Below are 62,337 nucleotides of genomic sequence, written 5' to 3'. Positions count from 1 at the left end.
GATGCATTAAATTGATCAAAAGTAATAGTACCTCAAATAAATGCTGTTTTTTTTTTTTGGTAACTTTCTATTTATCAAAGAATCCTGAAAAAAAAAAAATCACAGGATCATGTGACATTGAAGGCTTGACTAATGGCTGCTGAAAATTCAGCTTTGCCATGCCATCACAGGAATAAATAAACTGCTTTTAAAATATGTAAAAAAAATTATATTCTAATAATATTTCACTATACTGTATAAATGAAGGACAAATAAAATGTATTTGTAAATCAAATAAATGCAGCCTTGGTAAACATAAAAATAAAAAGAAATGTAAATTTTTTTTTTTTTTTGCTGACCCAAAACTTTTGAACAGTAGTGTACATTTTTCTAGATATGCTCAGCTATAGATATTGCTCTTTTTGAGTGCAGTGGTTTAAAAAAAAAAAAGTACAAACCTTAGGCACCCTTAAAGTAATCATGGTAGACTTGGAAAGTCATGGAGATTTGTTGGTTAATAGGTGGGAAAACCTTGATTCTTAGTGAGTTTTGGCCCAACACGTTAACTTTCTTCCATCTGTTCTCTCTCTCTTCTCTCTGTTGTGCTCTCTATTCTGTACACTCACTACAGAACAGCGTGTCCCTTCTGCAGAGCAGCATTGAGATCCTCAATAGCAACTGACCCACACGATGAGCTCGGTCACTGGATCATCTTGAGGTCCGTGCATTGTTACCAACCCATTAGAGGGGAACCTGAATGCACCTACTTCAAAAGTCTTAAATGGGGTTCAGTAACCTCTCCAAACATGAAAAAGAGCCACTACCAGCAATGTCTCTACCATGTTTACATTATCTCGTTGTTTTTTTTCTCTCATGCCCCCTTTTACTGCCAGTATCTTGCCACCAAACTGAGGGCAGAACATGACATCACCCAAAAGCTCTCCCATTTATTTGAATTATCAATAACACAGTGTGTGTGTTCGCATCCTTTATCTTTTTTTTATTTTTTATTATTATTATTTTTTTTTTTAAGTATTCCAAGTTTTGCAAGATGAGATGTTTTAGCTAGGATTATGCAGACTGATATAAATCACCACAGTGACAGAGGAAGAAAGTGCATAATTTCAGTGATTTTCTGTTTTGATTATGACTGCAATTTCGTACCTTTTAAATTGGATTTATCTACTTTTTGCTGTCACACTGGAAAGCTGATGCAAACTAATCATGAACTATTACGTAAATTGATGTGTTACAGAACAGCGTGTCCCTTCTGCAGGGCAGCATTGAGATCCTCAATAGCAACTGACCCACACGATGAGCTCGGTCACTGGATCATCTTGAGGTCCGTGCATTGTTACCAACCCATTAGAGGGGAACCTGAATGCACCTACTTCAAAAGTCTTAAATGGGGTTCAGTAACCTCTCCAAAACATGAAAAAGAGCCACTACCAGCAATGTCTCTACCATGTTTACATTATCTCGTTGTTTTTTTTCTCTCATGCCCCCTTTTACTGCCAGTATATTGCCACCAAACTGAGGGCAGAACATGACATCACCCAAAAGCTCTCCCATTTATTTGAATTATCAATAACACAGTGTGTGTGTTCGCATCCTTTATCTTTTTTTTATTTTTTATTATTATTATTTTTTTTTTTAAGTATTCCAAGTTTTGCAAGATGAGATGTTTTAGCTAGGATTATGCAGACTGATATAAATCACCACAGTGACAGAGGAAGAAAGTGCATAATTTCAGTGATTTTCTGTTTTGATTATGACTGCAATTTCGTACCTTTTAAATGGGATTTATCTACTTTTTGCTGTCACACTGGAAAGCTGATGCAAACTGATCATGAACTATTACGTAAATTGATGTGTGACGACAAACAGAGCAGTATAAAGTGTTACGTGACATGAAATTCTTCAATGAGATGTTTTAGCTAGGATTATGCAGACTGATATAAATCACCACAGTGACAGAGGAAGAAAGTGCATAATTTCAGTGATTTTCTGTTTTGATTATGACTGCAATTTCGTACCTTTTAAATTGGATTTATCTACTTTTTGCTGTCACACTGGAAAGCTGATGCAAACTAATCATGAACTATTACGTAAATTGATGTGTGACGACAAACAGAGCAGTATAAAGTGTTACGTGACATGAAATTCTTCAGATATTTTTCTTTATAACATTTTTCTGTTCAGTCGAGAATCAAGATTCATCTGAAGACACAACCCAGTGTCACAGATTACTACATAAAAATGTACCAAGGAAATGCTGACATTAATTTACGATCAAATACTTTCAAATTGCCCTTTGCCAGGGTCAAAAACAGCACTTTTCGTATTGAATCTGGTTATTTTTGTTTTAAATTGTAGACTGACTCTTATGTCCCCTTTTGAGGTGTGGGTGAATCGCACAAGTCTCAATTTTCAGTTACTATTAGTAGTTTGTGGAATCCAGAGTTTTTTATGGTAAAGGTTATACAGCCATGAATAAGATGGTGCTTCCATATATGTGTAAGCAAGAAACTCTTTCCCTCAAGTGAACTGCATGTTTTTCCTGAACTCATCCTTGACTGAAGACTGAAGTCAGATTCTATTGTGAAAAATGCCACCCATTTAAGTTTTAGTTAATTTAGTTTCATAGTTAGCCTTCACATCCTTTCGCTATTAAAGATAAATCAGCATTCCTTATTCATATGTATTTTTTTTACTTGACTAAATGTTTTCTCTTGATGTTGTTACTAACAGTGTAAGACTTCCTACAATTAAATTGGACCAAAATATGTGTAAAGTTTGGTTTGATGTAACTTTACTGATTATGGAGATTATGTTTTGTAAAAGCTCTATTACAATCATGTCTCGGAGAAGACCATTTTTATAAATGATTGTATAGATGGAAAAAGGTTTTTCATATGGACTATCATCATTTTTATGAAAGCTTGCAATAATAAAAATAAATATGCCCTGCTTTCCCATTTTGTGGCTTTTTATGTCTTTTTATAACCTGTTTTTGATAAGAGATGTTGAGACATATGTTATTAATGGTTTGAATATGTTCATTTTCCACCAGAGGGTAGCAGTGCTTATGAAGTTCAATGACGTGTCACTTATTGATTGCTTGCTGTGAGAAATGCTCAATATCAGACATCATGTTAAGACACACTTGCTGCTAAAAAGAAGCAATAGCTCTTTACCAGTGGCTTTGGGGGAGGCTTTATAGTATTTATCAGATTCTCTCACAGCTTGAGATCAATTAATGGGATGAACAGACACATCTACTGCATTGACTTCCTTTTTGCCAAAAGCACACTGATTGATGTTTTTTTCCCCAGTGTCTTCTTTATTTACATTATCCACTGATTCATATTTTTCTGTCGATGAGAAGAGGAACTGGTTACTTCTCCATTCTGATTATACAGTATTTCCCTGTCAATTGGCCTCTAAACTTCAGGTCTGCCGACCGTAACTCAGACTTCATGACCTACTGTTCCCAGAGACATAACTATGCCTGTTGAGAGTATTTGTCTCATGATGAAAGGGTTTTCACCAACATGCTGGCTGTGATGTCACTAAATGGTGACAATTCACTCATGAATATTAATGACATTATGATTATAGTGGAGGGGCTTTATACAAGACTTTCCACATTTTGACTTCATCCATTTATAATAGGCGGGGCGTTTTTTCTTCTTCTTTCCATTAAGCTGATCATGGTGGTGCAGTGATGTAGTGTAATGTGACTCATCATGACTGGCCAAACATCTATGTGCTATTGTAAGAATTTGATGGCACACCAACACGCCATCCTCTGCCAAAAAACAAAAAGCTTAATTTGTTAAATCAATGTTGAGGGAAGCAGGACTCTCAGACAAGATGGAAAATGTTGTTATCGCAGTCAGGATGTGGGTCAGCTCTTCCAAATCACACAATAGATATGTTTGATGTCAGCAGTTGAGGTGGAAATTTTGTGGTTTTGCATTTGAATATTTGTACATAAGTGTAGAGTTCATCTACTGTACAGTCATGGCCAAAAGTTTAGGCAGTGACATAAATTTTGTGTTTTGCAAAGTTTGCTGCTTCAGTATTTGTTGGTTATTTTTCCCACATGTTTCTATAGTATACTGAAAAACACTGATAAGCATAAGTTTTAAAGGCTTTTTATATATATCAATATTTACAGTGTTGATCCTTGTTCTTCTTAACCTATATCCTGACTGATGGCGATCCATTCTTGCCTTATTAGTTCTCGGAGTTTATCACAATTTGTGGGCTTCTGCTCGTCCACTCACCTTTTGAGGACTGACCACAGGTTCTCTATGGGATTGAGATCCGGGGAGTTGCCTGGCCACGGATCCAAAATTTCAATGTAATGATATTCGAGCCACTTCTTTATCACTCTTGCTTTGTGACATGGTGCTCCATCATGCTGGAAAAATGCAACTTGTCACTAAGTTGCTCATGGATTGTTGGAAGTCGCTCTTCCAGGACGTTTTGATACCATTCTTTATTCATGGCAGTGTTTTTGGGCAGAATTATAAGAGAGCCCACTCCCTTGGTTGAAAAGCAACCCCACACATGGATGGTCTCAGGATGCTTCACTGTTGGCACGTCACAGGACTCATGGTAGCGTTCACCTTTTCTTCTCCAAACAATCGATTTTCCAGATGTCCCAAACAGTCGGTCGGGAGCTTCATCAGAGAAAATAACTTTGCACCAGTCTTCTGCTGTCCAGTCCTTGTACTTCCTGCAGAATTTCTGTCTGTCCTTGATGTTTTTCTTGGAGAGAAGTGGCTTCTTTGCTGCCCTTTTTGACACCAGGCCATTGTCCACAAGTCTTGGCCTCACTGTGCGTGCAGATGCTCTCACACCAACCTGCTGCCATTCCTGAGCAAGCTCTGCACTGCTGCTGACACGATTCTGTAGCTGACTCCTCAGAAGGAGACGGTCCTGGCGCTTGCCGGACACTCTGGGACGTCTTGAATACTTCTTTACTGCAGTCGAACTTCTTGATGATCCAGTAAATGGTTCTTTCAGGGGCAATATTCTTTGTAGCAATTTCCTTGCATGTGAGGCCATTTTGATGCAATGATGGCTGCACATGTTTCTTTGAAGGTAACCATTGCTAACAAGAACACAATGATTGGAAGCGCTTCTTCCCTCCTTTTATAGCAATCAGTCTGCTCTTACAATCTAATTAGTATGCTAGTGATTTCACCTGACTAGTACTCATTCACACTTTCACATGTGCTGCTATGATTAGTCAATTAATGTTAGCTGGTAATTTTGTGTTAGGATCATAAAATCCTAAAATCAAAACATAAAATTTATGTCACTGCCAAAACTTTTGGCCATTACTGTATATCTGGAGGCTATCCAGTAATGTGATCAGATGTAAAGGTTGATGAATTTCTTTTTCTTTTCTTTTCTTTTTTTTTTTTACTATCCACAATTTAAAGCATTTTTGTGTTTTGACCCTGGAGAATAATTGAAATCGTGAACAACAAACAAATGCAATACACACCAAACCTTGTGTCCATTTTAACAGACTCTGTCTATCTATTCCCATAATAAAATCTGAACACATACAATGTTAAAGACCTTTTCCACAACATTGTATAAATGATGAGTATATATTAAGTTTGGCTTTTAAAGTAACATACATAGCTAAAAGCCTGTCTGTATACTTGATTATACTTGAAATATTTTTGTATATAATCAGTAATCTGGTAATCAGTTAAGAGAAAAAAATGCAGCTATGTTTGCCAGAATAATTCTATAATAATACAGTAAAAATGTGAACATATTTACAGAACAACCTGTAAATATTACTGTTTACAAAACAACAAAAACAGCAACAAAAACATTTTAATCTGGTAAATTCTAGCCTTTTCTGCTGAAAGGTCAAGGCCAAGCTGCTGCTAATATCTGGTTTGTACCTTTTAACATATACTGACAACCACTTCAATAACACAGTTAGTAAAGAAAAAGCCACAGTAAGAAGCAAAGTTCATTTCAAATAACCTTTAAGCTGAGGTAAATAATAATATATAGGCTGTGGTGCGCACAGTGTCATACACACAAACACAAAACACCATCACGGTAACATATTGCGCAAAAATAATGCAATAAACATTCACTACACAACATGAGTTGTAACATATAATCCTAATATACATAACTGATAACAAAACGATCACAAAACACAATAATTTAAACAAAATACCATCAAATGTGAAGTGTCACCCAGAGAATTCTAGGAATGTCATTTAGCAGGTTTTCACTCTAAATTATAAGATGACTTTACTTATTTTCTTTTTTCTTCCAAAAATTGTACATTCATCAGTATTTTGCTGTAAAATTACATTAAATGTAAGGTTAAAGCTATTGCACTTTTCCCCTGTATAGTAAGAGAACTTACCGTTACCAATTAAAGGTTTCTTACTGTAGCATGTTTACTGTGTAGATTCACGTCTTTTATGTCACTTAGCAGTGAACACATAATAAAATAATTTCAACAGGAATTTAGTGTCCATTTATTTATTTGGATAGTAGTTCAATAAAAATGAGAATAATGTCAGTCTGTCTATCATAATACCAAAGCAACCCCGCACAGGTCGATCAGGGCCCTGAAGGGAACTGTACAGGCTGAATGTACTTTCTCCCTTACATATACAATACAAAGTTGAGCAGCTGAAACAGAAATATAAGACGTTAAGTGGGTCATCCAATACAATTCCACCCACTTTCCATTACGCTCTTACAATGCCATTAAATCTTTATATACTTCTGTCCCAGTTTCCTTTTAACCACAATCTAAAAATCATTTTATGGACCTACTTTCCAGAGTTTCAAGACTGTCTTTGGATTACCCAATCACATGTCAGAATTCTGGGTCAGAGTGCCTTGTCCTGTGTCAAATGACTGCCCCTGCACAAAACAGAAGATGGCAAGGGCAATAAACCCGCAACCCCCCACGTTTTTTTTTTTTTCAAAGAAAGAAAGGCTGTGAACAGTTAAGTGAAAATGCAATGAATCACTTAAAAATAGTCTCTGGGAAGGTAATAGATAAGTTCATGTTATATGGAACTTGGTATATGTAAAGTTACTTTTTGTTGACTTATATGTATAAAGTAATTGTTGACTGACAGGTTAATATTTGTACTTCTTTTTAAGTGGTGTTAACAGAACTTAGATCTTGAAATTAACAAAAGAAATAGAGGACAGTGAAGTTGATAGTGACATAAAAAGTCAATATCACTGAGAAGATATTTAGGAGTATTTCCTGATTAACGTTAGGAGCGTGTTTTGGCCAATGAGATTTCACAATGGGCGGGGCTACCCAGCAAGACTGCAAAAGGGACAAAACTCATAATGAGCATGCAAACTGACAGAAAATGTTGCTGTAACCCAGACAGTATGAACAGTTAAAAACTCAGGTGCTAAAAGTGCTCTGAAGTACTCCACGATATTCTCTAAAGTCAGTGAGAGCATCTGCTCTGATTCCCCTGTGTTCAGTCCCTTGAGTGGTTAGATAAGAGCGTGCTCTTGGCACTGCTTGGTCTGCTTCAGGGTGTTCAATCCAGGTTAATATTAGATACAAGTAAAGGTGTGAATAAATCATTAAATACATAAATAAATGAGTGAATGAAAATGGACCCGAAACACTCAATTATTACTTTATAACTAACATTATAAATGGACCTAAGGAAAATGTGATGAAAATCCATTACACAGCACAAAAACAACAGGAAGCAAATTAGCTCTGACAGAAATTTGGATATCTATGATTCTCAGAAATGTATAGTCCTTTTATATTCTGTACCTTCACCAAGCAGACCAGTTTGTCCACTTCTCTTGATAAAGTTGGAGAAGCAGTTTTGTTTGCTCTACAGACATCAAACATTGCAGTAACAGCTGAGTATCCACCATGCAGTCATTTATAGGTTATATAATGTTCTGGACTCCATCTGTGCTCTAGACTAGAGAACAATACAAAAGACTTTAAAATTACGTGCTGTTTGTACTGTATTTTTGTGTAATTGCAAAAGCATTTTTAGAATATTTATTATATTTTTGTTTCTAGCTTGATTTTTAAAGTGAACGCATTTAATATGAACAAAGGTAACATTTATTATTCTTTTGCATTTACGTCCATGTGCTAATTACAACCATTAGGGTTAGACCAGGGGTGCCCAAACTTGGTCCTGGAGGGCCGGTGTCCTGCAGAGTTTAGCTCCAAATTGCCTCAACATGCCTGCCTTTAAGTTTCTAGTATGCCTAGTAAGAGCTTGATTAGCTATTTCAGGTGTGTTTAATTGGGGTTGGAGCTAAACTCTTCAGGACACCGGCCCTCCAGGACCGAGTTTGTACACCCCTGGGTTAGACAATAACAAGCAATGAATGAAAAATTGCAAATAGTCCTTTCACAATACTTTTCTAGACCATGCACTACTGTAACCCTGACTTGCTCACTCACTTAGCAAACAGACCACGTTGACTTGACCTCGAATGGCTTACTGATAAATCCACGAGTCAGCAGTAAATCCAACAGTTTCATGCCAGTTTTTCTAGCATTTACATACATATGGGACCTGTTGTAAAACTCAAGACTATTATGAAGCAAATACATTTTGTGAGCACTGTTTTTTTTGTCCTGAGGGTGAATAAACATTTGAAAATATTGAATTAGGATATGTTTGGACATGTTGTTTTGATTTTTAAAGAAAATGTATGTAACTTGTATATCACACAATATAAATTTGGCAAATGTGTTTTACATGTGCAGGTTCAACAGTCTTAGAGGATTGTGCAACTACAAAGAAAATGAAGTCTGAATAATGCAGTAGTGCGTACTATTGTCACCTATCGAAGAATATTCTGTGCTCATATAAAAGTGTAAACTGCAAAGAAAAAACAACAGACAAGACATTTCAACTGGAAAGTAATTAAATGAAAGCATGTTACTTGTGTTACTTGTGTTACAAGTTACTTGTGTTTCTTAGGAGAGGCAAGAAGGTGTGGAGTGACGCACTAAATTTGCTTTACTGTGTATTTCTTTCAACGCCCTCTTATTCGATTTGATTCTGTGAGTACTATTACACCATGCTAATACACAATAAACAAATGAATGTGGAATGTGTGCGTCCACTCCTTTAAAGTAAACTTTAGTTCACTCTATGAGTCCTCACAGTTCTTAAAATCTGCTTTGAAGTGTACAGTGATGTATGTTTGACTTCTACAAAGCATGATATGTTTTGAAGCCTCATTCATCATTATTAAAGTTATAATTAAATAATATAATTTGTCAAATTTAAATGTTTAAATATTTAAAAACTTTCCTACTGATTGTCTAGTGCGCTATGGAAACCACACCCGCTGCTAAACAAATGAATGTTACACCACACACCTAACACAACACAACCACACCAAAGAATAACCTTTCAAAATTAAATTAAGATTTTTTTTTATGGTCAATATATGTTCATCTATGTTCAATAAACAGCTCCATAACTGAGTGACACGGTATAAGCTTAAGGTAATTAAAGATAAAGAATATAAATACTGACTTGTCTTATATTGATTTGTAAAGGACGTTAGCAATAAATAATTCACACCTTCATTTACACATGACTTTTAAAACAGTCTTTGCCCACAGTCACAGCATATTAAAGGCTGCTAAACAAATGAATGTTACACCACACACCTAACACAACACAACCACACCAAAGAATAACCTTTCAAAATTAAATTAAGATTTTTTTTTATGTTCAATAAACAGCTCCATAACTGAGTGACACGGTATAAGCTTAAGGTAATTAAAGATAAAGAATATAAATACTGACTTGTCTTATATTGATTTGTAAAGGACGTTAGCAATAAATAATTCACACCTTCATTTACACATGACTTTTAAAACAGTCTTTGCCCACAGTCACAGCATATTAAACAGTTTTAAACAACCTTTAAAACAACCTTTTAAACAATCACACATAAGAATGATATAAATGGTAGGCTAGTTAATGACTCTGAAAACAGTTTCCTTGAAGCTGGATTTTCTTTTGTATAAATGTTCACATTTTCTTATTTTTCGAGGCATCTAATCCGTTAAATATGGAATTATTATCCATTAAAAGTTATTTTCATGTTAAACAAATGGTGGAAATTAAAGGCTGTATTTTAAATTAATATTTAAACTAACTGTATTTTGTATTTTTTAAATAAAATTGAATTGAGTCATAATATATTATTATTAATAATTGTCTGTGTTACTGTGTGTGTGTGTGTGTGTGTTTGGTAGTCGATTTAAATCTGTGAAAAAAACTACAACTCCCTTTAAAATAAAAAGACCAGCCTTCTTTTACGACAACAAAATGCTATTGGTTCGCATCTGTTTGACTGACTCTAATTGAGTCATAATATATTATTATTAATAATTGTCTGTGTTACTGTGTGTGTGTGTGTGTGTGTGTGTGTGTGTGTGTTTGGTAGTCGATTTAAATCTGTGAAAAAAACTACAACTCCCTTTAAAATAAAAAGACCAGCCTTCTTTTACGACAACAAAATGCTATTGGTTCGCATCTGTTTGACTGACTCCACTCTAGCCAATCAGCTGTCTTCAGGATGAAGGGAATGTGGGCCACTGACCGGCGTAATGCCAGCGCGAGAAAGTGCCACGACTCCACACAGACATCGACCGACTCCTCAAGCTGGAGATAAGAATTTTTTTGTTTGTTTGTTTGTTTGTTTTTGGCTGGAGTGGTGAGGCAGTTGGATTCGAGATAATCACTTCTGTTTAAACTCTTCCTGGAGTGATTCATCCAACGGAAATCTGCCGCGAGAAAAGGTGAGCTATTTAAAGCTTTTGTTATGGCGTTATTCATTATAATCTTAAAAGATTTGTAGTAGCAATTAGCAGTAAACTTTGATCTCTCCCGTTAATTTACTCCCTCTTTAACTAGTTCATAAGCCCAGTGGGTCGAAGACATCTTATTGCAGTTACGAAGCGAATAGCATAACTATAAGAAGTGGCTTCACAATCTGGTTCGAGTGATGCTCTGTTGTAGGCAGACACAGTTAACGTTAACTCCAGCTTTTCCTTTGTGAGCTAGCAAAGAAAACTGTATATTAAATAACACTTTTCGGCTCTAACAGCTTTAATGTCTGTCAGAATTATCCGAAATTTGTTTAAACGTAATTTTGATAGATCATTCATACTTCAGGAATAGCTGTAGGGCTCACAAACTCTCAGCCTTGAATTCTTATTGTATGTTCATTGAACAGCAACATTATGAATAGGTGTCAAATGGGAATATGGAACAAATCCTGTTTCATCTAATATGAATCAGCCTTTTAATTCAGTTTCATAGCAAATGTTGAATCTCCTCGTAATTTCCTATTGGCTCTTTAAATGGCTCCCAGTAAAGTCATTGCAAATGAACCATATAATAACTATCATTAATGATTATTTCTTATAACATTTAAATATGTAAGACAGAAATAAATATACAACATAAATACAGTCTGTCACATTTTACAGGCACCCTCATGTTCTCCTGCTTGCGCATTTCACTATAAATGAGCAAGTCTATAAGTGGATATCAAGGTATAAACATAAAGCAAATAATCTTACAGTATACAGTATATATATTTTTTAATCTAATATTGATTATGCTTTATCATTCATTTAAGTTTCCTGTATAATCTAATCTAATAATTAATTGGCACCCAACCAAGTCATTATATATTACAACACAAGAAAACATAGGCTATGGAAAATCGAGAGAGAGAAAAAAAAGCAAAAACTTAGCATTCCACTCTACATGTTACCGATGGCCACTAAACCTCTATTGTGCTCTGAAAGTTGTCTAGATTGTTCTTGCTTCTGGGATATGTCAAGTTCACAGCTTTTTTTGCAACACATTTGTGCTTTGGTGCACATTTGAAGTGTGAGATTGGCATGCGTCCCATGGAAGCAGCAGAGTATAGAAATTTGCAGACAGCAGCACATGGTGGAATGGAAAACTCTCTTACATAACTCTTTTTTAAAAAAAACAGTGTTTGCATATTGTAGGGAAGCAGCTTTTCGTCAAAGTTTTTGTAGTAGAAGTTGAGGCTAGCACACTTGGACATCTATACTTGTTTTAGTTTTTTTTGGTTGCATGGACCTCTTCTACCATATGCAGTGTTTGCATATTGTATGGAAGAAGCTTTTCTTCAGGTCAACATTCAAAAGCCAACTTAGTATAATGTCCTTGCTTGGTGTAACATTTTAACTAGTACAGCGACAAATATGTTTGATAAAGATAATCTGAAGGTAAGAGGGACTTACGTTACTGGAAGCTTTAGCTGCCTTAATGTGGAGCTTTAAAATGTATGGAATATATATGTTTGAATATACAAATATTATTGACATAAGTATACCAAACCTTACACTTTTTTTTCTTTTTAATCAGAACGCAAACTAGCAGTCATGGATATCTACGATCCTCAGACCCTTGGAATTCTTTTTAAAAAAACAGAGTGTTTGCATATTGTAGAGAAGCAGCTTTTCGTCAAAGTTTTTGTAGTAGAAGTTGAGGCTAGCACACTTGGACATCTATACTTGTTTTTGTTTTTTTTGGTTGCATGGACCTCTTCTACCATATGCAGTGTTTGCATATTGTATGGAAGAAGCTTTTCTTCAGGTCAACATTCAAAAGCCAACTTAGTATAATGTCCTTGCTGGGTGTAACATTTTAACTAGTACAGCGACAAATATGTTTGATAAAGATAATCTGAAGGTAAGAGGGACTTGCGTTACTGGAAGCTTTAGCTGCCTTAATGTGGAGCTTTAAAATGTATGGAATATATTATGTTTGAATATACAAATATTATTGACATAAGTATACCAAACCTTACACTTTTTTTTCTTTTTAATCAGAACGCAAACTAGCAGTCATGGATATCTACGATCCTCAGACCCTTGGAATTGTGGTGTTTGGTGGCTTCATGGTGTTCTCAGCCATTGGGATTGTTCTGGTCTCAACACTTTCCATGAAGGAGACCTCATATGAAGAAGCTATAGCCAAGCAGCGGAAGGAGCAGGGGAAGACCCTATCCAGGCAACGGTCGGACAAGAAGAAAAAGGACAAGGCAGCTGAGAAAAAAAATCGTGCTAAGAAAAAGGAAGATAAGCCCAACGGGAAGCTCCTGGTGTCAGAGGCCACCCCTGAGGTTACAGAAGTGCCAGCTGAGCCCAGTCCTCCAACTCCAGAACAAGTTTCTACACCTGTACCTAAACAAGAGGCCCCAGCTCAGAAGTCTCCTCAACCCACCCCTTCTCAGAAGCCCACTCCACCTGCCCCAGCTCAGAAATCAGCTTTGACTGTCCCAGTCCAGAAGTCAACTCCACCTGCCCTGGCCCAGAAATCTGCTGCACCTATCCAAAAGTCTACTCCAGCACCTCCTGCCCAGAAATCCTCTCCAACTCCCTCTGCCCAGAAATCTGCTTCACCTCCTCCTACCCAGAAATCTTCACCAGCCCCAGCCCAAAAGTCCGCTCCAGCTGCCCCTGCACAGAAATCCGCTTTACCTGCCCCCGCTCAGAAGTCTGCTTCAAATGCCCAGAATGCCCAGAAAGCAGCTCCACCTGCCCCAGACCAGAAAGCCGCCCCACTGGCCCCTGCACAAAAATCTACTCAAACTCAAAAGGCTGCTCCAACTGCCCCAACACAAAAATCCTCTCAACCTGCCACATCCCAAAAGGCTGCTCCAACTGCCCCAACACAGAAATCTTCTCAGCCTGCCCAAACCCAAAAGGCTGCTCCAACTGCTTCAACACAGAAATCTTCTCAGCCTGCCCAAAACCAAAAGGCTGCTCCAACTGTCCCAACACAGAAATCTTCTCAGCCTGCCCAAAACCAAAAGGCTGCTCCAACTGTCCCAACACAGAAATCTTCTCAGCCTGCCCAAAACCAAAAGGCTGCTCCAACTGTCCCAACACAGAAATCTTCTCAGCCTGCCCAAACCCAAAAGGCTGCTCCAACTGCCCCAACACAGAAATCTTCTCAGCCTGCCCAAACCCAAAATGATGTTGCATCTGCCCCAACACAGAAATTTTCTCAGCCTGCCCAAACCCAAAAGGCTGCTTCAACTGCCCCAACACAGAAATCTTCTCAGCCTGCCCAAACCCAAAATGATGTTCCAACTGCCCCAACACAGAAATCTTCTCAGCCTGCCCCACCCCAAAGGTCTGCTTCAAATACCCCAACACAGAAAGCTCCCTCACCTGCCCCAGCCCAGAAAGTCACTCCACCAGCCCCAGTGGAGAAATCCTCTCCACCTGACCGAAAACCCAGTCCACCTGCCCCGGCCCTATCCCAAAAAGCTTCTGCAGGTCCTACACCTCCTGCATCCCGTCCTGCTCCCGAAGATGCTCCGCCTGCCCCATCTCCTAAGGAAAAGAGGAAGAAGAAAGCCAAAGCAGAGCCTGTTTCTGCTGAGATTCAGCCCAAATCTGTGGCTCCATTGGAGATGGTGACCAAAAAGGTTCCCGTCATGGCAGTGCCTCCAGTGGGTACTCTGAAAGCTGTCTCAGCAACTGCTGTGCCGGCCAAAGTAGAAGAGCCCAAACAGGATGCTCCAGCCAAGAAGAAAGGAGGTTCCAAGAAGAAGTCAGAACCAGGTATGCTATTATCTCCACAAAATCACCTATATTAAGTGGTCAGATTATTACTAGGCGGGCTGCACAGACCTAAAGGAAGTGGAGGAGGCTGCCCCCTCCTGTTTCTCTTTGCAACTGTAAATTTTTTGACATTTCTTTTAATTGGCATAATAATTAACAATAATATTATTATTAATAAAAGTAGCTTTCAGTGGTAGTCAGTAGGATGCACTAAGGTATCATCAAACCTCAGGAGTCATTTGTCTTTTACTCTGTTTCCTATTCCTCCTTGTCTTTCTTTTGCTACATTGAAGGACTATCAGGTGCTGCTGAAAATGAATGCTTACGTTACAGTCTTCATAGGCACTAGATTGCAGCTCAAAAATGACTCTCTAATGCTTTAACGCAGTGATTATATTAGGTTAACATTAATTTTGAAGGATTTGCCTGATCCATGACAAATGATTTTAACAAATGATTGCAGATGTGCTCTGCAAACGTGGAGCTTGAATTTGAGTGCCAATGTTTTCCTTTCATTCCCACATTCTCTGTTTGTACATCTTTAATATCTTTATTATATATGAATAAAGATTAATATTGAAAATATTTATTTTATGTTTATAAATACTTAATGTTACATATGTAATTATGTATTTATTATATGTTGTATTTATATTTATTATTATATATAGTATTTATATTTATACTTTTATTTATTTATTTATTTTTTAATTTGGCATTATCAGGAGAATGCAGTTTAATTTTTCTGAAGTGTAGCAGATGCTAATGTTAGACCTGTAATTTAAAAAAAAGCCAGTCCAAATGAATATATTCAAGCCAGGTATGTCTTAAAGGAAGTATGGCCTCGGTGTGCAATAACAGGATACTTCTGATTGGTTTGCCAGACCCTTAAATACACAGAGATAAAATTGTTTTAGCTAGACCACACAGATGACATCTACATGTAATAAACCTCCAAGTGGAGCCTGGAAAACCTGAAAATATGGTATATGTGAAGTGGCTGACTCGTAAGTTTATATACGTGTCACTTCCTAATGTCAGCCATCTCGTTCAGAGTACCGTCTGGATTGTTTCTTCTGACAAATAGCGCTGATGTGCTCTATTTCCTTTGTGGGCGGGGTGTTGGAATAGCACTACTCCTTATTTGCTGATGTTGGCTCTGATTGGTTGCAGAGAGCACAGAGTGGGTTTCTGTCTGAAGTGCTACTCACAGGGGATTGGAGCCAGTGAGCTGCATTCTTCTGCTCTTGTGCTGGTTTTCATGCACGTGTGTGTGTTAGTTCACAGGCTCTTAAGCACATAGTTTGAGTTTCATTTAATAACAGTTTCACATTCTGCCTTGCCCTGGATTCTTATAATGTTATGCATAATTTTGACTTCACTTTATTCCCTGTGCCTTTCTTTCTCTCTTTTTTGCACACTGTGTCAACTAGAGATGTGAAAAACTACGTATTGTCAAAATCGACTAGTCACAACACAAAATAGAGCAATACCACTAAAAAAAATCTAGATAAATCGCTCAACCAAACTCTTTAGTTAATTTATTGTTAGAATAGTCAACCTTTCGGTGTTATCATTAAGTAAATCTAATAATAAAAACATTTTATGTAAATTAAAATATTAAAAAACAATTTTAGTTAGCTAACATGTTAAGTTGTAGTAAAATGACTAAAACAAGAAATGCAATAGATTTACCAAAACTAAATAGAGAAAAACTAATAAAAATTACAAACCAAATCACTAGAACTTAAAGTAAAAATAATAATAAATAAAATAATAATTAAAAAACATATAAATACTTTAATCTATTAAATGATAATAAAATAAATCCAGTCATGTCTCATTACTACTGTAGGTTTTTTTTTTTTTTATGTGGTGAACTCCTTTTATGCATGCACACAGAGTCAGTCCTTATGAATTTTCCACTCGCTTGTGATGAGGTATTGCTCTGCTTTGGCCATGGGAAAAAGCAGAGAGTTTGTGGCAGCACACAGGTGCATTTCCGTGCACCCAGAATTCCACTCCTCTTCACAGCCCTCTTGGCCCTGTTCAAACACTACTTTTGCCTCTGCTGCTCCATTAGGGGAGCACACAAAGGCCTTTAGTGACTGGACAATAGGAGTTTATCGTAGGGGTTGAACGACTTCTGCTTTTTTTTTTTAAGTCGACTTTTATGTGATGAAAGTCGAGTTGAAGTCGACTAGTCGCTTATGACGTCATTAATGAACAAATAAGTCTGGAGCTGTGACAAACACCTTGTGCACAGCTATGGCATATGACACAGCGCTGCCCACATGGCTATTGCTACTATAACAGCTCATTTTTATCAGTTCTTTTGTCTTTAGGTCGTTATGTTTTTCACAGATTTCTGCTCATTCTAAATCAGATACAGATAAAGCAGCACAGTAAAGATTACATTAATATGAATGCATTAGTGAGAGTGATTGCGTGTGTGAATTAATTCTACCTGGCAACGTCTCTACTAATAGTGAAGCTGTGGGATTTAGTTATTAAGAAATATATGCTTGAACTTTTCAGTTTCTAAGCTATTTTATTGAGAAATCACAGAACAATGTTAACAATACATTTCTGTGCTGAATGATTATGTGCGCGTGATGTACGCGTTACTGTCTGTAGCCTATGTGTGTGCACTACAGTGCAGCAGCGCATTAGATTAGAACGGCGATTAATTTACCTGTACAATAAGCTGTTTAAAACGTGCATTCTCCCGTTCAATTTCAAGCATCCAGTAATATAATCACACGTCTTGTGGAGCGCTTTCAGAGTATGCATTTATTTGTCATTTGAACTGGAAACGGAGAGTAAATGTGGAAGTCCTTCAAAGATTTCTTATCCTGTTACATCCTCTATAGGACCAGTGACTAGTCGATGTCAAGCTTAAAGCGTCATGGCAGAGCATTGAAGTCGACCAGTCGATTAGTCGGTGCAACCCCTAGTTTATTGTCAGTCCTCCTGGGTGCCATCTCACCCTGGTGCCACACTGCACTCATGCCATGTTGGCACTGTCTAAATAACACAACGAGTCAATAAAGAACATGAAAGTGCATACACACACCACTGTACAAGCTTTCAGTTAACTGTATTGTACACGTCATTCTCTAGAAGCTGCACTTGTTTTGGTCTGTCTGTTTTATTTTATGACTCTGCTGTTCTCAACATGTTTGATTGGATGCTGGAGATCTTGGTGTGGGTGTTTAGGGAATGTTTAGGAGTGTAATAAAATGATTTGGAGAATTCACTCATAAACACAATTAGTTTAGTTTAGTGGACACCCTGCTGCGACCAGAGACGGTTTTGCCGCAGAGCACTTCACAGAATGACACTGGCACTCCAAAAGGATGTAACTGTGTTTTCTGAGTGGATAGCAGGTAACTCTGTGAGTTCTGTTATTTTTATCTTTTTTTCTTAGGCATAACCTTAATCAATGTAATGTTTTTTGTTTCTTTCTCTCTAGCGGTGGCTGCAGACCCCGCGGACAGTCCACTGTACTTGCCTTACAAGGCCCTGCTTTCCACGGTGAGGAGTACGGTGTTCACTGAAGGAGAGGCCCAGCAGCTCATTGAGATTCTGTCTGATAAGGCTGGCATTATTCAGGATTAGCTTTCTGATTTAGCGTCTCTCAAATACAGAATGACACTGGCACTCCAAAAGGATGTAACTGTGTTTTCTGAGTGGATAGCAGGTAACTCTGTGAGTTCTGTTATTTGTATCTTTTTTTCTTAGGCATAACCTTAATCAATGTAATGTTTTTTGTTTCTTTCTCTCTAGCGGTGGCTGCAGACCCCGCGGACAGTCCACTGTACTTGCCCTACAAGGCCCTGCTTTCCACGGTGAGGAGTACGGTGTTCACTGAAGGAGAGGCCCAGCAGCTCATTGAGATTCTGTCTGATAAGGCTGGCATTATTCAGGACACATGGCACAAGGTATGGGCAATTTCCTAAAATCTGTCTTGTTTTATATTTTTAAATGAGCGATCTTTCACTTTCTATTGCTTTATTTAAACTCAACCAAGAGGTTTGACTAAACAGAGTTTTATGCATGTTTATAGGCCACACAGAAGGGTGATCCGGTAGTTGTGCTGAAGAAACAGCTGGAAGAACGAGACAAGCAGTTGGGAGCCGAGCAGGAGGACTCAGCAGCTGTTAAAAGCCGACTGAGGGATTTGACTAAAGTGAGGCCTGAAACACTCATGCCAGTCTAAAAAATAATTAGGAAAAGTACAGCGACAAATATGTGTTTGATAAAGATAATCTGAAGGTACAAATTAGGAAAAGTTTGATATGTGCACACACATTAAGCCTTATATGGACTCTATGAGGGGAAAACTGCCCAGTCTCTTGATTAAATATTTTGCTTTGGTCTGATGGTGATAGTGCCAAGGTTTAAACCTACACTACCATTCAAAAGTTCGGGGTTGGTAATGTTGAAAACAATAATTACTTTTGATCAGCTAATGAGTCCTAGTTGAATATAAAGTAATCAATTCTTTCAAGCAAAAAAAAAAAAAAAAAAACCTTTGAATGGTTGTCTACATTTTTTTTTTTTTTTACCAGCTCTACACAACCCTTCAACTAGAAGCCACAAGTATTTTGATGGCCTGTTTTCATGCCAGATCATGACCTGCATATGATTTATGTTTGTTGTATAGGAGCTCTCTGTGGAGAAGTCAAAGGTGGCGTCTGTAGAGACCAGGCTGAGCTCTCAGCTGAGTAAACGAGAGCAGGACATTATCGCCCTGCAAGCACGCATGCAGGCCAGTTATCAAGACCACCTTGCGGAGACTCAGCAACTTAATGCCAAAGTGAGATTCTCTGCCGTACACCTACCTGCATGGTAGCAAGACTCTCTAAAAAGTTACGTGATTACAAGGACATCTAGCAAAATATTTATTTAGTAGGAAAGAAAATTGTGAGAAAAAAAACATGGGTAATCTCAAATTATGAAATGACCAAACAATTTTTCTTCCAAAATATGGATTTATTTGTTATACATTGTAACATAGATGGAAGTATTCTCATTAACGCTAGGTATAAGTGAATGCATTAAATTTAACAGGATTAGATGCTTTTAATTAATCACATTAGTGAGCTTTGGCAGCCCTAATATTTACGTGACGTGCCTAAGCCCTTTCTGCTCCTCTTTAGATCTTGGCTCTCCAGGACCAGCTGGAGAAAGGCCCTAATGCTCAGCTGGCCCGTCTACAGCAGGAGAACTCAATCCTCAGAGATGCGCTTAACCAAGCCACCAGTCAGACGGAGAGCAAGTATGAACCTACAGCTCCTGCCAAACCCAATAATCTGTTTCACAATAGTGACAAACATTGTTTTATATCAGAGACACCTGGATGATCAAAACTTTTGACCAATAAGATTGCAACAGTAGTATCCAAGCAGCCGTAAAAATGTCTTTATGTGGGTTGTTGTTGATTGCCGCTGGTTATGATGACAACTACATTGTGTTGTCCAAAATGGTAATTTTTTTTTTTTGATCCATTAGACAAAATGCTGAATTGGCCAAACTGCATCAGGACTGCATTCGACTGAATAAGGAGCTGGTGGAGATGAACGAAGCCTTGCAGGCTGACGAACAGCTCAGGAAAAATCTGGAATCTAAAGCTGCCATGGCTGAGAAACAACTGACCCAGCTGCAGGTCAGATACTCACCCTTCTTTGCACCACAGACGCCAATCATTCCTGTTGTTTAGTTTGGTGAGTTGTAGTTAGTTTTGTGATGCCTCTTATGAAAGAGTTCAAAATGCCACTCTAATTCTTATAAAACATCTCCCAGCATAAGCACCTGCCTCATTAGTGCTTTCTGCTACCTCTCGCTGGGCTGTTTAGCCACATCCGCAGGTAGACAAACATAGTTTCTTGCAATCTGTGTGTGTATTTAAGAATCTTGAATAGGCTTGCTGGTAAAGCTGAGGCTTTGACTCCCCCAGTGCTGGTGCCTCTACTAATGGGATTGTTCACATGCTGGCAGAACATTTAATTGCCAGTTTGATCACTCAGCAGTGCTCTGTGGTTTGGAACATGGCCCCCACACTACAGAGAAGCACTTCTTCGAGCGATCTGGAATGTGAGCCTGCCTGAGCAGTACAGTTTCAGGCAGAAGTATCTGATTATTCATACTGGAAATACAGATAAAACGTCTCTTCGCTAATCCTCTGCTACAAACCAAAGACCACTGAATAAAAAGCAGCCTTGTGTTGAAGTGTGTCTTGAGCCCATTTTAAGCATCTAGATGGTTCACTGGCTTAGGAGAGACATGGGTAATGTCTGGAGAGTGTGAGTCAGTGATCTAAATAGAATTTTTTTGTGTAGAGCAAGCTTATGAGAAGCCTTATTTTTTTGTAAGATTTTGATATAATCTCTGAGTAATCGAACACGAAGAGATTCAGTGTTCCTATGTTATGTTGGTTCCCAGTTAGAAATTAGTCTAAATAAACATTAGGACATAAAATAAATGTAATTTACATTGCCTCCCTCCAAAAAAGTAAAACTGTTTGAATGTTGTTTATCATATCAGAACACAAAATTGTGGCTACTGTTTTTAGGTGTTTAAAAATTTTAGGTGGTTATGGTCCATTGTGTTTATCCAAAGCGACTTAGATTGCATTCAAGGTACACATTTCATCAGTTCTTGCTTTCCCTAGGTATCGAACCTATGTCCTTGGTATTGCAAGCACTGTACTTTACTGTTTATGAGATATCACCTATTTGGTTCATAAAGACTCTGAATTTAGTGGCGTTGGGTGACCAAATCTCAATTGTTTTCTGTTTATGCTTTGTCCCCTGCAGGCGAACTGGGTGAGCAGTGAACAGGCCCTGCAGAAGCGTCTGGAGGAAGTGAGTGAGGAGCTCAGACTGACCCAGAGCAGCAGAAACAGCCTTCAGACACAGCTTGAACAAGCTCAGAAAGACGCCACTGCTCTAGCAGGTCAGCACCCACTTGGTTCTTAAGCAAGGATGCACTCTGTAGAACCACAAGATTCAGTCTGCTTTAAAAACATTTCTTTATAACTGAAAAAGTTGGTTAGATCTGAGCTGCAAATCGGGCAAGGTATAATGCTTGCAGTACCCACAATGTGTCCTCTAACAAAACGCTTAACATCAGGTTTCTTGTGTACTATATGTCGCTTTGGACAAAAGCATTAGCGAAGTTATGAATTAGTAATTAGAAATATGAGTTCTCTTCGTCACTGCAATGTTTCAGAGGCTCAAGCTCGTGTATCCAGTATGGAGGCGGAAATGAAAGAGCGGACCGGACAGTTGGAGAGTCTGCAGAGCCAGCTGAAACTGCTGGAGGCGAGCCAGAACAAAGAACAGAACCACAATTCAGAGGTGACGTTCTGCTTTCTGAGATGTCAAATTGAATAAATGGGTTCAAGTTTGTTAAACATTATGTAAATTATGAAATATATGATTGTGAGGTCATTTGCATGTGTAATATTTATAGGCTTCGATGGCTGAACTGGAGCAAGCGAAGAGTAGGTAAGATAAAAGGCCATATTTGCTTGAGAGTTGATAAAACTTGTTTTCAGATGATGATGAAATGTTTCTTTTTTCTCCAGTGACAAATTTTCTTGTTTTTTGCTTAACAGTCATACAATTTTAGTACAATTCAACCCAAAGAAATGCATCAATAAATGAATCAGCTTTACAGCTAACATTTGTTGGACATGAATTTACATTGTTTAATCTCTAGCCTGAAGGAGAAAGAAGAGGAACTGAACCAACTCAAAAACATCATCGCCAATCAGGTGAAGCCGAACATACTGCTTTTTAGACGATTTTCAGCTCATTTTAGTATTTCATTACTAACTTTGACTTTTAATGTGTAAAGCATGTGATTTGTTGTGCTACCTTATTTGAACCAATCACATGTCCTCTTCAGGTGGATAACACAACAAAGGTGCAGCAGTTGCAGCACAGGTACAATAAGGATGTTTTCTGATGCTTCATTAATGCATTTCAGTAGTTGATTTGAATGATTTAAATGTTTTTGATCTTTTCCTTTGAATTGAAGCATTAAAGAAAAGGATGACCAAATAGCAACTCTTCAGGGAGAGCTCCAACAGGTTAAAGAGAAAAGTTCAGACCTCACCAGAGTAAGTTTATCATATGCAAATCCTCACACTTCAAACAATCGTTCAATTTAGACTTAACCATTAATCCCACTTTTAAATTATTATTATTTCTAGCTTGAAAACACAGAAATGCTGGAACAGCTTCAAAACAGGTATGCGTCATTTTGATGCAAACAACAGCTTCAAATTCATGTGTTTTTCTCATTCTCTTATTAAGATTTAATGCCATATGCTCTCTTCTTCCTGTTTCTGTAGTTTGAAAGAAAGAGAGTCTCAGGTGGCTCTGTTTGAAGAAGAGATGAAGCAGTGTAAAGAACAGTATGACACTAAAGTAAGTGAGACTTCACTGTTATTCTATATTGGTATGTTTGACTTTTAAAGCTAAAGTGTATCATTTAGTTTAAAACAACTCACCATTTTTTAATAATGCACTCTTCATTTACAGCTGGCAGACAGCACAGCCAAGCTGGAGTCACTACATAAAAGGTACATATTCCATCCTAGTCAGTGCACATTACAGTCTGAGTGTGAACAGTACAGGAGCGTACTGGCTGAGACGGTGAGATTATACACCAATAATCTGTTTCAGCAAAGCCTTAATGAGAATGTGATCGAGCCGGATTTGTTTCCTGATGTTCTTTAGGAGGGGATGCTGAAAACACTTCAGAAGAGTGTAGAGGAGGAGGAGAAAGTGTGGAAGACCCAGATAATGGAGTCAGAGGAGAAACTGAGAATGGTAGGGTTTATTCACTGTATTAACACACACACACAAAAATCTGCAGAAATAGTGTAAGTACAATAATAATGAAGAAAACTTTATTCATTTTTCTTTTTTTTGTTATCCAAGTGTTATGGAAAACGTTCATAATATTTCAGGGGGAATTTGGAGGGTCATTCCACCTCCAAGTGAAAGCGAGTGTGAGAGTTTGTCTGTCGTTTTATGTTTTCAATCTGTCATTTTATGTAGGCACTCAAAAAGATGCAGGAATTAGAAGAGACAACAGAGAGCTTGAGAGAGGAGAACCAGAGAACCCAACAGGTACAGGTTTCACCTGTGGAAATGAGTTTTTGTACAACAGGACACTATAGTAATACAAAAGATGATTGTTACAGAGTTACATGTGTCAGGCTCTATAAATAAACCATAAACTGAAAAATCCAGTGACTAAGAAAATAAAGTATTATCAAAATATTAAATATTTCATATTAGGACTCCACTAATGCATTCTCATTTATTATTGATTTACATTCAAATGACTTTTTCTCCACTGAGCAAATTTAACCATTTATATGCAAGGTCTTCATGGGTCCTTAAAAACTCAAATTTAAGGTCGTAAAAGTCTTTAAAAGTCCCTTATTTCAGTTATCAAATTAACTGAAAATGTTAAATGTTATGTTAAGTTATGATTTAATTAAATGTGAGTAGCAAATTTACTGGCATTTAATTCATTGTAGACTCCTGGTGCTTTCCTCCAGGCCAAAACGTCACAGAAAGGAAAGACTAAGGAATTTTTTTGCAGATTCAATATGTAGGTTTTCCTGGTAGATTTTCCACAATTTGTTTATTGTCTGGTTCATGCTACCTTAGAAGTTTGAACCCAAGTGTACAGTGGTGTGTGAACTTTATTTTTTTTGACCCCTTCCTGTTTAAAAAAATTTTTGGGGGATATTTGTCACACTTGAATGATTCAGATCATCAAACTAATTTTAATATTACACAAAGATAACCCGAGTAAATGCAGAATGCAAAATGCAGAATGCAAAATGCAGTTTTGAAATAATGATTTCATTTATTAAGGGAAAAAAGCTGTCCAAACCTGCCTGGCACTACGTGAAAAAGTATAATAAATCTAATAACTGGTTGTGCCACCCTTTGCCGCTAGGGATGCAACGATTATAGATTTTGTTCGTACGATTATTGTCTGAGAAATAATCACGATTTCACGATTATGACGATCATTATGCATTTATTAATTTCACAAAATTATTATTGTATAAAATCCCATGGACACTCTTTAGATAAAGTGTTATTTATTGCTGCCTTTAGAAACCGAAATAACACAGTAACCAATAATACAGCACAAAATAATAATAATAAAGACAAACAAATGTCTATCTCTCCAATTGGAATTAAAAAGGTGACCTCTGCTCTGTAAACATGTCAGTATTTCCCTTTTGAAAATAACTAATGAAAATATTTCAAAAGTATTTCATGTTTTCAGTTTGTAGATTCTTTACGTTTCTTTTGGACCTGAGGCAGAAAACTGGAAACATGGTGAAAAAAAATTATCTTGTTGGTTTTTGACTTATGCATAATACTATAAAAGGGATAATATATAACAATGTTATTGTATTATTAATAAATAATATTACCACACTATTTCATCTGTCTGATCTGAAGCCGGCAGAATACTGAGCTAACGAGCCGCAGCTTCGCGACAGTCTTGCCTTCACGTCGTGCATTAAAATAGTTTAAAGCTGTGTATTCGCTCTTTAGCAGCAGTTTTTACGGCAATATTTAAATGACACCCCGGTCATTCTTGGTGTACCCAAAATGGTCCCACACTATCGACTTCAGTCATTTCTCTGGTGGAAATAAAGGATCGCTGTTTGGTTCCTCTGTCATAGTTAGCCTAGTGTGTGTAGTAGCCTCCGTGTCTCTGATAAGCACAGTATTTTAAGTTGGCGCACCGCTAGTGTAACTTTGTTTTCGTTTTAGCGCAAGTTGCAACTGTTCCGTTCTGTGCAACAGAAACACTCGGTGTAGTGGAGCCTTTACGATTAATTAACCGTGACATTTTAAAGAGCGGTTAATTGTGAAACCGGTTAATCACTGCATCCCTATTTGCCGCAACAACTGCAATCAAGTGTTTGCAATAACTGGCAATGAGTCTTTCATATCGCTGTGGAGGAATTTTGGCCCACTCTTATTTGCAGGATTGTTTTAATTCAGCCACATTGTAGGGTTTTCGAGCATGAATGGACTGTTTAAGGTCATGCCACAGCATCTCAATCGGATTTAAGTCCGGACTTTGACTTGGCCACTCCAAAACCTTAATTTTGTTTTTCTTGAGCCATTCAGAGGTGGACTTGCTGGTGTGTTTGGGATCATTGTCCTGCTGCATAACCCAAGTGTGCTTGAGCTTGAGGTCACAAACTGACGGCCGGACATTCTCCTTCAGGATTTTCTGATAGAGTGCAGATTGGGGATAATCAAGATATTTTTGGGCAAATGTGAGACGAGCCTTTGTGTTCTTTTTGGTCAGCAATGGCTTTTGCCTTGGAACTCTCCAATGGATGCTGTTTTTGCCCAGTCTCTTTCTTATTGTTGAATCATGAACACTGACCTTAATTGAGGCAAGTGAGCCCTGCAGTTCTTTAGATGTTGTTGTGGGTTCTTTTATGACCTCCTGGATGAGTCGCCATTGCGCTCTTGGAGTCATTTTGGTAGGCCGGCCGCTCCTGGGAAGGTTCACCACTGTTCCAAGTTTTCTCCATTTGTGAATAATGGCTCTCATCGTGGTTCACTGGAGTCCTAAAGCCTTAGAAATTGCTTTATAACCTTTTCCAGACTGATACATGTCAACTAGTTTGTTTCTCATCTGTTTTTGAATTTCTTTAGATCGCGGCATGATGTGTTGCTCTTTTAAGCATGCTTCACTTTGTCAGACAGGTTCTATTTAAGTGATTTCTTGATTCAACAGGTCTGGCAGTAATCAGGCCTCGGTATGGCTAGTGAAATTTAACTCAGCTTTCTAAAATAATGTGGTTAATCACAGTTCTTTCATGATTTAACTGGAGGGGGCAATTCATTTTTCACGTAGGGCCAGGTAGGTTTGGACAGCTTTTTTCCCTTAATAAAATAAATCGTCATTTAAAAACTGCATTTTGTATTTAATTGCATTATCTTTGTGTAATATTAAAATTTGTTTGATGATCTGAATATTCTGTATCTATCTATTCCCCCCCCCGTGCAGCTGGAAGAGAAAGTGATGTTGCTCGAGGCCCAATTTGAGAAACAGCTCCAGTCAGTGTCCACTGACAGCCAGAGTCAATCTGAAGAGATAACACACGTGAGCGCACACTCCTTATTCACTAAAACACAATATGAGATACAAAAGCAAAACAAAGCCATATTAGTCAGTCATTCAGTGCATTTTATTTTATTTATTTATTTTTTATAATGGTTTTGCCTGTGTGAAGAGGTTGTTTTAACATCTGACGTGGTTGTGAAAAGATCTTGAGATCTAGTCCTGCTCTGCCACTTAACAGTTAATTTTGTTTGTTTTCAGTTGAAGCAAGTTTTAGCAGAATCAGAAAGACAGCTGAGTGCGGCCCAGAAGGAGATACAGACGCAGAGGGAGGAGCTTTCACAGGTTGGTTTCTCTTGAAGTCTGAAGCATTTGCTACAGGTTTACACCTACTATTCTTTGTTTTCCCACAATCATGTGCCAAACAGGAGATTTTGCCAAGGAAAATAAACAAAGCTGGTTTTGTTGAGTGACAGCCTTTATTTCCAGGTCGGGCAGCAACTGAGTGACGTGACAAAGCGAGCTCAGGGAGTGGCAGAGAACGGGCAGCCTGAGGCGGAGGAGTGTCAGGTTAGGGTGCGACACAGAAAAGCACCCTGCACCTCACTTGGCAGTTTTAGATAGATTTTTCAGTACTAACTATGGCTGTTTCTCAAAACCTATCAATGCCTATAGAATAAGTCTTCCAAAAATGGTTGACTGGAATACTGCTTACATTGCTGATTATGTTATGAGACATAGTCTGTATGCCAAAATATCCATAGAAAAGTTAAGTCAAATTTATTTACATAGTGCATTTCACTCTACACATTGAAATGATTTTACCCTGTACAAGAGGCTATGTTTATGTGCCATATGTTATTCTCCCTATCCAGTTCTGCCAATGAGGGGATGTTTTACTCATAATTCTAACCATTCATATTTCAGCATTTTGTTTTAGCAGCTTCTGTTAACCCAGACGCCTGTTTTCATCTCTGAATATCTGCGCTCGGGTTCTATCCGTCACTCACCTTTTTTAACCACTAACATTTGTCTTTTGTATTTGAGGCTCGTACTTCTTTGAAGATCCTACTATTTTTGTATGATTTTATGCTTGTTTTCACTCTCATTTTCTGGATGCATTGTGCACTAATGCAGCTCTTGTGTTTGGCTGGTATGGAAAGGTTTTGCAGTAGTTCATGGATTAGCAATAACCTATCTACTTGGGTGGTATTGTTGGTTTGGTCAGGTCCAGGCTCAGCTGGTGCAGACGCTGGAAAAACTGCAAGGTGAACAGGCTCTAAACCAGCAGCTCTCTGCAGAAGTGGAGCAGGTACAGTGGTGTTCAAGATCTTGTTTCGTCTAGATTTCTAAAAACATGTTATTCATTAAACGCATTATTCCATCCTTTATAGGCTCAGGAAGCCCTCAAAAAACAGCTTCAGAGCCATCTAGAACAGATGAAGTCAGCTGGAGACGCTGCAGCCATGGAGGATGTTGTTCAGCTGAAGGTATTTTTGAACTTTGAAAAGCTGATAACCAGTATAATGTTTTTTCTCCTTTTTCTTTTTCTTTTAAGCTGCTAAGAAAGCACTTCAGCTTGGAATGACAATGTCAAATACCAATGAATCTATAAATGAAAGATCTAATCATTGGTTTTGGTTTGAAAATAGAAATGTCCAAACTGTATTTACAAGATGTAGAACTGGTCACACAAGACTTGCCCGTGTGTATTTATTGAAAGGAGAAGAATTGCCTTTACATGCTTTTTGTAGGTGTTCCTTGACTGTTAAATTGGTACTGTGGAAATGTTTTTCTCAAAGTAAATGAATGGATATTTTTAAAAACATTTCTCTAGAGAAAATATTAGAACTTTTATCAAATATCAGTTTGAAAGATTGTATATTATTTGATGTATTTATTTATCAATTTGTTTATGTAATGTCTTGTTAAAGGGATAGTTCACCAAAAAATGAAAATTCTGTCATTAATTACTCTTAATTCCTAATTCCTTAATACTAATTCCCTCATGTTGTTCCAAACCTGTAAGACCTCCATTCATCTTTGGAACACGAATTAAGATATTTTTAATGGAATCTAAAAGCTGTCTGACTGAATTTTACGAAGCTACAAGAATACTTTTTGTGCGCAAAAGAAAACTAAAATAACGATTTTATTCAACAATGTAAACAACGTATGCTACTATGTGTCAGCTGCATCACGCGGATACGTTGTCTACATTGCGCTTTTATCTGAACGTAAACAACATATCCACGTGACGCAGCTGACACAGAATAGCATATGTTGTTTACGTTCAGTAGATACTCTCCAAAGTGGTGCCAGGGTGACGCATCAAAAATATGCATCAATGATGCAAAATGATGCATCAAAAATATCTTAATTTGTGTTCCGAAGATGAACGGAGGTCTTACGGGTTTGAAACGACATGAGGGTGAGTAATTAATGACAGAATTTTCATTTTTTGGTGAACTAACCCTTTAAATTGTGTACAGTTCACTTAGGTATTATTATTATTAACTTTGTAAATCTTATTATTTTTGAGTTTGCTTTTGATACGAGAATACTTTTTGTGCGCAAAAGAAAACTAAAATAACGATTTTATTCAACAATGTAAACAACGTATGCTATTCCGTGTCAGCTGCATCACGCGGATACGTTGTCTACGTTGCGCTTTTATCTGAACGTAAACAACATATCCACGTGACGCAGCTGACACAGAATAGCATATGTTGTTTACGTTCAGTAGATACTCTCCAAAGTGGTGCCAGGGTGACGCATCAAAAATATGCATCAATGATGCAAAATGATGCATCAAAAATATCTTAATTTGTGTTCCGAAGATGAACGGAGGTCTTACGGGTTTGAAACGACATGAGGGTGAGTAATTAATGACAGAATTTTCATTTTTTGGTGAACTAACCCTTTAAATTGTGTACAGTTCACTTAGGTATTATTATTATTAACTTTGTAAATCTTATTATTTTTGAGTTTGCTTTTGATAGAAGGAAAGAAGAGAATTTCACTCAGAAATTATGCAATGATTAAGCACTTTTTAAAATTTAAACTGAAGATCTTATGTAGTTGTTATTGTTATAAGTTTATTTGTATGCATTTTATTTACCTTATTACATGGCAATAAAAAATGAGCACTTTTATTTATGACTCTGTCCATGCATACTGGAAGAGCTTTATCTAAAATGTTTCTTGTTTAACTGTTAGAAGTGAGTTTCTATGTAAATCCCTAATGCTCATGACTTTGTTTTAGGAGTGTCTAGAGAAGGAGCGAAAGATGACCAAAGATTTGGGCCAGGCAGCCACCAAACTCCAACAACTGTTAAGAAACAGTCAGGACCAACTTTCCAAAGAGAAAGAGCAAGTCAGGACCCTGCAGGATCAACTGCGAGATGAGGTACAAACATCATACAAATTAATAAAAGTGTATAGGACAAATAGCTGCATGCCTGTGTTAACGTTGTTTGTTCTTTGTTTTTCAGGAGGGTGATGGAGAGCTGAAGAAAGGCACTTCTGTTTGAGGTGTAAAACAAAACAAATTGCCAAAAATTGCCTTAAGATGACCAAAATTTTTCTTCCCTTTTTTGTCGTACCATAGTCTTGGGAGAAATTGTTTGAAGACTTTTGGAGAAATCTAGCTCATGCAAACATTTTATGTCGGAGATGTGCTGGAACTATTTTCACTTCACATTCCATCTGAAACCTTCTGGCTATGTCAGAAAATATTCCTCAAATGCCTTATATATATATATTCTTAGTGTTCCCGCACCTCTCCTCCTGATGTCAGTGTTAAAAGGGAAACCGCATGTACGTTATGCGTACATTAACTAGTGCAATTAATTTCTTGTAAGTGAATGAGTATGCATAATTGTATTGGTACATGGGTACAGCATTTGGAATGCTCTCTCTGTAGCTGGCTTCAACACCATTGTAGTAAGTTCGATAATAAATGGCAACATAGCTTTGTTTTACTGTCATGTTTCTTTCTTTTTTTTAATTTAAAGAAATAGTTCACCCAAAAATGATAATTTGCTGAAAATTTACTCGCCCTCAGGCCATCCAAGATGTAGATACGTTTTTGTGTCTTCATCAGAACAGATTTGGAGAAATTTAGCAGTATATCGCTTGTTCACTAATTGATCCTCTGGACTGAATGTGTGATGTAAGAATGAGAGACCAAATAGCTGGTATAAATGAATTTGTTGTTTTAACTTAAACCATTGCCTCTAGCCAAAACACCAGTCAATACATAATGCTTCCTCCAGTAAAAAAAAAAATCCATCCTCTGATGTCTCTGCAGAGGACCCATTGGTGAGCAAGTGATGTAATGCTAAATTTCTTCAAATCTGTTCCGATGAAGAAACAAACTTGTTTACATCTTGAATGGCCTGAGGGTGAGTAAATATCAATTTTGGGTGAACTATTCTTTTAAAATTAATCCTATTTTGCTATCCGAGTTTGAAAAGACAGGTTGTCTTTTTAATAGCATTTAGTTATGAATTTAAGAAGGAATGTTGGATTATGCTAGAAACTTTGACAAAAAAATCTGGATTTGGGTATAGTTTTTCTCCCCCCCTCATATCAATATTAAATAGAACCATTGTTTACAAATTTTTTTTTTTTTTGGCATAGGTGCATATAGAGTGATTTAGAATTAGAAAATACATAAACATTTCATAATACCTAACATGGCCGTAATGTTTTGGTATCTTTTGTAAAAACACCAGTCAATACATAATGCTTCCTCCAGTAAAAAAAAAAATCCATCCTCTGATGTCTCTGCAGAGGACCCATTGGTGAGCAAGTGATGTAATGCTAAATTTCTTCAAATCTGTTCCGATGAAGAAACAAACTTGTTTACATCTTGAATGGCCTGAGGGTGAGTAAATATCAATTTTGGGTGAACTATTCTTTTAAAATTAATCCTATTTTGCTATCCGAGTTTGAAAAGACAGGTTGTCCTTTTAATAGCATTTAGTTATGAATTTAAGAAGGAATGTTGGATTATGCTAGAAACTTTGACAAAAAAATCTGGATTTGGGTATAGTTTTTCTCCCCCCTCATATCAATATTAAATAGAACCATTGTTTACAAATTTTTTTTTTTTTTGGCATAGGTGCATATAGAGTAGATTTAGAATTAGAAAATACATAAACATTTCATAATACCTAACATGGCCGTAATGTTTTGGTATCTTTTGTACAATTCCAAGTTAATTAAAGGCACAGTATGTAATTTTCGCCGCTGGAGGGTTCGTATTCAAAATAAACAAATAGACAAAGGCATTGACTGATGACACTGTGACTGAGTGGAATCATGGGAGTTGTGGTCTTCATCCCCACAGCCGATTCAATCCGACGGGACTCGGGCAGAAATCATGTTCACGGATGAGCGAATTATTTATTAATGTAGTAGAATGAAGCAGGGTGAGGCTGAAAGCCGTTGAAGTGAAAAGAGGCCGCTGAACGAGCGTGACACATGGCTCGAAAGCAGCAGAGCTTTTATTATGCCACAGTCGACCGCTTCCACTCCTTCCGGTCGTGCGAATGTGGGGGGAAAAAAGCAGTGCTGTTTTATCATACTAGATACATTTGAAAGTTCTGTTATAATGCTACTCTGTGCGGTCGTCACCGGTCTAATAAAACGCATAACATATTAAAGCGTCTTTGGTGTTTCCATGTTCTCTACAAAACAAAACCGAAATGGAGGGATTATGACGTCATTGGCAGGCGACACAATGACACTATGGACACGCTCCGTGTCACTAGTTAAAATTGCTTATTTCTCTGGATTTAAACATTCTTCTGAAACATTTGGGATAATGTAAGTACACAAGTCAGCAAAATATATAACACTGTTCTAGTGGTTTTTGGATATTTTAATAAAATAATCTTACTGTGTCTTTAAGAAACACATTAAAAGTTTTTGAAAATCACATGATTTTATTTTTCAAGTACACAGTTGCATTAGGTAGCACAGTCCAATTGTAATTTCCAACACAGGATTTTTGCTGTCATTATACTATATTTGATGGTTTGTTACAAAAAAGTGTTGGTATTTGTTTAATAATGATCATTAATTGTAAATGGATAAATATGAGTTGTTCTCACTTGGTCAAATGACAAATACTGGTTCCAATGAAATACTCAGTTTAATAGCATACCTAAAAAAAAAAAATTTCATTTTGACTAATAGACTGATAAGGGGGCTGCTGGGTCATTGGGCTTATTGGTCAACACGGATCCCCTCCAAAGACTTAACCATGACCTTTCCACCAAGTTTCTCCACAAGACATGATGCTTCTCTGTCTGCAGGTTCATTAATTTGCCACTCAAATTTCAAACCTATAGGGAAAAAGAACAGGTTATCTTCTTTTCATTTTCTATAAAACTGCTTTGGAATAATGTGTACTGTAAGAAGCGCTTTAAAATATTAATTGTAACATTAAAAGGACCATAACCAACCTGGCATTTTGGCCTTAAGACCAGCCTTTGAGCTTGCATAGACCATTCTGCTCTTTAAGGAGGCGTTTTCAGGGGCACTGTGGAATAAATAAACACACAAGCAAGATGGTGAAAATAAATCGTAATGGCTGCTTCTTACTGAATGCATTTTGTGTTCCATTGTGCTGCTTTCTAAATGTTTTTCTATGAAAACATGCACTAGATGGACGTCTTTTACCATTGAATTAAAAAAATTGTACATTGGCTCACTTTTTTTGATTATGAGCCAATCTTACATATCCATGTTTGTTTCTGCTGGATGCTCAAGTTCCCACCAAAAATCAACTTCAAATGTCACCAATAAGCATGTATTGCCAAAGGAAGCATAGATTAGGTTTCAGTGGGATTTTTTCAGCCCATTCCTAGGAGACATTTTTGACAGCCTAAATACAGGTGCATCTCAATAAATTAGAATGTCGTGGAAAAGTTAATTTATTTCAGTAATTCAACTCAAATTGTGAAACTTGTGTATTAAATAAATTCAATGCACACAGACTGAAGTAGTTTAAGTCTTTGGTTCTTGTAATTGTGATGATTTTGGCTCACATTTAACAAAAACCCACCAATTCAACAAATTAGAATACTTCATAAGACCAATAAAAAAAACATTTTTAGTGAATTGTTGGCCTTCTGGAAAGTATGTTCATTTACTGTACATGTACTCAATACTTGGTAGGGGCTCCTTTTGCTTTAATTAATGCCTCCATTCGGCGTGGCATGGAGGTGATCAGTTTGTGCCAGTCTGTGTGCATTGAATTTATTTAATACACAAATTTCACAGTTTGAGTTGAATTACTGAAATAAATGAACTTTTCCATGACATTCTAATTTATTGAGATGCACCTGTATGTCCTCTTATTCTAAAAGGAGCCCATTGAAAATGGCATGATTTACACTTGAGATACTCTTAGTACAACTAAACAGTCACATGGAACACAAGCCATCATATGACTGCAAAAGTAGATTGATCAGTGAGATGCAAAGGCCTCATACGATAAGATGAAGACTAGGTCCTCCTTCACACTCTCCATGCTCGCATAGGAGCAGTCGTACAGGGCGTAGCGGCACTCATTGGTAGGAAGCTTACTGAGGATCTGCTTTAAGACATCCGAGTTCCCCACATCTTTGACTTTCAGGCAGTTTTCAACGTCCACTACGATGCTCTTTTGGTCTTTGCTCAAACACATGACCACAAGTTTAAACCTTTGCCCCACCTCAGTTCCTGTTTGGCGCACCCGGATTGCGTTATAGTGATATACCACCTCATCACTGATGGCTACACCTGAGGCCTGGGTGACATGGGAAAGAATAATGACAAAACATGCAGAAGTGATAACTATACAATTGGACTGTTAAGGTGGCATCTTCTTCCATCCAGATGACTTTGAGGAAAACATAAAGCAGATCATTGTATGAACCTCAAAAAATGATCTTTATTAGATTAGGCAGACATTTGACTACCACTAAACAATTTTTATTCTTTTTGAATCTACATTCCATAGGTATTTCCCATCTTTATAAATGCTTTAGTTTTATATATGAGGTGAAAATCTGAACCAGTTTGCAGCCTTCACATTCCATTCCTTTACAAACAAGTCAAAACAAGAAACCAAGTTACACCTCAAAACACTCTGGTGTGAGGAAACTCAGGAATGTCTCTGAATAACTTTTTGGTAACACTTCCCATTACAGTGTAGTTGTTTTAAATTTTACATGCTACAATTGTATTATTTTCCAACTTAATAGATCTAGTCAGACTTTCAGCTCACCCAGGAACCCCTATTACTACATTATTTAATGCTTAAAAGATTATAAGTTAGAAAGTCAAGAAATAAGTTCTATATACTATATGTGACCCTGGACCACAAAAGCAGTCTTAAGTTGCTGGGGTATATTTGTAGCAATAGCCAAAAAAAACATTGTATGGGTCAAAATGATTGATTTTTCTTTAATGCCAAAAATCATTAGGATATTAAGTAAAAATTATGTTTCATGAAGATATTTTGTAAATTTCCTACTGTAAATATATCAAAACTTAATTTTTTATTAGTAATATGCATTGCTAAGAACTTAATTTGGACAACTTTAAAGGCTATTTTCTCAATATTTTTTTTTGCCCCCTCAGATTCCAGATTTTCAAATAGTTGTATCTCGGCCAAATATTGTCCTATACAAACCATACATCAATGGAAAGCTTATTTATTCAGCTTTCAAATGATGTATAAATCGCAATTTCAAAAAATGGGGGGGGATTTTTTTTATTTTTATGGATTTTTCCTTTCCATTCAGATTAGTTCATGATTAGTTAGCTTTTTTAAATAAATAAATATTACATCTAGTTTCGTATTCAGTAAGAGGCCATAAAAATAGCAGGAATTAGCATAATGCTGAAATGCTCAAATAGATCAAATTTACCATGACACACTGTAGCACATGTACATAACACAACTGCATTGAATGAACATGTACACTGTGCAAAATGTACACTGAAAATAAAACTGCCCAAGTCTGGGGACTTACCATGGCTGACGCCTGTTCTGAGACGGAGGAGAAAAGTACGTTGTTGCCCTGCACAGTAAAGAAGCGTCTCAGCAGCAGGGGATCTGAACACACCCTCTTTAGAACAGATCAGTCCTGAATGACCTGACTTTCTACCTGCTGTGCGCAACTGCAAACACTTCTAATTACAGGATGATTGTGTTAAATATCCTGTTGTCGCCCGAATCAGATTATTTCTATTTTGTGTTTATGATAAGGAAGCCATAAAAGTGATGGTTTATGGCACATGTAAACGCTCAGAGGGGTGGGGGGATTTTTCCTTTCCATTCAGATTAGTTCATGATTAGTTAGCTTTTTTAAATAAATAAATACTACATCTAGTTTCGTATTCAGTAAGAGGCCATAAAAATCGCAGGAATTAGCATAATGCTGAAATGCTCAAATAGATCAAATTTACCATGACACACTGTAGCACATGTACATAACACAACTGCATTGAATGAACATGTACACTGTGCAAAATGTACACTGAAAATAAAACTGCCCAAGTCTGGGGACTTACCATGGCTGACGCCTGTTCTGAGACGGAGGAGAAAAGTACGTTGTTGCCCTGCACAGTAAAGAAGCGTCTCAGCAGCAGGGGATCTGAACACACCCTCTTTAGAACAGATCAGTCCTGAATGACCTGACTTTCTACCTGCTGTGCGCAACTGCAAACACTTCTAATTACAGGATGATTGTGTTAAATATCCTGTTGTCGCCCGAATCAGATTATTTCTATTTTGTGTTTATGATAAGGAAGCCATAAAAGTGATGGTTTATGGCACATGTAAACGCTCAGGTGAGTCAGATGCAGTTTGCAGTTGGAGACGGAACAAAACAGCCTTATAAGGAAGACAGAATCTGACAAAAACCCTTATTTGGTGAGAGGGGCACAAATGTTACGTTAGCACGAATGGAACGATCCAGGTGTAAAAATGATCGACACGTGACGTATAATCATGATGATTACTATAGACCAGCGAATTAATGTAGCCTATAATGTTAATAATGTTTCATGTTAACGATCAGTGTCTTCAACTGCTCAGTTACTCATAATGCAATTCTTCAGGCCCATTTCAGAATTGCGGGTGCAAATATAGCCTATATTTAGGCTATTAAATATGATGTTAAATGTTTGTCTGATCATATGTGTTAATGAATCATGTGTTTTTACTTGAAACTGGAACTTATTTCAAAAAGTTAAACTTTCATATAGGGGGAGAGTGGGGACGGTTGCAGAGAGGGGCAGTTGCAACATGGCTTATTTCTTCAATCAGGGAGGAGCTACAGTGATGATATTCATACTGCTCATGTTCAATGAGCCCCTCATCCTTCCTGGATGAAATCAGGCACATGTGACCATTCCTTCTACAAAAAATAATTTTCATGGTAAAAAAGTAGATTTATCATCAGATTTTTTGTCATATTAAGTTGTTTGCGTGAAGCATTGTAAAAACATATGATTTATATCTGTGTTTTATTAGCTTCTAATAGGCATAGCTAGCATGTGTCAAAGATATTGTGTCAAGCTAATATACCAAGTTTTATCACGGCTGTCAGTGTAGGGACAGTTGCAACACGTTGTTGCAACCGTCCCAACATGCTGTCCCTTACCATTCCATTGATGTAAAAGCTTGCCTTAACATTACATAATTGTAATTTGGATTAATAAAGACCCCCTTTCAATAGTTAGGTATTTCTCCTTTTTATATAAGTAAAAGTGGACTAATTTCCTTCACTCTCACCCTCTCTTTGTCTTACACACATACATGCATCACACACATTTCTGGTAGTCCATCGTATCTGATGATGACCTTCCTCCTCATTTGCGGTGCATCCTTTGATGACTATAGAGCCCTATCCTTGATCCACAAATTTTATTATAGGATTGGCAAATACAGTTAGAATTTGTAGGGGCAGGCATGGCTGTTTGTCTCCTTAGTCTTTTTTGTTGTTTCCTGTTATTTCTCTCTGATTCCAGCTGCACTATTCCTGTGTGACTGAGCTGCCGCCAGGTGGTGTGATTTGCTGCTAATTCTTCCAGGCATGAGGGATTAATTTGGCACTTCCTTAACGATATTTTAAATTGGTCTTTATATCGCTTTTTTGGACCCCCTGAGGAACGGTGGCCCTGATGGAGCTGACCATAAAGGATTAGACGTGGCAAACGATCTTGAGGTAGCCTAATAACGTGCCCAAGCCAGCGTAATTGATGCTCAGTGATTGTGGCTTCCATGCTCTTAGTTTGTCCTGGCAAGCCCTTCAAAATGGGGTACGCGGTCATAGCATGTAATCCCCAAAATTCGCTGCAAACACCCTATATGGAAACGCTCCAGTAACCTTAGGTGGCGGCCAGGGTGCGAACTACGGGGGAGCTAGGGGGAGCTCGGCTCCCCTTAATAAGACATGGGCTCCCCTGAAAACGTGATTTGTGAAATTTTGGGGGGTCTCAAAAAATATTGACAATGTGTTATTTTGACGTGCAATTTCAGTTTTGTGTAATGTGATCATCGTGGATTATTATGTGTAAAATTTCAAAAATATAATTAATTCATGCATGACGGCGATTTAAACCTAATTAACTTCAATAAAGATAACTATACATGCTATTCTTGTCATAAGCATCAAGGTGTGGGGGCACTGCGGTGCAAATTCCATTAATATTTAGTACATGTTAACTCAAAGATTTGTGGAAAAAATATAAACGTTGGACTCTGTGGTCGATTCTGTGTTAAGGTAAGGCATGTTATTCGCAATTATGTGTTGTGGCTGGGTTGTTATAGGTCTGCGTGACTCTCAATGTCTTAGGCCTAATTGAACGGAGGAATTACGGTATTCTTCTGTAGCCTGACAACGAGTAACTTTACTTTAACCATTGTTCATGTGAATTCAAAGACAGCCTGATGCTTTGTTTATAGACTATTTGTGGGTGGCTGTTTGTTGTTTCGCCTATCAGTTCGTGTCGATAAAGTATAATACGGTAAATCCTGTATAGTGATTTATCCTATATAGTGCTTGCATAAAGCAAGTAGTGCATACACTTGTAGCTGTTATGTGTCTTTGTAAGTCATTGTAAGCCCTCTTTTGAAGCATGCGCAAGCGCACGATTCATCCACTGGTTGTGCTGGTAACAATGCAGTGGGGAAAGGACCAGGAATCTGTTTCGACAGCCTTGAACATGAAGCGCTGGAGGATGCTGATCTCCTGGAGCACCAAAGGGTCCTAGAATCTGGAACACGCAGATGTGGCCCTGGAGTAGGTGCAGAAGGTCCTTAGCCTGGAACACGCAAGCAAAGGTACCTTGGAGGGAAGGTTTGCTCGCCGGAGCTTAACCTTGTTGCAGATATCTGTGTGTCTTCTGCCTCTCCTGGCTAGAGACTCAAAACTTGGTCGATCTGCTTTGTCTCTCTAGGATGGAGACTCAGGACGTGCTGCATCTGTTGTTGTCTCGCGGGACGAAGACTCTGAATGAAGTCTGAACAAAGATTATCTCTTTCCTCGCAGGCTGGAGGCTCAGAAAGTGGTTGTGTCTGTTGCTGCCTCGAAGCTGGAGACTCAGGACTTGGTGTCTGTTATTGCCTCTTCCTCACGGGCCAGAGGTTCAGAAAGTTGGTGATCTGTTGCACTCATTTCCTTGACAGGACTCAGACTCAGAACGGAGGTTGATCTGCTATTGTCTCACCCTTGCAGGCAGGAGACTCAGAACGGGTTGTTTCTGTTGCTGTCTTCCTGGTAACAGGACTCAGACTCAAAAAAGTGTATCTGTTAAAGTTTTTTCCATTGCAGTACTCAGACTCAGAACTTGCTCTGTTAGTGTCTTTTCCCTGACAGGACTCAGACTCAGAACAGTGAATCTGTTAACGTCTTTTCCATTGCAGTACTCAGACTCAGAACGAGTGTATCTGTTACAGTCCCTTCCCTGACAGGACTGAGACTCAGAACAAGGAGTGTCTTTTGGGAAGGTACCTTTATCTCCTTCCGATGAGGAGGAGATTGCAATCTGGTGCTTCTCCATTTCCAGGCTGTGATTGGCTGTTTCCATCAGAGTGGGGGGACATGGTGTGGCCCACCCTTCTTTCCTCCTGTGGAACTTATTTGCATAGTCCAAACACACATTTAGAAAAGTGTCACTAAAGCTTTACAAATGCATTATTCATTTTCCAAACCACCACCAGAATACATTTGGCAATGTTACGAACACATTAAGTCCAAGCATGATGGAAGAAGACTGAACTGTCATGCATGCATTAATTTGTCCATTAACAGCTGAGTTTGTGTAAGATGTTGCACTACACGTCACTGTCACTGAGAATACTTATTTATCTGAATAAGTATAAGATGTGTGTGTTGTAGTTTGCATCAGTTTAAGGGTTGAGAACATAGTTATGAATGGATTTGGATGGAACTCTGTGATCTCTCTCTTTGTTTCACCCACTGCTGCTGCGTCCAAAGGTCCTAAGGAATTTTTATGGCGGTCACAGGCCAAAACCTGAGGAATCACCTGAGCAGTCTGTTGGTGGGTGAAAGGCAGAAACTGCATTTTGACCAATAGGAAGTCCTGTCCTTCCTGGGATTTGTACCAAAGGTCTACTTATTGCCCTCTAAGAGGTGTCTGGCTGTTGTCCTGGCATCTTTATCTGATGGCGTTGGACAGTTTGCTTATGTTAGTCCACCAAGATCCAATCAAAATGTTGCAAACCATTGTCACTATAGTGGTCAGAGAGGGGCCCCGCCATAAACTGGGCCCTGGAATGCGCTGACCACTACACCAGGCTTCACAGCTGTAAAAGAGTGGTAATGCAAACAGCTTTGTATTGTAACTTTAGTAAGCAATTGAAGGTGCTTATTTTGAGAGACCTTACGTTGAAGTCTGCCAAAGGCTACAGAGGCTTGCTTTATCCGATTTTCAATTTCGTCATTGAGATTGCAGTCCTCTGATACAATGCAGCCCAGATACTTAAAGGATGGTACTATTGTAAGTGGTTGTTTTTCTATTGTAAAAACAGGCATAGTGGGTGGAGGGCTGAGCTTCCATTGACATATCACTTCAGTTTTAGTAGTATTGACTGACAAACCTAATCTGCTGAATGTCTACACAACAGCAACAAGGATAGTTTACAGGTCTTCTGGTGTATGTGCCAAAAGCACGCAGTCATCGGCATACTGCAACTCAACCTGCATTGCTGAGACCTTGGTAGAGGCCTGGAACCTTCGGATATTAAATAGGTTTCCATCCAGCCTGAAGTCAACAGTGATTCCACTGCTGCCTTCAAGTTTATCATGCAGGAGCTTTGTGACACATAGGAGGTAGATCAGTACTCAGACTCAGAACGAGTGTATCTGTTACAGTCCCTTCCCTGACAGGACTGAGACTCAGAACAAGGAGTGTCTTTTGGGAAGGTACCTTTATCTCCTTCCGATGAGGAGGAGATTGCAATCTGGTGCTTCTCCATTTCCAGGCTGTGATTGGCTGTTTCCATCAGAGTGGGGGGACATGGTGTGGCCCACCCTTCTTTCCTCCTGTGGAACTTATTTGCATAGTCCAAACACACATTTAGAAAAGTGTCACTAAAGCTTTACAAATGCATTATTCATTTTCCAAACCACAACCAGAATACATTTGGCAATGTTACGAACACATTAAGTCCAAGCATGATGGAAGAAGACTGAACTGTCATGCATGCATTAATTTGTCCATTAACAGCTGAGTTTGTGTAAGATGTTGCACTACACGTCACTGTCACTGAGAATACTTATTTATCTGAATAAGTATAAGATGTGTGTGTTGTAGTTTGCATCAGTTTAAGGGTTGAGAACATAGTTATGAATGGATTTGGATGGAACTCTGTGATCTCTCTCTTTGTTTCACCCACTGCTGCTGCGTCCAAAGGTCCTAAGGAATTTTTATGGCGGTCACAGGCCAAAACCTGAGGAATCACCTGAGCAGTCTGTTGGTGGGTGAAGGGCAGAAACTGCATTTTGACCAATAGGAAGTCCTGTCCTTCCTGGGATTTGTACCAAAGGTCTACTTATTGCCCTCTAAGAGGTGTCTGGCTGTTGTCCTGGCATCTTTATCTGATGGCGTTGGACAGTTTGCTTATGTTAGTCCACCAAGATCCAATCAAAATGTTGCAAACCATTGTCACTATAGTGGTCAGAGAGGGGCCCCGCCATAAACTGGGCCCTGGAATGCGCTGACCACCACACCAGGCTTCACAGCTGTAAAAGAGTGGTAATGCAAACAGCTTTGTATTGTAACTTTAGTAAGCAATTGAAGGTGCTTATTTTGAGAGACCTTACGTTGAAGTCTGCCAAAGGCTACAGAGGCTTGCTTTATCCGATTTTCAATTTCGTCATTGAGATTGCAGTCCTCTGATACAATGCAGCCCAGATACTTAAAGGATGGTACTATTGTAAGTGGTTGTTTTTCTATTGTAAAAACAGGCATAGTGGGTGGAGGGCTGAGCTTCCATTGACATATCACTTCAGTTTTAGTAGTATTGACTGACAAACCTAATCTGCTGAATGTCTACACAACAGCAACAAGGATAGTTTACAGGTCTTCTGGTGTATGTGCCAAAAGCACGCAGTCATCGGCATACTGCAACTCAACCTGCATTGCTGAGACCTTGGTAGAGGCCTGGAACCTTCGGATATTAAATAGGTTTCCATCCAGCCTGAAGTCAACAGTGATTCCACTGCTGCCTTCAAGTTTATCATGCAGGAGCTTTGTGACACATAGGAGGTAGATGTTAAAAAGTACAGATGCCAACACACATCCTTGCCTTACTCCAGTGCGTACACTAAAATGGTCACATGAGCTACCATTCCTTCATGGAACTGTGACAAAATGTTACAGAATTTTGTTGGACAAGCAAATTTTGTTAGAATGTCCCAGAGCAGCTCTCGGTTCACTGTATCAAAAGCTTTGGAGAGATCAACAAAAGCCATGAAAAGGTCCTGATGCTGTTCACAACATTTTTCTTGAAGCTGTCTAACTGTGAAAATCATGTCCACAGTACTCCGATTCTTCCTGAAGCCACACTGTGACTCTGGTAACAGATGTTCGGTTAGGTTCTCCACCAGCCGATATAACATGATTTTTTGCCAGGACCTTCCCTGCTACTGCCAGTAGTGATATACCGCGACTGTTGGTGCAGATAGACTTTTCACCCTTGTTTTTGTATAGAGTGACAATATTGGCATCTCTCCATTGTTGAGGGACACACTCCAGTTCCCAGACCTGTAAAATGTATTGATGGATCATCCTGGTACACAGGTAGCCACCTTGTTTAAGGAGCTCAGCAGGGATGCCATCATTGCCAGGGGACTTATTCTTTTTGAGAGAGTTAATAGCTGCCAACACCTCTAGGAATGTTGGATGGCGATCAAGGTCTTGAATAGTTTGCCGATTTGGTAGCTCCTCCAAGATGGAATAATCAATCGATGACTGATGATTAAAGGGTTAGTTCACCCAAAAATGAAAATTAGGCTGTTTTACTTACCCCCGAAGCATCCTAGGTGTATATGACTTTCTTCTTTCAGACGAATCCAGTCGGAGTTAAATTAAAATTGTTCATTGCAGTCAGCGGGTGTTGCAGTGCTTCAGTCCAAAAGAAGTAAAATAAAAAGCGCCCATCCATAAAAAAAAATGTCTCACACGGCTCCGGGGGGTGAACAAAGGCCTCCTGTAGCGAATCGATGTGTTTTTGTAAGAAAAATAACCATATTAAAAATGTAATAAACAATTTAATCTAGCTTGTGCTCACTGTTGTATACGGAAGAAGTTCCGGACAGGATGACGTATGAGGTCGGCGTTCAAAATCGCAGGCGATTCATTGCCGATTATGAACACGATTTTGCATAGCTTGTCAGTGATCTACGGCTCTGTGTAGTAAATGCCGCTCCATCTGAAAGCACGTGCTGGAGATTCACTGCTAATCACAGAACCGGCTTTACTGATGAGATGAGCATGAAAATCGCATTCGAATTTTTTGCACAGCCCTACTAATTAGCACATTATTAGGAAAGGTGATTTGCAAAAATTCATTAAAATTCATTCATCACACAGACAGGCATCTGAGATCGGCTCGATTTGAGAAAGGGGTAAATATTTTAGTAGATAAAAAAAAAAACACTGGGTGGATTTTTTTCTTTATAGGGTGAGTGTGTACACACACTGCCAACACACATTTCAGTTCAAACAACTTGTAAAAGTGTATGTAGCATCCGATGACCCCTTTAAACAAGAGATGACATTGGTAAAAAATTAGGAATAAGTGATTAAGTACAGAATAAAAAATAGGCTGTTCTTTAAAACTACAAACTGTTAAAACTGTTGTTGTTTTTTTAAGCATTTTATTTTGAAAGCATTTTTTCTACAGTTTTCTAAATTTTTATTTTATTTTATTATTTTGTTTTGTTTTTTCATAAATGTGTTCTATTTTATAAATTTCATTGTATTGTCTCAAGTAGATTCCACATGAAAACTACCACTGAAAGAATAACAAGAGAATGTAAACACCATCAAACAGATTTACATTTCAGATTTAAAATAAATTACATGTAGCGAAGTACCAAACTAAAGGAAAATCAAAACTGAGTCTGCATAAAAAAATAAAAAATAATAAAAAGTATAAAATTGGCAAAGATCAGTGTATAATTGTACTCTACACCAGTGGTGTTCAACTCCAGTCCTGGAGACCCATGGGAGACACTGGGAGCAGTGGGTCCCCAGACATTGCTCTACTACACAGGAGAAAAGGAAAATGATCACAAATAGTCAGAAGAGGGCAGTGTAGCCCACCCAATAATCCTTAAATTTCAGTGCATTTATTCTAAAGTCCCAATGAAATCAAAATGGAATTTTTTCAGTGGTTACAGTAAAGTTATCTATAAGCTAGTGCACTCCAAAAGACAACATTACAAAATTTGCATTCAAATGATATATGTAGCCCATTTAAAATTGAGTGATTTCACTGGTCTATATGATCTATATAATTATTATAGGTCAGTGATGTTTTTCTCCACCAGTTCCGGCTGAGCCAGGACACCTTTCTGTGTGGAGTTTGCATGTTCTCTTCTCCCCGTGTCTGCGTGGGTTTCCTCCGGGTGCTCCGGTTTCCCCCACAATCCAAAAGACATGCAATATAGGTAAATTGGAAAAAAAAGCCAAAAGAGAGAGAGAGAGAGAGGGAGTGAGAGAGAGAGAGAGAGAGAGAGAGGTCTGCGTTCACGACTAGTACTTTTAATAAAAACATCAGCCACCATATCGGAGGCCAAACATTGAAGAAAAACATCCTGTAATCTGTCAGGACAAGGGAAGGCGAGAAAAAAAAAACAAAAGAGAGAGAGAGAGAGAGGGAGTGAGAGAGAGAGAGAGAGAGAGAGAGAGAGAGAGAGAGGTGTTATTCTCCACCACCAATACAGATCAACAAATTTGATGACTTCATTCTGCATTCTGAAAGAATCTGCAGCTGAAATTGGTCACTTGTTCACCCATTTACAATATGATGAATTAATGGAGGAGATCAAACATCACAAATGGTTAGACAGCCCCAGTATTATAACCAGCACTGACGAGAAGAAGTGACAACACCGCTGCCATGTGCCAACATAAAAACTTTTCTAACAAAACATTATCACCTTTACTAAAAATGATAACCGCTTTGCTGTAGTAATCTAAAGGGGAATCTGTTAGACTTGATTTTTAATATAATTTAATATCAACACATCGAATAATGCTGTCATATAATGTCACTTCAGTGGGACTGAATTACTGACTTAAAATTTCAGATTTCATAAAGGGATTTTCTTGAGGTTACCCAAGAGACCAATAATACTAGTATTAGGTCAGCCAGACTGAAGGAAAAGATAAATGCATAATAAGAGGTGGAGAGAAGAAGTGTGATAAATCATAACAGTGCTAGTTGGGCATCAGTGTTGCACAGAGGAATTCCATTTCACTCTGAACACACTTTCAAAACACACACATGCTGTTACATAAGCAAGTTATAAACTCACTCATCTCTCACAGATAATTTCCAGGTGACTTCCCTGCAGCAGTAGCATCTATTATCTGACATCTATTATCTGTTCATGTATGAGCAATTCTGTGTCATATGCTGTACAGGCAGTTGTGAAAACTCAAGCTATTAACGAAACAAATTTTTGGAGCAAAGGGGAGGGCAGTTTTTCTCCAAACATTAGAAGAAATGAAAAAAGCAAGATGGGTGTATACACCTCATACCCTGTCTTTCATTTTTGTGTCGAAGACAGAAATGAGTTGATGTGCAAAATTACAAAAAAATTAAAGGGATAGTTCACCCAAAATTCTGTCATCCTTTACTTACCCCCAAGTTGTTCCAAACCTGTATTAGTTTCTTTCTTCTGTTGAGCACAAAAGAAGATATTTTGAAGAATGTGAGTAACCAAACAGTAAATGTGTTTTCATGATAGAGACTTAATAAGAATATGGACCTTAATCAGAAAATTATATGCAAGCATGGTCAGAGAAATAGTTTTCAGAGAAACCTGTAGTAAACCGTTCTAGCATTTACCCTCGTGCAATACTTCTTTGCTGCGCATCAAGCCAAAGTTTCAGCACTGCAATTGCTCTCTAGTCATGCACTTGTGCAAGTGTGTGGTTATGCAGTTTTGCAATGCTAATTTACAATGTCTTTATGTTACGGAACCATTGCTCTGTAGGTCTGTGCCGAAGCGACTGTTAAAATGGAATTACACACAGCGTGCAGATGAAGCAAGTGTGGCGATTGCTCAAAAGACTCAGGGTAGAAGCGTTTGGTTTGTTGGTACAAAAGAGATAGTCGAAGTCTGATTGGCTGCTGAGAAGGAGGCGGTTACACATCTGGTGCAGAAAGAGATGATCTCTTTGAACCCTGTTAGTTCAGGGGTCTCCAGGGCTGCTGTGAACTTACACAATAGGCTTGATGTCCACTGGGTCCTACTGGACATGGCCAAAACATTTTCCCAATCAAGAGGGTCCTGTGTGTACTAGTTTGTGCATGTGTGAGTAAATCTGCAACAAAATCAACCTCAGCACTGTGCATTCATGTGTGTGTGTGTTTTGGGCAGATCTGCTATTATGAACTCCACAACCCGAGCTAATGCAAGGGAGACGAGGTCAAAGGTTATTTCAACACAACTGTTTTCATCCCTCCAAGCTTAGTTCCAACATATGCAACAATTAAAGATGATGACAAATATTCAGGCCCATGTGAGAACATTTCTGGCTTCTGATGGCTTTGGAAACATCTCCCCTCCCCAGTGTTACACTCTGTAACTATATTATGTTATGGTATTATTCTGAAAATGGCAGTGCATAGACATTCTTTGGGGGTTGTGGTTATATGAAGTCAGTCTTGTGGTTGAAAATCCCTAAATGAAATGGCTGTGTTGTTTGACAATGTCAGTTTTGAAGATGAAGATTACACTGAATGTGTGTATGTGAGTGACTTTCAGTGACTAAAACCAAACATATAATATTAATGCTGCATGCATTTGACTTTAGGTTGTAAAAAGGAAAAACAGCCTCACTTTTAAAGCTGTGAATCTCAAGTTACCATGAAGAATACACACACACACACACAGTGTGTTTAAGTTGCAGTTTATTGACCAGCTGCTATGGTTACAAAGCAGAGAGGCGGTGAAATTATTTCACTGCAGTCAGATAATGATTTATGACTTCATAAAAGGAGAGCAGAGAGCTGATTAAAAGAGTGTCATGGAAAACAACATGAAGGGCCGCTGGTGGCACCAGTGAACCCCAAGTAATTCCACTTCTCTCTTGTTCTTTTCTTCTTCCTCATGTAGTTACTTTCTTGTGGATGCTCTGGAAAAGCAGCTTTTGAGACAGTCAAAGAAACCATGTGAGAATAAAATCAGTGATCCTTTTAAAAGTTGTTATTAGGGGTCTGTAATAAGGTTGGAGTTCACCCTTCAGCTCTTTTCATCTGAGAGTTCAGGCCATTTAAGAAACTGTTTAAAACGTCCTAGTTGCCAATGAAGGCAGTTCACAAAGGTTTGTAAGGGGAATTAAAAGAAGCACCACAAAGAACAGATTTTAATTAATTCCACAAAAACCTTCTTTGTTTTTTTAAAAATTTGTGTTACTGGTCAGGATTAGATTTTATTTTAACTCCAATATCATAGCCCATTCAGAGATCAACAATAAATAAATAAATAAATAAATAAAAATTAATAAATGTACAGTTAAAATGTTAAAAATAAATAAATACATCTTTGTCATTTGTATTTCTAGCATTTGCTCAAATTATGATACAAATGACATAAAAATGTATACAAAAGTCTTGAGATGAACAACAGTTTTCATTCCTAAATAAATCAATGTGAATGAATGAATCAGTTGAGAGACTGATTCAATGATTCACCATGACAGATTTGATTAGTTCCAGAATTTAATAGTGGCTGAGTTCGAAATCCCGTATTCTCTGAGTAGGCCATTCTTTTGAAGAAGTAAATACTCCATGACCGTTAAAAAGTATGTTCTGTGTAGTATGAATGTTACTATGAAATTAATCCAGACGTACTACATTCACCATGTTGTCATTGTCATGTGAGCTTCTCCTGTGGCCTCATTGATTTGCACTTCAGAATCTCGCCGGAAGCAGTAAGTCATCAAGTAACTTTTTACCTGAATGCTGTGAATTCTGACATATTTCACTATATAGTAGAGAATTATGCGATGCATCCAGTGTTTTTAAACAAGGCGGTTAAATGAACTTGACTCAATCATTAGGACAGTCTCCAGCTACTGGTCTAACTATGTAACCCGCCGAAAGAGTCACAGGCAAGAGCCAAATTCAAGGACGGGAAAATTCCCATTGAAATTGTCCCTGAATATTTCCAAAGGACAGTTACATCAGATTTACCTTACAAAATTGTCTCCCGACTGCTGAGAAAGCCCACACATTCACTTTAAGTTCACGCAAATGTGCACCCACACTCTCCTACACAAAACAGCAACTGATAAGGAACTGTTGAGAGCAGTTTAGGGGACAGTAATATCGGTTTACATCCCACCTGTCTGACTTCACAATCAAACCTCATCTGTCTTGCACAAGTATGTATTGACCGAGTAGAATAATGAAACACATTGAGACTAATAATAGACAGTGCTCACTTTAGCTAAAGGGAGCACAATCCTGCTGGTCAAAGATGAGTGATAAAGGACTATAAGGCGAGATATGATGCTTTGAGAAATAAAGAGATACAAAAGGAAAAGATGGAAAGAGAGAGAGAGAAAGAGGAAAAGAGAAAAAGTGGGTATGAGGTTTTTCTCACCACACCTGTCCATGTGGAGGATATCCGCTCTGGGTCCATTGTTCCTGAACCTTGATGTGGTAACAAGCCCCCAGGATATAAACACACACATATATACACACAGAAAGGATGAGGGCAAAGCATGGGGATCTTTACATGCATCCTGTACGGCTTCAGAGATCTGAGTGCTGTTCTGTGTGTTATAGAGCTTCATTAAATAACCTGACACTTTTTATGACCATATTTCTTTCACATCTTTTTGCTTTTGTTCCGATTTTCCATTAGATTTTCCAGCCTAATTTGACTTCCTGCATCTGATGCTCTTTTACAGTGTCTACACCAAGATATTAATATCTCATGCAGATATGCCAGAAACATAGCATAGTTTGATTTTGAGGGCTATGTAAAGTTTAAAATTTGATTTAATTAAAAATAATTTAAATCATACCATATAATAAAGAAACCTGCAATGCAATAATAAATAAATACATGCATAAATAAATAAATAAAAGAAAAAGAAAATCAAATTTTTTTTTTAAATTTGTTCCAGAAACCCATGGATCCTTTTGAAAAATACTGTAACCCCTATCAAACCCCATCACTCATTGGCAGTGCAAGCAAAACACCTGAATGGTGCATGTTAAAACGATACTCTTATCTTGATAGCAGGTGATCGTTTCAGACTGTGGCTGACTGATGCATTGTGGGGTGAATTGTGATTCTTGTAAGCGACACAGTTCCACCTCTGAGGTTTTGTTCTTCTGGTATGTTGGGCTGAATTTTGCATCCCCACCCTGTTACTTTGTGATAGACGGAGTTCTGTTTTCTGCTGTCTCTTATGGTTTTGCTATATAGGCCACACCAAACCATTCAGCTTTTATTGAAGACAAAAAATTCCTTGTGAGCTCTGAGTGAACAATGATGTTGGGGAACTCGAAACCTTCAGAAGAGTAGTTTAACACCAAACAAAACCCCTCCACCATGATATAAAGGTGTCTAAATATCTTATCACTGGAGATTTGTTTATAAAGTCATCTTACATTTCTATTTTAGGACATTTAAAAATAATTAAAAGAATGACACTTTAACACTAAACAGACCATGTTATAAACATCCTAAAGAATCACTGTTCAGTAAATTCACTCAAGAACTGAATTTACTGGACAGCAGCAAATGCAACAGTGAAAAAATAAACAGGCAGTACTGTGATGTTCATCAGCAGTGGAAGTTGATAATAAATTCTTGAGATTTTAAAAAGGTCTTTAGGCAGCTGTGTGGCACCGAAATCAATTACAAACAGAGAGCCCTGCTGTTTGGCCAAATGCACACGTGTGCGACACGCATTCTTCTTGCCAGGAGGAAAATCAATAAACTAAGCCAACTTCTGGACCGCACAACAGGTGTGTAAGATTTATGTGTCTTTTTAAGTGCCAAACCTGGGGTTTAAAAAAAAAAAAAAAAAAAAAAAAAGAGTATATCAATAGCTGTTCAGACCCCTCCTGTCCAGCAGGAGGCAGTGTTGCCAGATAAATGGTGCAGGTGCAGACGCAGGTGATCAGTAAATTCACTCAAGAACTGAATTTACTGGACAGCAGCAAATGCAACAGTGACAAAATAAACAGGCAGTACTGTGATGTTCATCAGCAGTGGAAGTTGATAATAAATTCTTGAGATTTTAAAAAGGTCTTTAGACAGCTGTGTGGCACCGAAATCAATTACAAACAGAGAGCCCTGCTGTTTGGCCAAATGCACACGTGTGCGACACGCATTCTTCTTGCCAGGAGGAAAATCAATAAACTAAGCCAACTTCTGGACCGCACAACAGGTGTGTAAGATTTATGTGTCTTTTTAAGTGCCAAACCCGGGGTTTAAAAAAAAAAAAAAAAAAAAAAAAAGAGTATATCAATAGCTGTTCAGACCCCTCCTGTCCAGCAGGAGGCAGTGTTGCCAGATAAATGGTGCAGGTGCAGACGCAGGTGAATAACAAGAAGATGCCACACTGGAATTACTGGAACAAAAAGGCATAGCCTGAAGGCACCCAAAGTCAGAGTTTATGGCTGGGCGTGACACACACAAACACTCATGCACGTATATATTTGTACACGCTGCCCATTCAATAAGTATAGCTTCTGGCTAAGTAATACATGTTTATGACAGAGTGTCTGAGACTCAGATTAATGGCCAAGTTTCCATTACACACAATACACCTTAACAGAGTGCAGACAGGTACGAACACACACAGACTGAAGAGCTCCCACAGAGAGATGCATGGATTCACACCTTGACACAGTGATTCTAATCACTGTTCCCCATGCAGGGATGTTTTATATTCATATAAATTGTACGGAATGAGCCGATATCGACTCTAATTGGTCACCTGCAGGGTTTGTTTGCAGGAAACAGGCAAATGACACAGGTACTCCATTTTATGGGTGCTTTTAGTGTAAATGCATGCATGTGTGCGTGCTTGTGTGATCTGAAAAGAAGGGCATGTCCTGGCTTGCTGGTTGACCCAGGTCAGAAATCTCAAGGAATGCGTGTAACACGAACCAAATATGTCTTTTTGAGTCATTGGAAAGTTGTCTCAACCTAGCAGCCTTATTAAAGCAGAAACGTTATTCAAGAGAGCATTTAAGACAAATGGAGTGATATTGCAGATATCCCCTCCCCCCCACCCCCTTACATTTACTATCTGCACTCTGCTTTTCATTCCAATGTCATTAAAACATAATTAAATAATATTAATAATGTAATAAATTAAAATATGTTACAGGATAGTTAATAACATATTGGAAATGGCTCATTTGAACCATATAGCACTAAAACATTTGGTGCTGAGTGGGTCATTTGCATCAGTATTAAGTGAAAAAAAGCCTGAAAAAGTCACTCACTGAAAACAAGTTTAAAGAAAACAAATGCATTCTAAAATTGTAATTACTTTAAATTATTTACTTAATAATTTAAATTACTTTAAATGATTAAGTATTAAGTAAATACTTACTGGATTAAGTATTTACATAATAATTAAGTAAATTATTCTATATTCAAGTCAAAAATATAAAAATCACTAAATCAACCTAAATACATCATTAAAATCAACAAAAGTAATTTTTATGGGTTAAATCAGGTAGAAATAGGAAGGTTTTCATGACTGTGGAACAAGAAATGGAACAAGACTGTGATGACATGTATTCTCAAATTTGATTAATCGATCATTTAAAACCTTCTGCGGTGCAGCATAAACTGGAGTGTTGTGAGATTTTAGGTTGTAACATGTTTTGTCAGATAACTTTTGTACAGAGGAATTGCTAAACAGACATACAGCTTATATATGCTGTTCAAGTGTTTTTACAGTGATTTGAAGTGACTGGATGTGTCATTTTCATGGGTCACGGTCCCGACAGAAAATCACTATGAAAAAACAAAGACAAAGTGACAAGCAACTGCTGAAAACAGCTGTTGAAACACACACACACACTGAGGGATAAACAGGCAAACAGCAGTGTCAAAGAGAGGATGTGCGTGTGTGTGTGTGTGTGTGTGTGTGTGTACACATGAGCCAATTAGAGACAAAGAAAGAAATAGCGGGGGTTGTATAGGCCTTTTTTATGGTCAACTTTGACCCCTACTCAGACAAGCAGCAGAACCCTAAAATAATAGACAGCAGAGACAGACATAGATAATTACACCTTTACTGATTACTACTGTACCGATTCAGTGGATACTGAAAGCTCCACAGTGTGTGTGTGTGTGTGTGTGTGTGTTCAACATGTTCTAGTTACACTGCCATTTTAAATGGATCCAACAATGTGTAGGACATTAAAAACAACAAAAATTGCTTTAGTTCTACATCACTGAGACTTTTCACTGTTTCTGACTCTACCCGTGTTATTTTACTATTATTGAAGTTTTGAGATTAGTCTTTTCTTTTCTATTATCAGCTTTCATTTTCATTTTAATTACATTTTTAGTATTTTTATGCTTTTGTGATTTTTATTTGTTATTTGTAATGGTTTTAGATTTTTATTAATAATAACAACACTCTTGTCTGTGTTTATGTGCTACAGGACAGACTCTCCAGACTGTCCATTTATTAGTGGTGGGGATTTTTCAATGACTCTTTATATAGGTTATATAGTCATGTCTGTATATGGCTACAAGCGTCTGTTTTTGTAAGTGAGTCATTGAATCTTTACTCAACTGATTTGTTCAACAACACCTGATTCATTTATGATTGAAACAAGGAACTATGAGTGCTTCTCAAATGAAATGATGCATCCTTGCTGTATATTAAGGCTTCCGCGTCATGAGGCAGTCTTCGCTTTGGCCTGTTTTGAAGGATGCATCAGGAGTATCCTTCGCTGCAAATTTTTCCCCATGTTATGCAAGACATAAAAAAAAGAAAGATTTTTGAGGTGAAGGCATTGTTTTCTTTTTTGTTGTTGTAAATTAATCACATAATGACCATAGAGACCACATACTGTTGTCATTATATGTACTGCATTAATAGAAAATTAATTTTTCAATACACATTTTTTTATTTTTTCAAAATTTTTTTCAGTATAATACTTTTTCAAATATTCTTCAAATTATAAATGTAATAGCATTTTTGCGCCCTGACCATGAGGGACGGAGACATTTATGATGTAGCCATGCGCACTTAATGCTGAGAAGAGGTGTGTTCCATTTAAAGCAGAGCTGCACAGACCGATATGACATAGTAAAGTACGACGAGAGCGATTGGAGAGCAGATCACTCTTAATGATTCTTAATTTCTCTCACTGCACTTTGATGTCATGTGCTGATCGTTCTGTGCAGCACCGATCTCGAACAAGCCTAATGACTCTAGCCTTGAAGCCTCAGAAGGACTGGTCAAGGAAGGACATATCCTCACTTGGATGCTTACTTCCGTTTATCAGTGAACCACTGAATCGTTCACTCGAAACACTGATTCATTCAAGAAGAAAACACCGTCGGCTACAATCATGTATTGGTTGGAGACACGCAGCGGTTAATTTGGCCTTAGCTTCGTTAGGAGCTATTTTTGTTGACTGTTCGAAAATAAACTGGAAATATGATGTCTATAATGTAAGTTACACAAAATTAACTTAATTATGCAGTGTTTTTGTCTTAGTCGAACATTTAATAGAATGTAACCGCTCTCAGCCCATCATCAACTGTAGTGAAAACTAAACATGTCGGCTATGTTAGATGTGTTCTGACCAGATTACAGCACACGTCAGTGCAGAAGAAGCTTCCAAGAAACCCATCAAATAACCTATAGGTTACTGTGGGCAATTTTAGCTAAAAAGCAACAACTGATTGATGGTACTACCACATCCTCTTTTCTAGTGCCAACTTCTGTTTTCCTGGCTGCATCCACCCAACTTTGACCAGTGAGTAACAATGTCTGAAAAATATTACTGACCAGGCTGGACGGGGAGGACTATGACAATATAAAATGTAACACCAAATGGCAAAAGGTCAGTGTTAGTGTCACAGTCTTTCAGTGATGTCCCAGCAACTGTCACCTGCCTCTCTAGATTTATCCAATAGACTAGTGTTGAATGAAGCATCATCACAGCTGCTTTGCAGATGTGTCCTAGATTCAAACAGATATTTTTGAGGGTCTGAAGAAGCCCTCCATCATAACACACAATCCCAGGCTACACCCCACAGCCTAGGGCCAGTTCCCAGACTCTGCCAGTGTGTTTCCATCTTACAGAAGCTGGTTAATGACAGACCCTAATAAAGACATGACTGACCGAAGACTCACAATAAATCAATAAACCACCATAATACTCTCATCTAAGACGCACAATAACATGCCTCACACACACTTCCATGACTCCAGGGATAAACACTTTAGTAAATTATTACATCATTGAAGTGGATCTAGTATCAGTGTGTGTTTGTGTTTGTGTGTGTGTGTGTGTGTGTGTGTGTTTGCATATGCAAACATATTATACAATTTAGATTTAATTCTGCTACATTCAATATGGGTTCATTGTACTGTACAGATGTAGAACTTTACCCTTAAGTCTGTATGTAAATATCTAACGGTCAGATATTTGCAGGTGAAAACAATGTTATTTAAATTTTATTTATATACTATTATCAGTATTTAAAAGAACTTTTATTTTCATATTTTTGTTTCAATTTTAGTTTAGGTTTTAGTAAAGTGCTTGTGTAATTATTTCCCCATTTTTATGTTTCTATTTAGCTGTAATTTATTTCAGTAATTTATTTTTGTAATTTATTTTTAATTTTACTCGTTTTAATACACTGTTAGACATTTCAAAGGGTTTTTACAGTAACTTACTGGCAACACTGTTGCCAGTAAGTTACTGTAATTAAGATTTACAGTAGCAAACTGTATTTGGGCTACAGTTGCAAACTGTACTTTTTACAGTAAATTAAAAAATCGAATTCATCAGTATACTACTGTAATTCATTCATTTTAATATATTTCATTAGATTTTATAATTTTTTATATAGAATTCATTTTATTTGTACCCTAGATAGGTACTACTGGCATTCAATTAAAACAGACACAATAATTACAAAATATCAAATCCTTTATTTAAAACATTGCATGTATAACACTTATAAATACAGTCTTCCGATGCTGGAACAGTGCATCTTCATTTCTCCTGTCTTAGGACATTTAGCAGTGCATTATGTTGTATTCTCTGGATTTATCCTCACAAAGAATCTTTAGGCAACAGAAACATAATGGGGAAAAAAGATAAGCAGCCAAAGAATACATAGCCATCTGCAAAACCTACAGTAGGTGCTGCTCCAAAACGTGGCCACCACCTTTGCTCACCATCCACTTTGTTAGTGACAGAAATGTCTTCTCTGAAAAACAAGTAGAAATGGCACACTTTTAAAAGGCAGAATACACAAATCTCTCAAAACCATAGTTGTTCTCTTACCATGAATTATCAGTCTCAGGGTGGCTGGCCTGCTCATGTCTTTTCTTAATGCTTCATTGCATTTGCCTTTAAAGTCTGCATGAACTCAAAATGGACTTTATTTACTTTATTTGCGAACATTGCTAGTCTTGATGTGAACAATTAATCCATGCAAGTTAATCCGCTGAAAAAAAATGTTTGTCTTGGTAATCTTTAATCAAAATCTGAACATTTACTTGAATGTAAATTTACTGGAATGGCATTCCTTCTCTGATGACGTCAGTTTGACGGCTTGGGCAGAATATCCTTAAACACACCCCTCTAACCATTAGTTTGCTATGAGTGAGAGACAGAGAGGAGGAGCGCAAAAATAAAACCCCGCCCTCTATTCAATATTCTGTTTCATATGGAAATACGTCACTACACTGAAATAAAGTCGGCAGCAACTTCCGGTTCATGCGGACTTAAAAACACAAATACAAAAAATGCAGTAAATCTTAAATTCCAATTAAAAACTATAACAAACTAATTCTAAAACTAGAAAGGCAGCTAGCCATAAAACTTGTTTATCCTAGCTAACATACGATTTTATTTTTTCAATAGGCTACTGGCCAACATTACCTACTAACACCTGAACAAAATTTAACATTAGTTAACTTAACGTTAATACAAGTTAAGCGTTGCTCGTTAAAAGTCATTTTAATTGGGTAATTTTATAAGCTGATAAAATGTCGATTGAAACGACAGCGCAGTTTACCATAGTAAAGTTTGTTACCGCTATGTTGACGGGTAAATGTTACTAGGTTAAACTGGTGTGCAAAAATGTTGACACAAACACAGACAAACGTACATATATTTTTAACCTTGCTTGCTGGTCTTATTCTCTCGTAAGGTGACTCAACACACAGCGCAGATGTTCTCCGGAACTCTTCCACTCTCGCGGGTTCATCCCCGGGCAAAACCCGCAGCGCGACTCGACCAAGGCTATCGGCGATCTCACGGACTGGCGATATGACGATTTGAAAAATGACCATATCGCCCAACACTAAAGCATTGTTCGTTAAAAGTAATTTTAATTTGGTAATTCAATAAGCTGACAAAAGTCGTTTGAAACGACAGCGCAGTTTACCATAGTAAAGTTTGTTACCGCTATGTTGACGGGTAAATGTTACTAGGTTAAACTGGTGTGCAAAAATGTTGACACAAACACAGACAAACGTACATATATTTTTTACCTTGCTTGCTGGTCTTATTCTCTCGTAAGGTGACTCAACACACAGCGCAGATGTTCTCTGGAAATCTTCCACTCTCGCGGGTTCATCCCCGGGCAAAACCCGCAGCGCGACTCGACCAAAGACAATATAGTACCCATTATACTATCTACAGTGGATGCGGACAGTAAAGTGATGTCCTGGTATATTTCTGACATACAGATGTACCCCAAGCGCTCCTGCAGTTTCTGACATGAAGAACAAATGGATTTTCCAATCATTACAAGCGATGTAACATCCAGTGTAGTCAGTCCCAAGCTGTTGTGGCATTGTAGACATGGTGTAAATCAAATCTTATCAATGCAAATGTGAGAAATTAGGAAAATAAAGCAACCTCAATAGAATGGCACCAAAGAGCCCATTACGGCAAATACAGTAGTATACAGCAATTAAAAAAAATACAGTAAGTCACTGTATGTGGAGTTTGACGTCACAGAAAATTCCCATGATGCAAAGGGTATTACAGTTATTTACTGTAAAGCGAATTTGCATTATTATACTGGGTGATATACAGTAAATAACTGTAGAAATTACAGAAATGTCTAACAGTGTGCTTCAGCTTGAACTTTTTATATCTGTTACTTTTCAAGGAAATTTTTTTTCCTTCATTTTTTATATAGAATTTTTTTTATATCGAAACATTTTGATGCTGTTAACAATAACAACACTGGATGGAAAACTTGATGCATTCGTAAAATGCATGTGAGTGTGTTTACAAGTGGATGACTTGGCTTTAAATTAATTAGAATTTTTGATGATCACGTTTTCTAATCACAATGCTCAACACGTACAGGCACATACAATCACACATACCACTTTTTTTCCCAGAACAATATTTTCCATATAGTGGCTAATCAGATTGACTGATGATGTGTTATTGCGCATCTCTTTGAAGTCTTTCCCATGTAATATTTTTTACAGTTTTTCCCAAAGGTGTTTAGGTAAAGTGAGTGGGTGGAGCGTGTCGCATCTCAAAAAGCAAGCTTTCAGAGTGAAACTAGTCACTGAAACATGAAACTGATTAAAGCTCAGTCAATGCCATAGTCTTTGCTGCCATGCATTTAAAAATTTTGTGTCTGTGTAATAAACATTTTTTCTGTAATGGCAAGTAATGTAACTTTGCACCTTCACGTTAGTGATTTAGTGAGGTTAGTGAGTTTCCTTTGAAGAAACACACATGCATATGTTCAGTGGTCAGAAGTGGAACAGCTGTGCGAGAAACGTCAGTGCTGTGATAGTCCTGGAGAATGTTTGATCTAGACCTGCACGGCTCTTCATATATGGCACGAGGTAAGAGGGCAGATCAAAACATGCCCAAGAATTCAGAGCAGGAATTTAATGATTAATCGGGGTAATAATACAATCACTGTCCATTCAGTTTCTCAGAAACTCACACCTGAAATGCCCAACTATTTGTGCTTGAAGCAAAGGTTGTTTTTTAGTGGTGCTATTTAACAATATTGCAGTATTTCATTATTTGGTTTTGAAGTTTTTGGTTTTAGGATGAGAGGAGTTTCGATTGGCAGCTGCTGTGGTTTTTTGCCAGCACTAGATGAATGAAGTTCAGTTGAGAGCAAGCGGAATTCTGGGATGTGTTCAGTGCCAGCATGGAGTCTTAAACTCGCAGAGGGTCTTTAGCAGCTGTTTCCACAAACAATTAAGGTATTGAGACGAGTGAAACACAGGCTTTGACTCATCTTTAGTCACCCACTGCATGGAGAACCAAGCATGGATCCCTCAGTGTTTCATATACTAGTCTGCATTTAAAATAAAATATCCAACACTTCAACAGCCTCAACACACAGGCTAATAAAAGTGTAAACAGTTTACTTACAAAGCTTTGCATTGACTGGAAATGTAATGTCAGGTCAAATAAGTACTGTGCTGACAGCTTTTTTATTTTATTTTGCTATTTCTACTTTCTTTTTGTAATGTTCAGAGTTTGTCTTTTTATCTGAAACTTGTTTGCCGTGTTTGAGCATGTCTAGTATTTATTTATGAACGAATAAATGAATAAATTAGGCATTTATATTTGTATTTTATATTAAGTGCAGTAGTTAATTAGGATCAGGAAAAAAATAAAGGATGAATGGCAACAAACAAATAAACGAATAAAATAAAATTTAAATTAAATTAAAACAACATACCATGCAGTAAATGCCAATTTTTGTACATAAAAATACCCCCCAAAATGCAAATGACTTGAACCTTCCCATATTGTTGGGATGTTAAGAATTCTCAGCATACATTGCAGCATGAATATATTTTGTGGTTACTGTTATGCTGACTTTAAACTTTTGTTGTTTTGTCTTTATGGTTAATTATTTGCTGTGTTGTGATGTGAACAAAAAATCTACTTGAATGAAGGAGGCATCTTGATTTTAGTGAATGTACAAATTTAAAATGTGAAAAAGTGTTACTTAGGACACTTATTAAGACAATAGCTGCGAGAACTTAAAAACTTGAATGCATCATGTTGCCTTGAATTTTTTAGTCCTTTTTACAGTATATATGTATATGAGTTAAATGTGCAATATTTCTCATGAACTTTTGTAGCATTTTCAGTTGACTCAATGAAAGCCTAACATTAATGTTTTCTCAACTACTTCAGTTGTATTGATTGCTGAAATTAATTTTGAGTGCAGACAACTTAAAAGCAAGGGCACTTTTTACAGCATAGTTTCTGATTTCATTTTTTTTCTTTCTCTCTCTTTGTCATTCTCTCTCAGTTTATAAAACAGAAATGTGAAGTGTACCTCAAGTTTCAGGTACGGAAGACTGAGCTGCCAGATTCCTGTTGGCAGCTTCCTCTGTTGGCAGAACAAATGTGTTCGCTAAATTCTTTTCTTTATGTCAGTGCATGCGGTTCAAGATTGTGAATCTGATACCACTGCTGACTCAGCAATAATACTACAGCTTAGCATGGAGCCAACATCCAACAAATCAAAGCTCTCTCGCTCATACACACACGCCAAAGTACCTACACGTAAAAATACTACTGTTGTTGGCATTAGCAGTCAAGTGCACTTACTGTCCCTTCATACAGTAAGCTTACCAGCACCTGCTCTCCCCATGAAGTATATATTACAGTACGGAAAGAAAAAACCGCTCCTAAAATAGACACCTTTCCACTACCACAGACATGTTACAGGATAAAGTCATTTCAGCACAGAGTTCAGACCAAGGGCACCAGGCCACCTAACAAGACCTGAGGGTGCAAAACCACAGACTTGGGCTCTTCAACTCCAGTGTCCTGCAGTACCAATCCTAATTTAACCCAAATGTCTGTAATTTGAAGTCAGTTTTGAACACCTTGACTTGCTTATTCAGGTGTCTTTGGTTAGGACCAGAGCTAAACCCAGGAGGACACTGGCCTTCCAGGACTGGAATTGAAAAGCCCTTGATGTAAAAGATTGAGTAGATTAGAAAGAAGTTTTTTAAAGGGGTCCTGCTTTTTCCCTTTTTCAACTTTAGTTAGTGTGTAATGTTGCTGTTTGAGCACAAAAGATTGAAGTTCACAAAACTCAAAGTCCATTCGAAAAGGAGTTCCCTATCGAATGGGAACTTGCACTGCGTCCCCTAGAGCAGTGTTTCCCAACCTTTTTGTAGTCGCGGCACCCTTTGGAAATTTTAACAAACTTGTGGCACCCTACAGAATTAATTTTGTCACAATATTTGAATTTCTTTCGATATGATAATTTGAAAAGTATAGATATTCGGTACAACAGGGAAGAACTGCAGAATATAATGTCATACAGATATTTTTAATATCAAAAAATGTTGTCCATCAATGGTGGCAATCAGTAGGCTAATTTCTATTGAAGAGACCAATTTATATGACAGATTTTAATGTAGGCTTTTATACATATGTAAACATTATTTAATTACCATTATAGCTAGCTATCTCACAAATTTTTGCTCACTCAGTGTTTTTTTAATTTTACAGTGGGGTAATTTTGGTGCAGTAGCACGAGATAGCTTGATTTCAAACTTTGAATTGAATAAAAAATTACAAGTAAGTAGTCAGTAATAAAATAAGAACAAATAAAGAAATTAATAATGATAGCACAAATAAAAAATAATGACAGGCCTTTGAATTAAATAAATTGCTTTTTTGTTTTTCAGGTAGGTCTAACAGTAGGGTTAAGATATTAATCCATTATATATCCAGATATTATCCAAATAATGTTTAGTCCTAGAATGCTATTATTATCAGAGGACATGTGAGCATAACATATCGGTTAGCAGATCAATGAATGAGAGGGCAGCGTTACCAGAGTTGCCCATATACCCAGGGTGCGAACTACGGGGGAGCTAGGGGGAGCTCTGTTCCCCTTAATAAGACATGGGCTCCCCTGAAAACGTGATTTGTGAAATTTTGGGGGGTCTCAAAAAATATTGACAATGTGTTATTTTGACATGCAATTTCAGTTTTGTGTAATGGGATCATCGTGGATTATTATGTCTAAAATTGCAAAAATATCATTCATTCATGCATGACGGCAATTTAAACCTAACTCACTTCAATAAAGATAACTATACATGCTATTCTTGTCATGAGCATCAAGGTGTGGGGGCGCTGCGGTGCAAATTCCACTCATGTTTAGTACGTTAACTTAAAGATTCGTAGAAAAAATATAAACGTTGGACTTTGTGGTCGATTCTGTATTAAGGTAAGGCATGTTATTCGCAATTAAGTGTTGTGGCTGGGTTGTTATATAGGTCTGTGTGACTCTCAATGTCTTAGGCCTAACTGAATGGAGGAATTATGGTATTTTTCTGTTGCCTGACGACGAGCAACTTTACGTTAACCGTTGTTCATGTGAACTCAAAGACAGCCGGATGCTTTGTTTCTAGACTATTTGTGGGTGGCTGTTTGTTGTTTCACCTATCAATTCATGTCGATAAAGTATAATAGGGTAAATCCTGTATAGTGATTTATCCTATATAGTGCTTGCATAAAGCAAGTAGTGCATACACTTGTAGCTGTTATGTATCTTTGTAAG

The 62,337-nt window shown here is 37.7% G+C and overlaps 2 protein-coding genes across 3 annotated transcripts; one reads left to right on the top strand and one right to left on the bottom strand.

Annotated features, from left to right (window-relative positions):
* Positions 1-10,613: 10,613 nt before the first annotated feature.
* Positions 10,614-30,762, top strand: LOC107600559 (ribosome-binding protein 1-like). The gene is made up of 25 exons (XM_016292492.1): positions 10,614-10,825; positions 12,902-14,644; positions 18,434-18,588; positions 18,714-18,836; positions 19,314-19,466; positions 19,810-19,928; positions 20,162-20,315; positions 21,466-21,604; positions 21,881-22,008; positions 22,124-22,158; positions 22,373-22,427; positions 22,562-22,599; positions 22,694-22,775; positions 22,869-22,906; positions 23,010-23,085; positions 23,200-23,313; positions 23,398-23,490; positions 23,722-23,793; positions 26,732-26,827; positions 27,047-27,130; positions 27,275-27,355; positions 28,014-28,097; positions 28,180-28,275; positions 30,051-30,194; positions 30,280-30,762. The coding sequence occupies exons 2-25, from the start codon at positions 12,919-12,921 to the stop codon at positions 30,316-30,318; spliced, it is 3,924 nt and encodes a 1,307-aa protein (XP_016147978.1). The 5' UTR covers positions 10,614-10,825; positions 12,902-12,918; the 3' UTR covers positions 30,319-30,762.
* A 1,957-nt stretch (positions 30,763-32,719) lies between these two features.
* cfl1l (cofilin 1 (non-muscle), like) lies at positions 32,720-36,519 on the bottom strand. 2 transcript variants are annotated; one of them, XM_016292491.1, is made up of 4 exons: positions 36,362-36,519; positions 34,294-34,589; positions 33,262-33,338; positions 32,720-33,141 (listed from the first exon to the last, which is right to left on the bottom strand). In XM_016292491.1, exons 1-4 carry the CDS (start codon positions 36,362-36,364, stop codon positions 33,023-33,025), a joined length of 495 nt encoding a protein of 164 aa, XP_016147977.1. In that variant the 5' UTR covers positions 36,365-36,519; the 3' UTR covers positions 32,720-33,022. The 2 variants fall into 2 exon arrangements, with proteins under 2 accessions (XP_016147977.1, XP_016147976.1); XM_016292490.1 differs by lacking the exon at positions 36,362-36,519 and adding an exon at positions 35,821-35,976.
* Positions 36,520-62,337: the final 25,818 nt, after the last annotated feature.

This window comes from Sinocyclocheilus grahami, unplaced genomic scaffold (genome assembly GCF_001515645.1).
Source record: "Sinocyclocheilus grahami isolate Dianchi unplaced genomic scaffold, SAMN03320097.WGS_v1.1 scaffold286.1, whole genome shotgun sequence".
Taxonomy (NCBI): Eukaryota; Metazoa; Chordata; class Actinopteri; order Cypriniformes; family Cyprinidae; genus Sinocyclocheilus; species Sinocyclocheilus grahami.
The sequence above is the reverse complement of the archived record's forward strand: the minus strand, read 5'-3'. Positions and strand labels throughout refer to the sequence as shown.

Bases quoted from the DNA above. Each gene is read 5' to 3' on its own strand.
- LOC107600559 (XM_016292492.1), top strand. From the start codon at position 12,919: ATGGATATCTACGATCCTCAGACCCTTGGAATTGTGGTGTTTGGTGGC. The intron at 21,605-21,880 runs GTCAGCACCCAC...GCAATGTTTCAG, and splicing joins AGACGCCACTGCTCTAGCAG to AGGCTCAAGCTCGTGTATCC. The intron at 23,086-23,199 runs GTAAGTGAGACT...CTTCATTTACAG, and splicing joins AAGAACAGTATGACACTAAA to CTGGCAGACAGCACAGCCAA.
- cfl1l (XM_016292491.1), bottom strand. The intron at 33,339-34,293 runs GTATGAGGCCTT...TTTATTCCACAG, and splicing joins GACCTAGTCTTCATCTTATC to TGCCCCTGAAAACGCCTCCT. The intron at 33,142-33,261 runs GTTGGTTATGGT...TTTTCCCTATAG, and splicing joins TCTTAAGGCCAAAATGCCAG to GTTTGAAATTTGAGTGGCAA.